Source organism: Diaphorina citri, unplaced genomic scaffold, assembly GCF_000475195.1.
Source record: "Diaphorina citri unplaced genomic scaffold, Diaci psyllid genome assembly version 1.1 scaffold808, whole genome shotgun sequence".
NCBI classification, from domain to species: Eukaryota; Metazoa; Arthropoda; class Insecta; order Hemiptera; family Psyllidae; genus Diaphorina; species Diaphorina citri.
Window position 1 is genome coordinate 50,353 of NW_007378240.1, and position 72,089 is coordinate 122,441.

The 72,089-nt window shown below is 37.6% G+C and overlaps 4 protein-coding genes across 4 annotated transcripts in view; 3 read left to right on the forward strand and 1 right to left on the reverse strand.

Annotated features, from left to right (window-relative positions):
* The window catches only part of LOC113468664, a 2,069-nt gene extending 2,032 nt beyond the window's left edge, over nucleotides 1-37 (reverse strand). Inside the window, exon 1 of the mRNA XM_026825748.1 lies at nucleotides 1-37. This exon is cut by the window's left edge and continues 225 nt beyond it. The gene's annotated coding sequence lies outside the window, so the exon portion shown is untranslated.
* Nucleotides 38-3,733: 3,696 nt separating this feature from the next.
* Nucleotides 3,734-4,616, forward strand: LOC103512198 (protein mab-21-like). The gene has a single exon (XM_026825746.1). The coding sequence runs from the start codon at nucleotides 3,795-3,797 to the stop codon at nucleotides 4,422-4,424; it is 630 nt and encodes a 209-aa protein (XP_026681547.1). The 5' UTR covers nucleotides 3,734-3,794; the 3' UTR covers nucleotides 4,425-4,616.
* A 5,245-nt stretch (nucleotides 4,617-9,861) lies between these two features.
* LOC103512199 (protein mab-21-like) lies at nucleotides 9,862-39,802 on the forward strand. Its single transcript, XM_008476954.3, has 2 exons — nucleotides 9,862-10,253; nucleotides 38,779-39,802. Exon 2 carries the CDS (start codon nucleotides 38,831-38,833, stop codon nucleotides 39,800-39,802), a length of 972 nt encoding a protein of 323 aa, XP_008475176.1. The 5' UTR covers nucleotides 9,862-10,253; nucleotides 38,779-38,830.
* LOC103512196 (protein mab-21-like) lies at nucleotides 10,253-11,595 on the forward strand. The gene is made up of 2 exons (XM_017445306.2): nucleotides 10,253-11,444; nucleotides 11,544-11,595. The coding sequence occupies exon 1, from the start codon at nucleotides 10,306-10,308 to the stop codon at nucleotides 11,401-11,403; it is 1,098 nt and encodes a 365-aa protein (XP_017300795.1). The 5' UTR covers nucleotides 10,253-10,305; the 3' UTR covers nucleotides 11,404-11,444; nucleotides 11,544-11,595.
* Nucleotides 39,803-72,089: the final 32,287 nt, after the last annotated feature.

A 72,089-nucleotide genomic window follows, 5' to 3' on the forward strand; every position in this document is an offset into this window, starting at 1 on the left:
CTTACTTAAAACATAAAAACAGTTTTATAGAAAACAAACACACAACACGAATCAACAGGTTTTTTCTTTTTGTTTTTAAAAGGAAAAATGTTTGTTTACAAAAAATACGCGCAGTTTTTCGATGCGCATGAAATTTAAAACTGATTCTGATTGGTTGATTCAATTCGAGATCCTTCTTTCCCTCTGCCAAGACTGGTCAAACCAGTCTTGGCAGAGGTCAAGCTTGAGATTCTTCTTAGAACTAGAAAGAACGTTTTTAGGTAGAAAAACCAGTTTATAAATACCGAATTAATTTATAATTGCTGAAAGGGGTTCATTTGAGAATGTGTTCAACAAATGAATAAGTTATAGATACTCGTATAGGTAGGTATATCTGTGTCCGAAATTCTTCAATTAACTCTTCGCGGGTAAAAATTACACATTTTTATGAAGGTGTGAATTTTATAATTGCTGAAAGGGGTTCATTTGAGAATGTGTTCAACAAATGAATAAGTTATAGATACTCGTATTGTATAGGTAGGTAGATATATATCTGTGTCCGAAATTCTTCAATTAACTCTTCGCGGGTAAAAATTACACATTTTTATGAAGGTGTGAATTTGTTACATACAGTTCAAGATGTTCAAATCAATTTTCCTAACATAACCATCTCATCTCAGACAGTGGAAGCTGTTGTGCATCACACAATCTCACGTGTACTTTTGTGTGAATCATGATGAATTATGTTGGGAATAAGTTCACCTGTGGTAATTTTCTTTTTACCTTTCGCTTTCTATTTTGAGTTATGAATCATGTCAGATATGAGGAGGTAATAACCGTTGCGAATTGGTCAAATGAGTTTTCGAAGTTTTCTTCCCTCATCATCAACTAGCGGAAGCTGTTGTGCATCACACAATCTCACGTGTACTTTTGTGTGAATCATGATGAAATATGTTGGGAATAAGTTCACCTGTGGTAATTTTCTTTTTACCTTTCGCTTTCTATTTTTAGTTATGAATCATGTCAGATATGAGGAGGTAATAACCGTTGCGAATTGGTCAAATGAGTTTTCGAAGTTTTCTTCCCTCATCATCAACCGGAAGCTGTTGTGCATCACACAATCTCACGTGTACTTTTGTGTGAATCATGATGAAATAAGATGGGAATAAGTTCACCTGTGGTAATTTTCTTTTTACCTTTCGCTTTCTATTTTGAGTTATGAATCATGTCAGATATGAGGAGGTAATAGATTTTTCAAATCAAATTGGTCCCAAAGGAGTGTGCCTGAAGGCATGTGATGTGTTCCAATCCACTCGACACCAATAACTAGTGAATTATTGCTACAGAATATACTTACATTACTCAGCGTAGTTGCCAATTACCCCTTATCGGACTTGTTTATAAATACCATTCTATTTTGAACGGGCTCAGAACGTGATCACCTCTGAGTACGTTTTTTCTCAAGTCCTATTATGAGAGTTTCCAAATTAAATGGAAAATTCTGATATCATCAGGAATCTATAAGAGTAAGTCTACTCATAAGGGTTAATAAAAACTGAAGAAAATTCGAACATGAAGGCTTGAAAGGACTCAAGGTACATCGGCTCAAAGATTCGTAGTCTGAGTTCACTCCCCATCTTTTCACACAAGAAAACTTTGTTAAACTTCAAACCGACCTAACATTCCTTCCTCATTAAAAAGAATAGAGGAAAAATGTCTACTAGAAACTATTAAGTACTTGAAAGTACTTAATCCAGAATATTGGAGTGGTATTGTTCCGAAAGAAAACACAGATATTCTCAATACACAATGTTAGGTAATGTTGTCGCCTAAGACTAAAAAGAATAGAGGAAAAATGTCTACAAGAAACTATTAAGTACTTGAAAGTACTTAATCCAGAATATTGGAGTGGTATTGTAAATCTCAAGACTTTATTGTAAACTCTTTTGTCAAGTATATTGCAATGCTTTAGACTTTACTCAAGCTATTGTCAAGTATTGTTATATTGAGAGCATTTGCTAAGACATGAGTGACATTTCAGCGTATATTGCAATGCTTTAGACTTTACTCAAGCTATTGTCAAGTATTGTTATATTGAGAGCATTTGCTAAGACATGAGTGACATTTCAGTTTGGGAACAATGCCTACAAAGGACACGAGAGTTTATCTTTTGCATCATTGACAACATTCGAGAGTAGATCTTTATAACATACGAGTGGAAATATTCGATTGGGATGCACAGGGTCGGGGTTTAAAGCTGAAATAGAAGAAGGCAGCAATATTGCAAGAAAAAAAAGAAAGAGAAAATATGTGGACAGTAAAAACGCACCTACTATAATTTATAAAAGAAGGGGTTTTCTACAAAATTGAATATAATAAAATCAATTTAATAGGATGCCAAAGGGAGTTGACTTTAAGTACATACGCACATTATATTGAAAACAGTCTTGCAACTTTCAAACATGTTCCCTAGTAGGGAATCCCTACCTTGCAGTGGTCCCAAGAAAACTTCAATTTCCAAGTACCTATTAGCTATTAGGTACCTGACTTTGAACGTCTATGAAATTATGAATACCTTTGAAAGTTGCAACAATGATAGCATGAGAGGAAAAACTCGTGACTGTATGCATCCCCAAGTTTCTATTATGAAAGCCTTCACAAAAGAAGAAATTGGAGTACATTAGAAGAACTGCGTTTTCATTTTAACTGAGAATTCAAAATCTTTAGATGTTAGGTAGATACCGAATGTATGTAACTATAACTATGTTATAACTATCAACAGATGGATTCATTTCTTCACACATACTGGGAATGTATGAAAGCCCGATCCTTATAAGAAGATGTAAGCTAACTTTAAGTCCATAAAAAAAAGAAGAAAAAAATCGAACAAAGTTCATTTCTTGGAAATCAAAGTTACAAGTGTTTGAAGTGATTTTAAAAATCATTACATGGATTTTTATGGGGATCGTAAAAATGAAGAATTGATGAAGTTTTTAGGTACTTGCCAGTTTTTATTGACTTTTTGATTTCTTAATCAGCCTCATTTCCACAATGAGGCATTGAAGACGAATTTGGGCATGCGGTCAGGTCGATGTAAAGGTGCTATTAACTGTTCTGGCATCAGCAGATCAAGGTTGGGTGTGAGCAAAATCGAAGAAACCGCTTGTTATGGAACCGTTTGTTTTCGCTATCGCTATGGATGATTGGTACGCTAATGTGGCCATCCTACCAATGATACAGGCCACAAAGGCGAGATAAACCCACGTTAAAGTCACATCAACAAACAATAAAGTAAAATAATAAACAAGATATGAATAGTAGATACAATTTCATCCCAGATTAAATGCGCTCGTAGCATTGTGTAGCAAAAACCTTTTAGGAAGAAAATGCAGGGATTGTACAACATAGTTTTGCAAAGCCCTGACAGAAAAGGTACTTTGAAATTGAGAACACGAAAATAACATTACAAATTACCTATGGATAATGGGTGCTTAGATGTTTCAAAGTGTTTTAGGATCACTCCCAAAAAACCTTTTATACTTAGGTGAGAGATTTGTTTTAAATGAAATAGGTTGCTTCAATCTTTGGGTGTTAATTTTTGGTACAGATTTTTTTTGAATTCAATGAGGAGACAATAAAAAAAAGTACATATACTAAAAAATAGCTAACAAAATATCATACTATGTAAACCTCATGCTAATTTAATTCGGATCCAGCAATTAATTTAAATAAATTATTCATGATGTAATCGCTCCAGATTCCAAACTTTAGTCGCTCAGGCCTGTGATAAATGTGACTATCGTGAGAGTGTTAAGATGATTGCTGATACCACTGAGGTGAAGCTGAGGATCCTAGGCAAGTACGTTGTACAGATAACACCAGCATTCAAGTGTGCGGGTGTGTGGCCTCGCTCGGCCTCTCAATGGCCTCAACCCGACATCGCATGGCCACACCCTAGCATCGTAGCCGAGATCAAAGCAGAAGGATTTGACCTTCTATCCAAAGAAACATTCAACATCACAGGGAAACAGTCAGCACTGGAGGGAGATGCTTGGGTGATGTCATTCTTGGAAGTAGAGAAACGTCTCCTGTTGGGAGGATGTCGACGGAAATGTCTAAGCGTTCTGAAAACGCTACGAAACCGACATTTAGATTTACCAGGCAACCCCATAACCAACTATTGTATGAAAAGTTTGTTACTCTATGAGTGTGAGAAACATCCCAGTGAGAATGATTGGGAAGATCATTGTGTAGGAGATAGAATCAATGGTATCTTTCTTCAACTGATATCTTGCTTGCAATGTAAGAGATGTCCGAACTATTTTGTACCACAGTTAGATTTATTCAAAGGCAAAACGCCAAGCTCTCTAGAAAATGCTGCCAAGCAAGTTTGGAGGTTAACTCGAGAGCTTTTGACAAATTCAAGCGCACTAGATAAACTATAGGTTTTTTACATTGAGGCATCTAATTCTGTATGACCAAAGGTTCATTGCAAAAGAATTTTCCTATTTGCTGATTGATAAAATATTGAAAATAATTAATGCTGTTAAAATATTTACGTCTTATTCACTTCATGTAACAGGAAATTCAAATTGATCTTTTCAGTTGCAGAGTTACGATTTTCATTACTTTTCCATATTTCCCCCAAGATCTCTCTATTTACTGGTATGTGTAAATTTTATTGTTTTTTTTTTTTTGCATTTTTATCCAATTTGTACATTTTTTGTTATTTATTTTCCAAGATTATTGTTTTAAATAAATACTTCTAGAAAAATCTTTGATATATAAAAAATATCCGAGTGTCGTCCTTGTTTGTATTCGATTAGTTTTACTCTCAAACAACAGGCGAAAATTTAGAGCTGAAAAGGATTTGAACTGAGAATTCAAAATCTTTAGAACTTAGGTAGATACCGAATGATATCAAAAGAACTGTGTATGTAACTATAACTATGTTATAGCTATCAACAGATGGATTCATTTCTTCACACATATACTGGGAATGTATGAAAGCCCGATCCTTATAAGAAGATGTAAGCTAACTTTAAGTCCATAAAAAAGAAGAAAAAAATCGAACAAAGTTCATTTCTTGGAAATTAATGTTACAAGTGTTCAAAGTGATTTTAAAAATCATTACATGGATTTTTATGGGGATCGTAAAAATGAAGAATTGATCAAGTTTTTAGGTACTTGCCAGTTTTTATTGACTTTTTGATTTCTTAATCAGCCTCATTTCCACAATGAGCCATTGAAAACAAATTTGGGCATGCGGTCAGGTCGATGTAAAGGTGCTATTAACTGTTCTGACATCAGCAGATCAAGGTTGGGTGTGAGCAAAATCGAAGAAACCGCTTCTTATGGAACCAATTGTTTTCGATATCGCTATGGATGATTGGTACGCTAATGTGGCCATCCTATACCAATGATACAGGCCACAAAGGCGAGATAAACCCACGTTAAAGTCACAACATAATTCCAAATCCAATGGAGTCGGGATTTAGCCATTGAAAGATGTACCACATCATAATCAAGAGTGTTACAATGGAACTATTTACGAGCTCTCATAAACAGACTGTCTTCAGTTCAGGCCATAACTTTCAGACATAGAGTTGCGAGTTCAGTGTTGTTAACACAAATGACAATAAATAATAACAAACACGTAAACTCATGGTAAACACATAAAATCTATGACAGAGATGTTCTTTTGACAATTTTTAAAGTCACTGATTGATTCACCAGGCGAATACGAATGTTTCAAGTATACCATGATAAGATTGTCATTTACGACATTGTTCCCTCAAACTTAAGGACGATTCCCGAGGGACAGAGTATTAGAGTATATCGGTTGTGAAATTTCAAAATCTCTATCCAGAGCTTTGAACTTTCATCACGAGATTTATGGCTCCAAGAACATGATGACAGACGAAGGCATGAATCATATTTCATAATTGTCGTTCCTAAGTTTGAGCAGCTTTGAAGAAACTTCAAACAAAAATAACAAAATCAAATTGCTGGACGAAGAATGCACTTGTGGAAATGGAATGAGGAGAACGTAGATTTGGTCGGGATTGGGAATGTCAGGATATGGGTATTTACGAGTAGAATAACCAAACATGTACTGGAGACTTCTGCAAAATAAGATAGGGGTTGGAATCGCCAATATGACAGCTCGGACATCAATGACATCATACGTACAAACATTTTTTTTCCCTCCGTCTTCTCCAAAAGAATGCAATAGTTGCACATTGTTTTTGCACTGGGTTTTGGACTTGTCAAACCAGTTCCCGAGAGTTTTTTTCCCCTCTGCCACAATCAATAAATGTGAAGAAGTTTACAGATTGACATCACCATTATATTTGATTCGGTCATCATTATTCGCGAGCGGAAAAAGTAAAGAAGAATAAATTGAATGGAGATTTATGGCACCAAGAGCATGATGACAGACGAAGGCATGAATCATATTTCATAATTGTCGTTCCTAAGTTTGAGCAGCTTTGAAGAAACTTCAAACAAAAATAACAAAATCAAATTGCTGGACGAAGAATGCACTTGTGGAAATGGAATGAGGAGAACGTAGATTTGGTCGGGATTGGGAATGTCAGGATATGGGTATTTACGAGTAGAATAACCAAACATGTACTGGAGACTTCTGCAAAATAAGATAGGGGTTGGAATCGCCAATATGACAGCTCGGACATCAATGACATCATACGTACAAACATGATCAGGATTCTCACAAATAATCAGGAGACAACATCACAGAAAAATACGTCGGAATCAATGATACCAGGAGGATTATGAACGTGAAAAGCTTTAATGAAAATACATTTCCAACAATAACTAAAAGTAGCACCATTCGATTCCGCGTGAAAAATTACATGGGATCATCTATTCACTTGCTTATTTTGTAACGGTTCACGAATAAAAGGGAAATTTGTTGACACAGGGAAGTATCGAACCCGCAACTTCTCAACCGCCCCTCTGCCACAATCAATAAATGTGAAGAAGTTTACAGATTGACATCACCATTATATTTGATTCGGTCATCATTATTCGCGAGCGGAAAAAGTAAAGAAGAATAAATTGAATGGAGATTTATGGCACCAAGAGCATGATGACAGACGAAGGCATGAATCATATTTCATAATTGTCGTTCCCAAGTTTGAGCTTAACTATATGAAGAAACTTCAAACAAAGAGAACAAAATCAAATTGCTGGACGAAGAATGCACTTGTGGAAATGGAATGAGGAGAACGTAGGTTTGGTCGGGATTGGGAATGTCAGGATATGGGTATTTACGAGTAGAATAACCAAGCATGTACTGGAGACTTCTGCAAAATAAGATAGGGGTTGGAATCGCCAATATGACAGCTCGGACATCAATGACATCATACGTACAAACAAGATCAGTATTTCTCACAAATAATCGGGAGCCAACATCACAGAAAAATACGTCGGAATCAATGATACCAGGAGGATTATGAACGTGAAAAGCTTTAATGAAAATACATTTCCAACAATAGAAGAAAAAAATCGAACAAAGTTCATTTCTTGGAAATCAAAGTTACAAGTGTTCAAAGTTATTTCAAAAATCATTACATGGATTTTTATGGGGATCGTAAAAATGAAGAATTGATCAAGTTTTTAGGTACTTGCCAGTTTTTATTGACTTTTTGATTTCTTAATCAGCCTCATTTCCACAATGAGCCATTGAAAACGAATTTGGGCATGCGGTCAGGTCGATGTAAAGGTGCTATTAACTGTTCTGGCATCAGCATATCAAGGTTGGGTGAGAGCAAAATCGAAGAAACCGCTTGTTATGGAACCGTTTGTTTTCGGTATCGCTATGGATGATTGGTACGCTAATGTGGCCATCCTATACCAATGATACAGGCCACAAAGGCGAGATAAACCCACGTTAAAAGTCACAACATAATTCAAACCCAATGGAGTCGGGATTTAGCCATTGAAAGATGTACACAACATCATAATCAAGAGTGTTACAATGGAACTATTTACGAGCTCTCATAAACAGACTGTCTTCAGTTCAGGCCATAACTTTCAGACATAGAGTTGCGAGTTCAGTGTTGTTACACAAATGACAATAAATAATAACAAACACGTAAGTACCTCATGGTAAACACATAAAATCTATGACAGAGATGTTCTTTTGACAATTTTTAAGTCACTGATTGATTCACAGCACAGGCGAATACGAATGTTTCAAGTATACCCATGATAAGATTGTCATTTACGACACTGTTCCCTCAAACTTAAGACGATTCCGAGGGACAGAGTATAGAGTATATCGGTTGTGAAATTTCAAAATCCTATCCAGAGCTTTGAACTTTCATCACCATATTGGTAAGTCTAAAATAAGAGGTCTGTAGCTCGAAGAATCTACTCCTAACTTCTTCTATTCATTTCGATGTCGGCATTGTTGGCTATTAGTACTCATAAAAACTGAAAGGAAAATCCCAGCTCGGATGTCACAAGCTTGAAACCAAACAGGACTAGAATCTCACAATAGAAATAATTAATAGGTGCTCATGGTCACATCTGTGGACGCAGAACATTCTACAAGATCTTCAGCATAATCATCTCAACATACCGGTCGCTATGCTTGGTAGATATTTTTGACGCTTCCAAAGCAGAACAATGCGCGAGCGTTAATAAAATTGTTGTCACTCCAGGTGAAACCAGTCGGGATTTTTTTTCCCTCCGTCTTCTCCAAAAGAATGCAATAGTTGCACATTGTTTTTGCACTGGGTTTTGGACTTGTCAAACCAGTTCCCGAGAGTTTTTTTCCCCTCTGCCACAATCAATAAATGTGAAGAAGTTTACAGATTGACATCACCATTATATTTGATTCGGTCATCATTATTCGCGAGCGGAAAAAGTAAAGAAGAATAAATTGAATCGAGATTTATGGCTCCAAGAACATGATGACAGACGAAGGCATGAATCATATTTCATAATTGTCGTTCCCAAGTTTGAGCTTAACTATATGAAGAAACTTCAAACAAAGAGAACAAAATCAAATTGCTGGACGAAGAATGCACTTGTGGAAATGGAATGAGGAGAACGTAGGTTTGGTCGGGATTGGGAATGTCAGGATATGGGTATTTACGAGTAGAATAACCAAGCATGTACTGGAGACTTCTGCAAAATAAGATAGGGGTTGGAATCGCCAATATGACAGCTCGGACATCAATGACATCATACGTACAAACAAGATCAGTATTTCTCACAAATAATCGGGAGCCAACATCACAGAAAAATACGTCGGAATCAATGATACCAGGAGGATTATGAACGTGAAAAGCTTTAATGAAAATACATTTCCAACAATACGAAATCACACAACCAAAAATTGCTGAAGCCATCCTAAACGAATACCCACACATGTACGCATGAGTGAAAATATGGATGTTTTCCAACTTTCAAACAAACCTTGCGGAACGGAACGATTTTGTGAGAGGAAAAAAATACACCAAAGTCCAAACAGATCTGAGAGAGTTTGTCACAAAATAAATTATTGTTCATTGCAAAAGGTTTTTTTTATGTTTAATGGGGAAATACCTACATAGATATAATGTTTGATGCAGAGAAAAAAATCTGGTGTGAACATCACACGACTTTCTATTACATTTGCGGAATACGTATTTGAAAAAAAAAAAAAAAAAGGTTTTTTTTATGTTTAATGGGGAAATACCTACATAGATATAATGTTTGATGCAGAGAAAAAAAGTAAAGAAACACATAGCCGCCAGAACATAAATAATGCAACGAGAGAGTGAGAGAAGTGAACAGAGAAACAGAGGAAGAAGTGAAACACATAGCCGCCAGAACATAAATAATGCAACGAGAGAGTGAGAGAAGTGAACAGAGAAACAGAGGAAGAAGTAAAAAATGGGCGTATAGCAAGAGTTGAACATAAAGTTGTACAAGGCGGAGTCTAACAATCAATGATAATCGCAAAAGGGGAATTGAAGCCACCGCAGAAAGAAGGATCTGTGAAGCCTGTGTCAGTGCTAGTAGTGAAGAAATGAAACTCGGTGTGTCGCGTGTTATCAAGCGGGCTGTCAATCAGGGAGGAAAATAACCGACCTGGCGAAGGGAACAATGTTTTCAAAGGAAGAAGTGAATATTTTTCTCAGAGAAAATAATAATATTAGATTATTTTCATTATAAACATTTCTTGCGTATTAGACTTGACGTGAAAAATAAAACCGTTGGATAATACTTTCTGAAACGTGCTCTATATTTTCCGTTACATAAAAGTTTACAAGGATTTCAGTGTGCTGTGTTTTTATAACCTCATTTAAAATGTTGGTGCCATCGGACATGATGGCTGCTCAGTCCAAGATTTTGTATCAACTCAACAAGTATTATGGAGAACGAGTACAAACAAGGAAAGCTAGTATTGCTAAGACAATCCGTGAAGTATGTAAAGTTGTGCAGGATGTGTTACGAGAAGTGGAGGTGCAGGAACCAAGGTTCATCTCTTCCCTTACAGAGTGTAACGGTAGATTTGAAGGATTGGATGTTATAACACCTACAGAGTTTGAAGTAGTGCTTTACCTCAATCAGATGGGAGAGTTGAACTTTGTGGATGATGGCTCACTGCCTGGATGTGCTGTTCTGAAGCTAAGTGATGGTAGGAAGAGGAGTATGTCCCTCTGGGTGGAGTTCATAACAGCTAGTGGCTATCTATCCGCCAGGAAGATTCGCTCCAGATTCCAAACTTTAGTCGCTCAGGCCTGTGATAAATGTGACTATCGTGAGAGTGTTAAGATGATTGCTGATACCACTGAGGTGAAGCTGAGGATCCTAGGCAAGTATGTTGTACAGATAACACCAGCATTCAAGTGTGCGGGTGTGTGGCCTCGCTCGGCCTCTCAATGGCCTCAACCCGACATCGCATGGCCACACCCTAGCATCGTAGCCGAGATCAAAGCAGAAGGATTTGACCTTCTATCCAAAGAAACATTCAACATCACAGGGAAACAGTCAGCACTGGAGGGAGATGCTTGGGTGATGTCATTCTTGGAAGTAGAGAAACGTCTCCTGTTGGGAGGATGTCGACGGAAATGTCTAAGCGTTCTGAAAACGCTACGAAACCGACATTTAGATTTACCAGGCAACCCCATAACCAACTATTGTATGAAAAGTTTGTTACTCTATGAGTGTGAGAAACATCCCAGTGAGAATGATTGGGAAGATCATTGTGTAGGAGATAGAATCAATGGTATCTTTCTTCAACTGATATCTTGCTTGCAATGTAAGAGATGTCCGAACTATTTTGTACCACAGTTAGATTTATTCAAAGGCAAAACGCCAAGCTCTCTAGAAAATGCTGCCAAGCAAGTTTGGAGGTTAACTCGAGAGCTTTTGACAAATTCAAACGCGCTAGATAAACTATAGGTTTTTTACATTGAGGCATCTAATTCTGTATGACCAAAAAGGTAGAGTTCATAACAGCTAGTGGCTATCTATCCGCCAGGAAGATGAGATCCAGATTCCAAACTCTAGTCGCTCAGGCCTGTGATAAATGTGCCAAAAAGGTTCATTGCAAAAGAATTTTCCTATTTGCTGATTGATAAAATATTGAAAATAATTAATGCTGTTATAATATTTACGTCTTATTCACTTCATGAAAAAGGAAATTCAAATTGATCTTTTCAGTTGCAGAGTTAGGATTTTCTTCACTTTTCCATATTTCCCCCGAAGATCTCTCTATTTACTGGTATTATTATTGTGTAAAATTTATTGTTTTTTGCATTTTTATCCAATTTGTACATTTTTGTTATTTTTTTCCCAAGATTATTGTTTTAAATAAATACTTCTAGAAAAATCTTTGATCTATAAAAAATATCCGAGTGTCCTTGTTGTGTATGACCAAAGGTTTGTTGCAAAAGAATTTTCCTATTTGCTGATTGATAAAATCTTGAAAATAAATTATGCTGTTATAATATTTACGTCTTATTCACTTCATGTAAAAGGAAATTCAAATTGATCTTTTCAGTTGCAGAGTTACGATTTTCTTCACTTTTCCATATTTCCCCCAAAGATCTCTCTATTTACTGGTATTATTAGTGTAAATTTTATTGTTTTTTGCAATTTTATTCAATTTGTACATTTTTTGTTATTTTTTTCCAAGATTATTGTTTTAAATAAATACTTCTAGAAAAATCTTTGATATATAAAAAATATCCGAGTGTCCTTGTTTGTATTCAATTAGTTTACTCTCAAACAGCAGGCGAAAATTTAGAGCTGAAAAGGATTTTAACTGAGAATTCAAAATCTTTAGAACTTAGGTAGATACCGAATGATATCAAAAGAACTGTGTATGTAACTATAACTATGTTATAGCTATCAACAGATGGATTCATTTCTTCACACATACTGGGAATGTATGAAAGCCCGATCCTTATAAGAAGATGTAAGCTAACTTTAAGTCCATAAAAAAGAAGAAAAAAATCGAACAAAGTTCATTTCTTGGAAATCAAAGTTACAAGTGTTCAAAGTTATTTCAAAAATCATTACATGGATTTTTATGGGGATCGTAAAAATGAAGAATTGATCAAGTTTTTAGGTACTTGCCAGTTTTTATTGACTTTTTGATTTCTTAATCAGCCTCATTTCCACAATGAGCCATTGAAAACAAATTTGGGCATGCGGTCAGGTCGATGTAAAGGTGCTATTAACTGTTCTGACATCAGCAGATCAAGGTTGGGTGTGAGCAAAATCGAAGAAACCGCTTCTTATGGAACCAATTGTTTTCGATATCGCTATGGATGATTGGTACGCTAATGTGGCCATCCTATACCAATGATACAGGCCACAAAGGCGAGATAAACCCACGTTAAACAGTAAGTGTTTTGGTCTTCATTCTATTATTTTCACTATTCAATGACACATTGTCCACGAAATTAACGGTGGACTTTAGGGAATCATCAAGAATTGAGAAAAAAATGGGTTCCTTGAAAAGGAGTTGAGTGGTCTCTAATTATTTATTTATTGAATGAAGGAATTAAGGAATAATGAAGTTTAACTGCTTCATCTGCTTGTGAATGTGGATGTCTAGATTAAGATAGAAACACTACAGCTCTTAAAAATACTGCCTTACAATATTATGGGCAAATATTGAAGTTTGTTTCTTTGTTTAATGCAATATTAGATATTAGAATTTTGTAAATAATTCATTCAGTTGACACGTTCGTTTAATTTTCACAAATGGCAAGTCTAAACTCTAAATCAAAAATTTCAAATTTCTCTCTCTAAATCAAAAGTTTTCAAGGTACCTAAATAAAATTGCTGAAATCAGTGTTCAGTGATGGTCTGATGGTCTTTTACCACAAAATCTCTCTACTCACATTTTTATTATCTTGTATATTTTGAAATATTTGGTTTTATCCCAACATACAATATTATGATTTCTTAAAATTCCTGTAAAATGATTAAAGATTACTTGCATCAATAAAAAACTCATGAAAATCAAATGAACAATGAAACTTATGTATTCTAATTTCCCATTTCGATAGCAAAATTTCATCAAAAAATTAATAAATAAAATGTGATAAATTGGTGAGCCACCTAGAAAATCATCGCTCCTTGGCGGTCAGTCCCAGTTTGAGGACCCCTGACCGAACGAGTACAGCACAAGATCTTCTTCGCGTTTATGATTCAAAGCGTGTAATTATGTTGGTTTAATCATAGTATTTAAACCTGGCTTGTTAACCAGTGCCCGGGGTTGGTCATTAACCTTGTCCGAGGAATCAGGAATGAATGGAGAGGATCTCGGACTGCTACGATATATCCGTGATGTGAACTATGCTGGTGAAATGTGGTGATTATACTATTTGAGTAATAGGAAGGACAATTTTTCACATGTTGATGAGTTACCGGCATCTAAAATGCTGAAAACTATGTATTCGATGTATGAAACTGTAAGAACGGGGGTCTCATTGTCCCGAAATCGAAGAGAGAATATTTGAGTAATAGGAAGGACAATTTTTCACATGTTGATAAGATACCGGCATCTAAAATGCTGAAAACTATGTATTCGATGTATGAAACTGTAAGAACGGGGGTCTCATTGTCCCGAAATCGAAGAGAGAATGAGGAAAAGGTTGGAGAAAGCAGCCCTTCCGAGAACAAACCTTATCTGTTTAGGAAAAAGCTCGCCCCGGACGAGAATCGAATCCACGACCTAGCGGTTTTAAAGGCAGGCGCGCTGTTATCTTCCATGCTAACTAGAAACTAGGCTAGCGCATTCAAATTTCTAACGGGACTTTTTCATGATTCTAAACAAATGCCCCCAGCTCCTTTTGATTCAAAAATTCCCTCCGGATTTGGCCGGAAGCAAATCTTTACGCCGGGAATAAACTGGTAAGGGACGGGAATAAATGGTCCCATACAATGAACTGAGATGTATGTCTCACCCTGTATTTTTACAAGATATTTATGATGTGTACATACGGCCTAGTTACTATGACGCGGCCATTGCTCTTAATCAAATTGATAAGGTGAGTGATGACACCCTTTTTTTCTTTGAGTTTTGATGTCTCTATTAGTGGCTGAAAGGAACTTTGCACACGATGCTCTGTGTTTAAATTACCTTAGGTTCTTTCCTAGAAGAGTCGGAACGGCTGGCTTTCTCCTATCCTGTCTTCCTTCTCTCTTCGATTTCGGGACGATAAGACCATAGCAGTTACAGTTCCCTCTGTCAAACCTCTTAAAAAAAAAAAAAAAGAAGAGTCTGGCTGGGTGACTCTAAACAGGGAGTAGACCAGCTTTTAGTCTGCTTGGGGAACTTTAGAGAGACCAGCTTAGTCCCTCCGTTCCTTCTGTCTGCCAAGCGTCTTGACAACTGTACCAGCGAGACAGGTTACAGATATTGTTTAGAGAGGAAGGCCTTGTCTAGTCTCTGAGGCGCGAGGTTTCAGCGTCATCAGCCGGTGTAGAAACTAGAACAATAGATAGAAGATATCTAGTATCTATCTATCTATCTACTTAATTCAAAGGATCTGATAAATAGGGTAAGTGTACCATTTATTCGCCCACCTAAAAAACGTACCCTTTATTGGCCCACCTGTACCATACGCGCATACGCCACATAAGTCTGAACTCGACGAACTTTTTCAAGATCTAATTTTATCAAAAGAAAGGGCTTAAAGACTGCTATCGAACCATTGCTATTCAAAAATTGTAGTCATAAAAACAAAAATTAGAAACAAATAAATGTGGGCAGGTAGGCCAATAAATGGTACGTTTTTTACTTTCCTTATCCTATAGGAAGGAAAGTAATGTAATCGGGTCAAATTTTCGATGGTCAGTTTTTAGTGTCAAAAACACGCGATGCTTGGGTGATGTCATTCACAGATGTCGAGAGTAAACTGCTGATTGGTGGTTGCAGGAAGAAGTGTCTCAGTATTCTAAAAACATTGCGGGATCGTCATCTAGAGCTACCAGGAAATCCTGTAACCAACTATCACATGAAAACACTTCTGCTTTATGAGTGTGAAAAACATCCCAATGAATTGGAATGGGATGAATCTTGCCTAGGAGATAGAATCAATGGCATTCTCTTACAACTCATATCTTGTCTTCAAAGAAGTGTCTCAGTATTCTGAAAACATTGCGGGATCGTCATCTAGAACTACCAGGAAATCCTGTGACCAACTATCACATGAAAACACTTCTGCTTTATGAGTGTGAAAAACATCCCAATGAATTGGAATGGGATGAGTCTTGCCTAGGAGATAGAATCAATGGCATTCTCTTACAACTCATATCTTGTCTTCAATGCAGGCGGTGTCCCCATTACTTCCTGCCTCATCTAGATCTATTCAAAGGAAAATCACCAAGTGCTTTAGAAAATGCTGCAAAGCAAGTGTGGCGATTAACCCGGGAATTGCTAACAAATTCAAGAGCTCTGGATAAGCTCTAGTTCCTATAAAGTTAACATTAATCTACCCATCAGTATACGTCTCTTGTCAAGTGACACCATGGTTGTGATATTTACATTAAGTTAATTATATTATTCATTTCAAGTCACACAATTTTGTTTAAATGTGCGTCAAAGTACTTCTTCATATTTATAATAATTATTTTTTTCCTATAAAGTTAACATTAATCTACCCATCAGTATACGTCTCTTGTCAAGTGACACCATGGTTGTGATATTTACATTAAGTTATTTATATTATTCATTTCAAGTCACACAATTTTGTTTAAATGTGCGTCAAAGTACTTCTTCATATTTATAATAATTATTTTTTATTTTTCTTTACTAACCGATTCAATCTTTGTATTATTGTTTTGCTATTAAAATTTTGTTGTTTCACTAATTTTTTGTTAATACCTACCAATTACATGAGAATCAAGAACATTCAAGGAATACTCATTTCATTATTAATTTTTTTGTTAATACCTAATTACATGAGAATCAAGAACATTCAAGGAATACTCATTTCATTATTAAATTGTTTCATTATTAATATTGTTCTTGGATTATTTCAATTAATTGCTTGCAATGCCTATGTAGATTTTAGACCGTTTTTCTTTCTTAATAAGTGGTCATAATAATTTGTTGAAATTAATCACCTATGGCTTTTGTATGTTTAAATTTATCATGTAAGGATACTTCAAATACATGAACCCTGATTGATCACAGTAAGTGTTTTGGTCTTCATTCTATTATTTTCACTATTCAATGGCACATTGTCCACGAAATTAACGGTGGACTTTAGGGAATCATCAAGAATTGAGAAAACAAGCTGGGTCCGTCCCTCCGGGAATTGTTTGGCCCGTAGTTTATTCGATCGTGGTTAAAGAATACCTATGTACCTACCTAACTAATTTGTTTAATATTCAGTTTATTATTATTCTTGATTTGATTTTTTAATTTTACTTTCATGTAATGATTTAAAATCAAGACTAGAGAAATTTGGGCATGCGGTCAGGTCGATGTAAAGGTGCTATTAACTGTTCTGACATCAGCAGATCAAGGTTGGGTGTGAGCAAAATCGAAGAAACCGCTTCTTATGGAACCAATTGTTTTCGATATCGCTATGGATGATTGGTACGCTAATGTGGCCATCCTACCAATGATACAGGCCACAAAGGCGAGATAAACCCACGTTAAAGTCACAACATAATTCATACCCAATGGAGTCGGGATTTAGCCATTGAAAGATGTACACAACATCATGATCAAGAGTGTTACAATGGAACTATTTACGAGCTCTCATAAACAGACTGTCTTCAGTTCAGGCCATAACTTTCAGACATAGAGTTGCAGATATAGTGTGCAAGTCACCCATCCATTTATTGGCCTTCCTCGGCGTAGCTTAACATAGGTAACGCTAGGTTCCTTGAAAAGGAGTTGAGTGGTCTCTAATATTATTTATTTATTGAATGAAGGAATTAAGGAATAATGAAGTTTAACTGCTTCAACTGCTTGTGAATGTGGATGTCTAGATTAAGATAGAAACACTACAGCTCTTAAAAATACTGCCTTACAATATTATGGGCAAATATTGAATATTGTGAGATTCTAGTCCTGTTTGGTTTCAAGCTTGTGACATCCGAGCTGGGATTTTCCTTTCAGTTTTTATGAGTACTAATAGCCAACAATGCCGACATCGAAATGAATAGAAGAAGTTAGGAGTAGATTCTTCGAGCTACAGACCTCTTATTTTAGACTTACCAATATGGTGATGAAAGTTCAAAGCTCTGGATAGGATTTTGAAATTTCACAACCGATATACTCTATAATACTCTGTCCCTCGGAATCGTCTTAAGTTTGAGGGAACAGTGAAACCGATATACTCTATTATACTCTGTCCCTCGGAATCGTCTTAAGTTTGAGGGAACAGTGTCGTAAATGACAATCTTATCATGGGTATACTTGAAACATTCGTATTCGCCTGTGCTGTGAATCAATCAGTGACTTAAAAATTGTCAAAAGAACATCTCTGTCATAGATTTTATGTGTTTACCATGAGGTACTTACGTGTTTGAATCAATCAGTGACTTAAAAAATGTCAAAAGAACATCTCTATCATAGATTTTATGTGTTTACCATGAGGTACTTACGTGTTTGTTATTATTTATTGTCATTTGTGTAACAACACTGAACTCGCAACTCTATTGGAACAATTTCAAGCAATGATCTGAATGTTTTGCAATGCTATATTCTTTATGTACATTTAGGAGTAGGTTCGTACGGTCGTTGTAAATTTCATGCTACATTCTCTTTACAGTCTTTATTGCTGAATATTGCTAGGATTTTTCATGCCGTGGACCCCTATGCTGTTCTGATTATAGGCATTGTCACGATCTTTTTCAAATGCCTTGGTAGCCAACTGTAATGTAACTGTTATTCTGACAGAACGTTGTGATTATTGGATAATTATGGATGATGATTTTTTGATGACAGATCGGGAATATCGGGATCGAAAGAAAATTCCACGTCTTGACTGGGATTTGAAACGCGTCCTTCCCTTCCGTTTACCAGGCGAGAGTCCTAACACATTAGATCCCAAGTAGTTCTCCTAATACCCTAAGGCCAGCCACACTATCAGGTAGACCTGACAAGTACACCTGATCAAGTCCGCCTGTCAGGTCTACCTGATAGTTTGTATGCTCATCTTAATGGCCTAATAGTCTTAATTTCAAACGTCACAACCGGAAAACTCTCTTTTCTTCCAATACATTCCAGAGCAAACAAACACCAAAGTTCCTGCACAAGCCACGAGAACACAAGGAGAGAGGAAGGATTTTAATTTCTACCTCTGCGCCAGGACGTTTTGAAACATGAGCAGCGTCCAACATAATAATGGTTAATAACAATCAATACGTTATTGGAACGAAATTTACGATGTTTGCTCAGCAATAACAATCATAATTCCCAACCATCTCGATAATCTACGGAGAGAGGAGGTGAAGGGATAAAATATTTAATTAAACAAGACAGTCTGATGATGGGATGTGCTATCCAGCAGCTGACAGCTTGGTGGGGGGTCAATGAGCCTCATCTCTCGAGGCAAAGTGTCAGCAGACCTATAATTTCCTGGACTCGTCAATAAAGTTATGGGCTAATGCCTAGGTATGCGATGAGTTATGGGCCGGGGTGCCACCTCCTTGTGCCATAGCCAATATTAGCATATTTCATGGGTTTATATCGAAGCTGTGCTGGTCATGTTTGTTTACTATAACCTGGTGGCTAGTGCCCATAACCATACTGTGGGTATCTTTCCCCCGAGAGTATGAAATATTCATAAAATCAATGATTTTTTAAAGGGATGGTCCACAGAACACCCTCGATTCGCCGATAAGCTACCCACCTCGGCGCATGGGTGTATGAAAAAAGTGTTTGGCCGTATTTGGTGAAGAGGAATTTGGTGGTACTTGGTCTTGGTTGTGTGGTCGGTTCTATAAATTTGTACTCAGACTGTCTAATACTTCATTGTCTTGTCTTGAGAAATGGGAGTTGCTGAGCAGGAGTATGAGTAGAAAATCCTTTCCAACACCAATATATGGAAAACAACCAGCGTGCAGTATTCAGCAGTCTGAAAGCTTGTAAGAGGTATTAAAAGTAAAAGGAGACTCAAAAAGTCTTCATGGAAGCATCTTTCCAGCAACAAAATACCACGGATCATAGGACACTGAACAAGAACAAACCCCTACATACCTACACGTACAGGAACACAGGAGTAATATGCTAGCACTTTACAAAATTGAATTCCTGAATGTTTCCCTCAGGAATTTCTTTCCTCTTTAGTATAGGTCTTGTCGTCCCGACGAAGAGAGAAGGAATATAGGATAGAAGAAAACCAGCCGTTCCGAGAACGAACATGACTATGCGATGTCGACAGTGTAAACGCAACGCTCCGCTGCTTCAAAAATACGTCTAACCAAAATATCCTTTAGGTCCAAAAAATCCTTTGACGAAATTATTAGCATTAAAAGATTAATAAGTAGCTAATATCAATATTCATGATCATTACTATAACCACAACAATCGGAGATACAAATCGGAGACCGGCATTTGAAAAAGAAAACCCATAATGAGCAAGAATAACAATACTCTGTTATCATTTGATCCACAATATATACATTTCACAAAGCACAAAGGCTATTTATCTTTTGTTATTTTGACCGGTCTCAAACTTTTAATTGTAACCAAAAACGCCTCCAAAGGGTTCAAAAACGCGTCGGCTACTGTTTTGGGTTTTGGTGTCCTAAGCAGGCGCCACAAGGGTCTCCCTTGTCAATCAGAAAACGAGGTTAGAATGTAAACACACGACCTTTATTCGAAACAGAACCTTTTCTTTGGACCTTTTTTTTAAAAAAAAAAATAATAAATAAATAATACATCAAATTTCTAGACCCCAAATCTGACATTTTATTTGAATTCCGTATAAATAATTTGCTCAATATTTTTTCATTTCTCTCAAGGCCCAGAATATACATAAGCAGAAGCATGTAGGTAACTAGTAGCTAGTAACCCACCTCTGTGGGCGAGTGGTAAAGAGCTCTGGTGCTGGGTTCGAAACCCACTGAGACGGAAATTTTCTGACCAAACTATTCCATTCCTGGACAAACATGGATGTAAAAGAAAGTGCAGAGCTACGGTTTTGATGTTTGTGCTCTGAGATAAAACAAAAGGAGTAGGTATGCCATATTAAAATGTTTTAACAATATCGAGAAAGGCAATCTTTTCTACAAAGAGATTTTTCAGTTAAAGGGACTTTTCAGTCTCATCCCACCAGTATCAATGAGGTTATATTCCACAATAACAGGTGGCGTATTCCAGAGATCTCTCCCTCGTAAAGTCGAAATCCATGCAAAGGGTCCAGGGGATTTCGACTTATTTTCCACATCGCCGGAGCGTATCTCTCCCATATCACAGAGCTGGAGATGTAATTATCAAAACTACTGGGGGGAGAAGCTGAGGAACGCGGGTTCGAATTATGTTCGGCAAATCAAAAGGCTTAGGTGTAGGGGCAAACAGCCCTAAAGGATGGGTTAAGCTTCTATGAATCTACGTTTTCTACGGATCTACCATCCCTATATAAGGGAAATTGCCTTATCAATGGTTCTTTTCTGGTTAATGCTGTCCAATTACTCACTCTGTTTGTTACACCACTCAAAGGGAATCCCGAGTCCCAAGGAGCCTACTTTGGTACCCGCTGTTCTCGAGTGCACTCAGAATAGACCAGTATGGCAAAATAGATCGACTGGGCTCTCGTATTTTACGACCTTGCTTGTACGACTATAAACCATCCACGTATAAAACATGCTGGAAGAAAATAAAAAACCAAAAGACACACATTCTTACGACACATTGCTACAACATATAAATTAAAAAGAAATAAACAGTGATCTTCGCTCTCGAAGGGTCCTCCTCCTCGAAACACTTAATGTTCACCCCAGCTGTTTTAGTCAACACCTTAACTGAGTCCTCAAACATCATAAAATTAGTGTCATTACACCAAGGGAACACAATTGGACAGCATGAAGCAGAAAAGAACCATCCATAAGGGCTTAACCCCATACACAAAAAAGCCAACTTCAAGGTTTACGGGGCAAACGGCCCTAAAAGATAGGTTAACTTCTACAAATCCACCATCCATAGAGGCAAATGCCTGATCGATTGTTCTTTTCTTCTTAATACTGTCCAATTATCACTCCAAACAAGGGGATCCTGAGTCCCGAAGAGCCTACTTTGGTACTCGCTGTTCTCGAGTGCACTCAGAATAGACCAGTATGGCAAAATAGATCGACTGGGCTCTCGTATTTTACGACCTTGCATGTACGACTATAAACCATCCACGTATAAAACATGCTGGAAGAAAATAAAAAAACCAAAAGACACACATTCTTACGACACATTGCTACAACATATAAATTAAAAAGAAATAAACAGTGATCTTCGCTCTCGAAGGGAGATAATTTCTCGAAGAATAAAAATAACAAGAAAAAAGAAAAAAAGAAAAGAAAAAGAACAAGAACAAGAAAGAAGTAGGTAGGAAGAAAACGCGTTCATAAAAATTAAACGAAAATTAAGACTCACATAATTTAGAAAATAATGGGACGATTAAAAAAACTCGCTATGGGACAGTATGACATTTACAAACCTCCATAGTCCCATAGAGTGCAGGATTTCAAATTGAAATTTGCTGATGTGCTATTTGAGTAATAGGAAGGACAAATTTTCACATGTTGATAAGATACCGGCATCTAAAATGCTGAAAACTATGTATTCGATGTGTGAAACTGTAAGAGCGGAGGTCTCATTGTCCCGAAATCGAAGAGAGAATGAGGAAAAGGTTGGAGAAAGCCAGCCCTTCCGAGAACAAACCGTATCTGTTTAGGAAAAAGCTCGCCCCGGACGAGAATCGAATCCGCGACTTAGCGGTTTTAAAGGCAGGCGCGCCGTTATCTTCCATGCTAACAAGAAACTAGGCTAGCGCATTCAAATTTCTAACGGGACTTTTTCATGATTCTAAACAAATTCCCCCAGCTCCCTTTGATTCAAAAATTCCCTCCGGATTTGGCCGGAAGCAAATCTTTACGCCGGGAATAAACTGGTAAGGGACGGGAATAAATGGTCCCAGGGAGACCTTATAGAATTTTGTTTTGACTGAAATGTCGGCAAGTTCATCACACGGGTAACACACAACAGTTTCTGACACATGGTCTTCTTTTGTTTCCCAAATAGTGAGTGACATATTATGCTGATATTGCTTCTGATTTGTTTTTATCACAACATACAACAGTTTCTGACACATGGTCTTCTTTTGTTTCCCAAATAGTGAGTGACATATTATGCTGATATTGCTTCTGATTTGTTTTTATCAAAAAACAAAATAGGGAGGAGGGAGGGATATAATTAGTGTATGCAACATGTTTGAAATAATTTTGTTTTTCTCATTCAAGAAATAAAAGAGTAATAATTAGGGCTCTTTTTAAGTTCCTTTTTTGTACTTCATTCTATGTTTGAAATAATTTTGTTTTTCTCATTCAAGAAATAAAACAGTAATAATTACCTAGGGCTCTTTTTAAGTTCCTTTTTTGTACTTCATTAATTCTTTGCTGATGAAGATGAATTTCATTTCCTCTGGAACCCGGTAATTGTATTTCTAAAACTTGTACTTGAATTTGATGAGAAATTTGGAAAATGTATTTCTAAAACTTGTTTGCAAGAAATTTGGTAAATGTTGTTTATGAGAAGTGTGGAAAATCTAGCTCGTACCTACTATCAATCATCAATGGTCCTTGGGTCAAAAGCGACCATGAAGCATTTTGAAAAACTCAAAATTCAATCGTTCAAATCATCATCACATAGAGGAAACACACTTGACTTCAAACAGAATCCTGATGGCAAAAACAAGACCTCACTGCAAACTCACACTTCCAAACCCTTCCTCCTCAAAACACTCAATGTTCACCCCAGCTGTTTTAGTCAACACCTTAACTGAGTCCTCAAACATCATAAAATTAGTGTCATTACACTGAGTGCTCTTGAAAGAAGAGGAAGAGGAAGAAGAAGAAGAAGAAGAAGAAAAGAAAAAAAGAAGTAGGTAAAAGAAAAAGCGACCATAAAATTAAACGAAAATTAAGACTCACATAATTTAGAAAATAATGGGACGATTAAAAAAACTCGCTATGGGACAGTATGACATTTACAAACCTCCATAGTCCCATAGAGTGCAGGATTTCAAATTGAAATTTGCTGTGCTATCACATATTCCATCTTAAATACTAAAGTGAGTCTGAGGGCAAAAAATCAAACTGTTTTTGATATACCTACCTTAAACGTGTGAACAAAATGGTCCCACAACAAAGTGCTTCGTTGAGAGGGCCCAAAACCGGGTACATAGTACATACTTAGTTTTTTAACCCATCTGGCAGAAAAGCTAATAGCAAACATTTAGGGGAAGGTAATAAAAATCAATCCGAACTTTCGGACACCGTCGGCTGACTGATTTCGGAAAGAGTATCCATCTGTTTTGAACCTATTAGTGAAAAACTTGAGGCCTGTACAGGTAAAAAGCTTAGAACCTTATCCACACATTCTTCTCCTTTGTTTCAATTCATATCTTGTACATCTTGCTTCTTTCATCTCCCTCCACCCCAGTTTAATCTCTAAACAGAAAAAAAACCATAAATCTCAAAAAAGTACGCATCCAATCCAACTTATTCTCTTCCCTCTTTTCCTTCTCATCCTCTCCCACCCCTCCTATCATCTTCCTCCCTTCTTCATCCTCTCCCCTCAGTCCCATATTTTTTCCTCTTAATGGTACCCATTGGGGACGTAATCAAATTTGTATTTAATCTGGAAGGCTCCTTTGTTTCAATCCATATCTTGAACATCTTGCTTCTTTCATCTCCCTCCACCCCAGTTTCATTTCTAAACAGAAAAAACCCCATAAATCTCGAAAAAAGTACGCATCCAATCCAACTTATTCTCTTCCCTCTTTTCCTTCTCATCCTCTCCCACCCCTCCTATTATCTTCCTCCCTTCCCCTCTCTTCTTCATCCTCTCCCCTCAGTCCCATATTTTTTCCTCTTAATGGTACCCATTGGGGACGTAATCAATTTTTTTTTCTTCCGTTAATTGCCTCACAAATTTGATAATTCCCTTGCTTTTCTTTTCTTCTAAAATTGTCTAAGAAGGCGCCTCTTATCTTATCTTTCATTCCTTGTTCTTTTAGAGATATCCTTTAGGATTTTTGTTACTTTCGATAGAAATTAAATTTAGTTAGTTAGGAAGGTAATTGGACTAATTAGGGCAACCTTCCATTTTCTATTTCCAAAAGATACCTACCTATTGGAAATTATTTAGCCATTAAAGTCGAGGCCAGAGATCTTGTGAACACTCCATCGAAGAAGAAATTAAAGGATTCGCAGAAAGGACACAACTTACCCCAGCAAAATGATATTTTTTAGTGAAACTTTCATGTGTGAATAAGAAAGAAGTAAGAGTTCAAGGAGCTAGCCTATTTAATTAGGGTAGCACGCCTGCCTAGTGCTAGGTCGGGGGTTCGATTCTAGGTCGGCGCGAAATTTATTCTAAACAGATAAGGCTTGTTCTAAGAACGGCCGGCTTTCTCCTATCAGTCCTATCCCATTCTCTTTCTCTCGATTTCTGGACTAAAGGACCTCCGTTGTGTTACATTTCCCCCTATCAAACTACATATGTATTAAAAAAAAAAAAAAAAAAAAAAAAAACCCCGGAAACCCCGGGGTTGTTTTTATCCTAGGGGATGGGGGTGGTGGAAAGGGAGGTGGCGAAGGAGGGGGAAGGGAGGGGGAGAGAGAATGGAGACGAGGGGGAGAGGGGATTGTGCGAAGTGTTATGTTACAGATTAACAAAAATGTGGAGTGGAAAGTGTTTTGTGTATATGTTTTTCCGAATGTTTTTGTGTTTTTCATTTATGATCTGTGTATTGATTGATGTTGCTCTCTGGAGAGGATGAGGAGAGAGAGAGAGAGAGGGAAGGGGAAGAAAAGGGTCAAACATGATTTATAATCCAAAGGGCTAAAATTGTAAAACAAGGGCCATAATAGTGTGAATGTTTTTGTGTGTTTTTCATTTATGATCTCTGTATTGATTGATGTTGCTCTCTGGAGAGGATGAGGAGAGAGAGAGAGGGAAGGGGAAGAAAAGGGTCAAACATGATTTATAATCCAAAGGGCTAAAATTGTAAAACAAGGGCCATATTAATAGTGGAAGTCCCACAACGATATCATGTTTTTTTTTCCTCCCAATTTTGGCCTTAGTAATTTGTTTCAAACCATATCTTTTCAATATTTACTAAGGAAATTTTAGTTGAGTATAATATTCTCATCTCTCACACATTGTTGTCCACAGGGAGAGGGAGTCTCATTACATTCATTAGTGAAGTTTAGTATTAGACGTATGTCAGGGATCAGGTTACTAATATGTTTGCTTCAAATTGCTCCTATAGCCTTTAGTATTTTGTACACAAAACTATAGCATAATAAAGTCCAAGCAAGTGATCTTGTCCGAAATCGAATTGAGCATATTGCAGTGTCTCTTATCAGAGACAATAATTGAGCATCATAATATGCTTAGGCCCAAAAAATTGACAGAAAAGAGCAAAATCTAAAATTTCTCTCACATCATTTTATGATTATCTCTTTTCTCTTTCTCACCTAATTGAACTGTGTGGCACAAACAAATCGAATTTCCATTTCCCTCTTGTTTCCAATCGAATAGTTTCAGCATCATGTGTATTCAACTTAATTATACGCGCATCAAAACTTTGATTCCAAATTTAAATGACCCGTATGCCGCTATGCCCCCTTCTTCCCCTAAAATATTTCTAATGTGTGTCAGCATTGAGAGAATTTCACAGCCATTTGACGGAAATGATTAGATTGAGATTTCTTTTCAATATTTACCAAGAAAATTTTAGTTGAAAATATTCTCATCTCTCACACATTGTTGTCCAGGGAGAGGGAGTCTCATTACATTCATTAGTGAAGTATTAGACGTTTGTCAGGGTCAGGGATCAGGTTACTAATATGTATGTTTGCTTCAAATTGCTCCAATAGGCTAGAACCTTGGGTATTTTGTACACAAAACTATGGCATAATAAGTTGATTAGGCCCAAATGATCTTGTCTCAAATCGAATGAAGCATATTGTGTCTCTTATCAGAGTTAATAAATGAGCATTATATGCTTACGTCCAAAAATTGATGAAAAGAGACAAAACGAGCAAAATTTGAAATTTCTCTCACATCATTTTATGATTATCTCTTTTCTCTTTCTCACCTAATTATTTCTCTCGTGTTCACCAGACGAGAAGAAGATGGTTTAATAAGGTCCAAGCAAGTGATCTTGTCCGAAATCGAATTAAGCATATTGCAGTGTCTCTTATCAGAGACAATAATTGAGCATCATAATATGCTCAGGCCCAAAAAATTGACAGAAAAGAGCAAAATCTAAAATTTCTCTCACATCATTTTATGATTATCTCTTTTCTCTTTCTCACCTAATTATTTCTCTCGTGTTCACCAGACGAGAAGAAGATGGAAGATATTACCTCAGTCGCCTCTTCAAATTAGCCACCTGATTGCACTTTAAATAAAACATCTCTGTCTCTCTCTCTCTCTCTGGCACTTGGAAATCTCAATTTCCATCTCTCTCACTCTCTTGAGTATCTCTCAAAATTTCCACCTTTATCTCAGGTGTCCGCTATCTCTATCACTCTCTTAAGAGATATTTGATCTTTCTCTTTTCTTTTTACTCTTTGGAAAATACCGCCTAGTAGACAGTCGACCAAAACTCTCTCACTATCTTTCTTATTCTCTCTCTTCTTCCTCTCAAAATTTCCATCTCTCTCACTCTCTTGAGTATCTCTCAAATTTTCCACCTTTATCTTAGGTATCCGCTATCTCTATCACTCTCTTAAGAGATATTTGATCTTTCTCTTTTATTTTTACTCTTTGGAAAATACCGCCTAGTAGACAGTCGACCAAAACTCTCTCACTATCTTTCTTATTCTCTCTCTTCTTCCTCTCAAATAAATACGTTAGAAAATGACGTAAAAACTGTGTTAAAAAATACCTAACATGAACAGAAAAGTGTTAAAAAAATGTCCATCAGAAAAAAGTGTACTTTTTTACTTGAAATTTGTGGTCATAATCATCAAAAACCCCTAATGAGGAAGCCCTCGATTCTTTTGGGACAAATGCTTTCTTGTTATGATGTTGTTTAATTTAAAATTTAAAAACAAGAATAATTAACATGATATTTGCAGGAAACAAAAGGTTTTAATTACCGGATTATTACAGGACGGGGGTGGAAGATGGGGTTGTTTATTGTTTAGGACCAAACAAAAACAAACAATGAGCATACAAAACCTCATCCAATTCATACAAATACAATAGTACTGTTGACGTACAAATAATACACATAATTATTACATACCGGGTGGTATTGGCGGATTTTACAAGATTGGTGCCCACAACATTTACCAAAAAAAAAAAAAAAAAAAAAAAAAAAAAAAAAAAAGGGGAAACAAAAAAAAACCCCCAAAGAAGACCAAAAAAAACCCCCCCCCTCAAAAATTCCCCCCTCCCCCTTGTGTCAGTCTCATGTCATCGTGTTGTCATTGTTTTGGGCTTTCAACAAACATCACGTGACCTTGGTTCGAGGAAAATTCGTGCAAAGTTGATAGAGGAAACTGATGCTAACAGCTAAGGTCTTGTCGTCCCGACGAAGAGAGAAGGAATATAGGATAGAAGAAAACCAGCCGTTCCGAGAACGAACATGACTATGCGATGTCGACAGTGTAAACGCAACGCTGCGCTGCTTCAAAAATACGTCTAACCAAAATATCCTTTAGGTCCAAAATATCCTTTGACGAAATTATTAGCATTAAAAGATTAATAAGTAGCTAATATCAACATTCAGGATCATTACTATAACCACAACAATCGGAGATACAAATCGGAGACCGGCATTTGAAAAAGAAAACCAATAATGAGCAAGAATAACAATACAAACAATACTCTGTTTTCATTTGATCCACAATATATACATTTCACAAAGCACAAAGGCTATTTATCTTTTGTTATTTTGACCGGTCTCAACCTCTCAATTGTAACCAAAAACGCCTCCAAAGGGTCCAAAAACGCGTCGGCTACTGTTTTGGGTTTTGGTGTCCTAAGCAGGCGCCACAAGGGTCTCCCTTGTCAATCAGAAAACGAGGTTAGAATGTAAACACACGACCTTTATTCGAAACAGAACCTTTTCTTTGGACCTTTTTTTTAAAAAAATAAATAAATAACACATCAAATTTCTAGACCCCAAATCTGACATTTTATTTGAATTCCGTATAAATAATTGACTCAATATTTTAATTTTTCCAGGGCCTAGAATATACATAAGCAGAAGCATGTAGGTAACTAGTAGCTAGTAACCCACCTCTGTGGGCGAGTGGTAAACAGCTCTGGTGCTGGGTTCGAAACCCGGCTGAGACGGAAATTTTCTGACCAAACTATTCCATTCCTGGACAATCATGGATGTAAAAGAAAGTGCAGAGCTACGGTTTTGATGTTTGTGCTCTGAGATAAAACAAAAGGGAAAGGAGTAGGTATGCCATATTAAAATGTTTTAAGAATATCGAGAAAGGCAATCTTTTCTACAAAGAGATTTTTCAGATAAAGGGACTTTTCAGTCCTTAGGTTAAAGGGACTTTTCAGTCTCATCCCACCAGTATCAATGAGGTTATATTCCACAATAACAGGTGGCGTATTCCAGAGATCTCTCCCTCGTAAAGTCGAAATCCATGCAAAGGGTCCAGGGGATTTCGACTTATTTTCCACATCGCCGGAGCGTATCTCTCCCATATCACAGAGCTGGAGATGTAATTATCAAAACTACTGGGGGGAGAAGCTGAGGAACGCGGGTTCGAATTATGTTCGGCAAAACATCTTTATTTTTATGTTTTGTGTGTCTCATTTTCTCTCCTCGCTCTGGATTTATTATACAGGGTTTGAAAGAAATCGAGGTTTTATTTAATTTATTAAAATCTTTTTTTTTTTTTACGTTTAATACTTTTGTGTTGACGCACTTAAATAAATTTAAATTAAAAAGAATTAAAATGCCAGCAGAGCATATAGATTGTTTGATAGGGGGTTCGACTCCTTGGCCAGCCTAAGTTAGATTGAAGGGTAGCACGCCTGCGTTTTAAGTGCTAGGTGGCGGGTTCAATTTTAGGTTGGGGCGAAATTTATTTAAAGGTTCGTTCCAAGAACCGCCGACTTTCTCCTGTCCTATCCTCTCTTCGATTTGTGGACTAAGAGACCTCCGTTTTTACAGTCCCCTGTATCAAACCTCTTGAAAAAATAATAATAATAAAAACACCCTGTATAAAATTCTCATCCATGAATCACATCACATTTTGAACTGTGTGGCACAAACAAATCGAATTTCCATTTCCCTCTTGTTTCCAATCGAACAGTTTCAGCATCGTGTGTATTCAACTTAATTATACGCGCATCAAAACTTTGATTCCAAATTTAAATGACCCGTATGCCCCTTCTTCCCCTAAAATATTTCTAATGTGTGTCAGCATTGAGAGAATTTCACAGCCATTTGACGGAAATGATTAGATTGAGATTTCAGGAGCTTTTTATTTCAGGAGATTGAGATTTCAGGAGATTTTTATTTCAGGAGATTGAGATTTCATCAGGAGTCTCAGGGATTCGTAGCGGCCTAACCCATCCTTAGGACTGTTTGCCCCCAACATCTAAGCTTCGGAGTGGGCTTCTTGGGTATTGTCTCAGGGAGGTACTTTTTATTCTTATCCTGGACTTTTTAACCTGAGGTGAAAATGAGATTCCAGATCTGTACCTATGTGAATAAGATATGGCTCACATATTGGATACTTGGATTCACTGTCGTTTATACAGCAACCAGATACTTAGGTATATCCAAAAAGTTCAAACGATATCAGTCCATAGGTACCTATAAAAATACGCGGATTAAAACAGTCCCCCATTCTTCACATAATCATCTAGACGATTGTAAAAGACGATATGATCTAATGTAAAAGTTGTTTCACTGCTACGAAATAAAAACGGCAGTGAAACACTCATCTTTTTTTCACAAAATTCATTCTGCTCAAATAATATACGGTTTCAATTAAAAACACATTCTGACTTCTGTCTTTCACAATTCCTCGCGTCTTCACTAAATTCTCAATTCTTTAATTTCAAACAAACACACAGAGGAAACATAATTTTAATTGGAGAAGGAGTGTTCCACGAGGGAAGTTGGACTTGATGGACAGGCTAGGAAATTCAATCCTACAGAACTTCTTAGCGAATCTCCGGTGCCCAAGGAAGAACTGATTAGAAATTTCAAAATTAATAACAAGGAAGCCCGAATGAAACTCATCACTCAAAACCCCTCGAGACCTATTAGATTACTAATTATATTATTTTGCTAGCATTGGTAGGTAGTTTTGTGTTCAGTTTCATTTCATCATAGACCGAAATTTTTTGCTTCTCCCATAAACCAACTGTTAAATGATCAACTTGTCTTGACTATAATAGAAAACAAGCATGTCAGAATAGAATTCTTGTTAGACCAATCTGAATGTAAATGAGAATTAGATGTTGATTTCTTCGAGATAAATCTTGACAGATCAGCCTGGTCTGGTAATTTTCTACTTCAGCAGCTTTAGCAGGGAGTATGTTATAGAGATACACTTGAAATTATAAATTCCTATGTAGGTTTAGGTAATTTTAGATGTGATGATAGTTTGGTATTTTAAGCCTCAAATCCTCAAAGTTGGTCAAAAAGATGAACTCAAAAGACAACAAACTGTGAATGCCAAAAGGAAGATAAAATATTAAGAAAAACAAGAACCCTGAATTCAACAGGAATTTTGATGTTTGAAAAAGAGTACTGGGAAGAAAAACCACTCAAAGACTGACACTATACAACTTGAGGCACAAAAAACTCAGCTAATCCACTCTCTAACAAGACACCAAGGGGGAAAAAATGACCATCAAAATTTTAAGGCGATTACATGACTTTCCTTCCATAAGGGCTGAGACGGAAATTTTCTGACCAAACTATTCCATTCCTGCACAAACATGGATGTAAAAGAAAGTGCAGAGCTACGGTTTTGATGTTTGTGCTCTGAGATAAAACAAAAGGAGTAGGTATGCCATATTAAAATGTTTTAACAATATCGAGAAAGGCAATCTTTTCTACAAAGAGATTTTTCAGTTAAAGGGACTTTTCAGTCTCATCCCACCAGTATCAATGAGGTTATATTCCACAATAACAGGTGGCGTATTCCAGAGATCTCTCCCTTGCCTCATACAGCACAATATCATGGACCAAGCAGCTATATTGAATTTCATCAGAGATAAAACAATACACACACATTACATTAAAGTACACATAAGATCTGACTGATAAGATGAGAGAGAGAGAGAGAGAGAGAGAGAGAGAGAGAGAGAGAGAGAGAGAGAGAGAGAGAGAGAGAGAGAGAGAGAAGACAAGGATAAAAGCAAAGATACAACATTTCTAAAGACAAGGAATACCCAAGTATCGAGCGGAGAAAACCTCGGGATAAGCAAGGGGGGTGATATTGTGCAAGCTCCTCCCATTAACCTCCCTCCTGGGTTAACGCAGCCGGGAAATTAACCCCTGGAACCCTGGGATATAGGGGAGAGAGGTGAATATGGAGCTATAAGTTACACGGAGGACAGAATGGTACTATCTTCTAGTGGTGTAGATGAAATAGTATTTGTAAACGGGTGAAACGGAAACAGACTAATATAAGAGTGCAAACAGACTAATAGTGACATCTCAAATATTTGTACATTGTCCAGTACAATAATTATGAGATTTTGGCATCTCCACTAATTTTTGGTAATTTTACTTGTACAGACGGCCAGCCTGTCAATCAGCCCTAACTAGGGTGATTGCTTTGGGCTGAGATTTGGTTTGGCTACAAATTTTACGAGTGGATGCCCTTCGCGCTCAACCTTTGCTATTTCTTTAGCAAGGGGAATTCAGGCAGGGAGTACCTGTTTAAAGTCCCCCAGCCAGACTCCAACCCTACTGTACCTACAGTACACAAAAAGCGCGACGCACCACTGCAATAGAAAACAGATAGTCATACAAAAACAATGTGTTACAACACGAACATCATACAATTGTTATAGAGGAAGATAAATAACGCTTATTGTACGGGGAGCAGGGGGACCTGTCATCAAGATGTTTGTATAATATGCTGGTAAGTATACTTGTAGATACGCCTACTTTGGCATGGTTTGTGATACCTCAGAAACTACTACGGGTATTAAATGGGTACCAAATGGCAGCCCAAAGCAATCACCCTAGCTATTAGGGCTGATAGAGAGGCTGAAGAAAAACGGCGACCCCGGGAAAATGCTGTGAAAGAGAAGAAAAAGATTAAATAATACCAAAAGGAATTTTAAAGTTCTGATGGACTCCAAGTCTCACCAAAGCGCCTTGGGTTCGAGCCCAGGACGGATTTTATACCAAAACAGATAATGTTCGTTCTCGGAACGGCTGGCTTTCTCCTAACCTGTGTTCCCCCTCTTCGCTTTCGGGAAGATAAGACCTTAGCAGTTACAGTTCCCTCTATCAAACCTATTGAAACACGGGAAAAGGCTGTGAAAGAGAAGAAAAAGATTAAATAATACCAAAAAGAATTTTAAAGCTCTGATGGACTCCAAGTCTCACCAAAGCGCCTTGGGTTCGAGCCCAGGACGGTTTTTATCCTAAACAGATAAGGTTCGTTCTCGGAACGGCTGGCTTTCTCCTAACCTGCGTTCCTTCCTTCTTCCCTTTCGGGAAGATAAGACCTTAGCAGTTGCAGTTCCCTCTATCCAACCTCTTGAAAAAAAAACTATTCTATTCATTTCCGTTCTGTACACTGCTGAAGGCTTCACGAATCGAGTGAGTTTTAACTCACTCGATTCGTGCTTTTAACTCACTCGATTCGTATCACAAGCATAAATCCTAATGTATGCCTCATACGGCACAATATCATGGACCAAGCAGCTATATTGAATTTCATCAGAGATAAAACAATACACACACATTACATTAAAGTACACAGTTAAGATCTGACTGATAAGATGAGAGAGAGAAGAGAGAGAGGAGAGAGAAAGAGAGAAGAGAAAGAGAGAAGAGAGAGAGAGAGAGAGAGAGAGAAGAGAGAGAGAGAGAAGGGCCGTACCTGTGGTAATATTTATTAGTGTTTTATTTGTTTTATATAGCGGAGGAAGTTATAATTTTTATATCATTAATAACTCATCTGCATATATTCCACCGTGAAGAGGTAGGACCTCCCACCTTGTACTAGAACTTTGCTTAAGATAATGGATGGGATCAAAACTTTGCTTAACCTAATGGATGGGATCAGAACTTTGCTTAACCTAATGGATGGGATCAGAACTTTGCTTAACCTAATGGATGGGATCAAAACTTTGCTTAACCTAAGCAAATACCATAACTCAAGCAGGGTTGAAAAAAAAGACCGGTAAATTCACAGGTTCATTTGGGGCTAGACATAAATTAATTTTAGACGTTAATTTTTTGAATTTTGGGCCAACACAAACTCACTAAAACCAATCGAAATTGCCAGGAAAATTATGAGTTAAAAGTTAAAATTAAAACACCAATAATTTCCTTTTTTTTTTGTTTTTGTTTTTTTTTTTTTTTTTTTTTTTTCAAGCAGGGTGAAAAAAAGACCAGTAAATTCACAGGTTCATTTGGGGCTAGGATAAATTTTTATATTTTCTTTTTTTTTTTTTTTTTTTTTTTTTTTTTTTTTTTTTTTTAGAGATAGAGAGAGACACTGAGGCCAATCTTTTAAAGACACTTAAGCCAACCATCCTCCACATGAGAAGACCAATAAAAAACTATCTCCCCTAGAATAAACCAACGCATTCGCGGAGCCTTCTAAAACAGAAAATAATGGTCAAAATTTGTCTGAATATTGACATATGAACAAAGAGTCAAGCTGAAAATTAATTTTCTCCCCAATCAGACTCATTAAGGCTCACGTGGGCTTGGTCGTTGATTTCCAAAGGGTACAGTGCCTGTATTGTACCGAGCTTTACTTTGGTATGATTGGTTTGATTGGTGAACTTCCCCGCAGGATATCACCACAAAGTTCTGTGGAGATTATTAACAATCAATTAGATTCTATATTGATTTGACCCATTCGTACCGCCTCGTCTGGTGCTTAGTTTGTGTCCACACATAGTCGACCTCGTCGATTGACGAGATGAATCTATGTAATGTTTTAGGCGACGCCAATCGACCATCGATCGACTATGTGTGGACACAGCTTTACTTTACTTTCTGTGATCGTGAGACAGGCAAATGGGCATGGCATCTTCCACCGTGAAGAGGTAGGACCTCCCACCTTGTACTAGAACTTTGCTTAAGATAATGGATGGGATCAGAACTTTGCTTAACCTAATAGATGGGATCAAAACTTTGCTTAACCTAATGGATGGGATCAGAACTTTGCTTAACCTAATGGATGGGATCAGAACTTTGCTTAACCTAAGCAAATACCCGTAATACACTAGTACACACAGGGATAGAACTTCAGAAAAAGACCAACAAATAAAGAAGATAAATAAATTTTAGTTTTTGAGCATTTGAATTTCGAGCTTACCCGAATTCACTAAAACCAACCAAACTGCTAGGATTTTTTTTTGCAGACACTTTTTTTTTGAGAGGCAGGAAAAAATCTTTTAAAGACACTCAGGCCAACCATCCTCCACCTGACAATAAAAACCTACCACCCCGAGAATAAACCAACACATTCGGAACCTTTTAAAACAGAAAATAATAGTAGAAATTTGTCTAAATATTGACATACGAGCGACGAGTCAAGTTGAAAATTAATTTTCTCCCCAATCAGACTCATTAAGGCTCACGTGGGCTTGGTCGTTGATTCCCAAAGGGTACAGTGCCTGTATTGTACCGAGCTTTACTTTGGTATGATTGGTTTGATTGGTGAACTTCCCCGCAGGATATCACCACAAAGTTCTGTGGAGATTATTAACAATCAATTAGATTCTATATTGATTTGACCCATTCGTACCGCCTCGTCTGGTGCTTACTTTGTGTCCACACATAGTCGACCTCGTCGATTGACGAGGTGAATCTATGTAATGTTTTAGTCGACGCCAATCGACCATCGATCGACTATGTGTGGACACAGCTTTACTTTACTTTCTGTGATCGTGAGACAGGCAAATGGGCATGGCATTTAACTCACGGTGTTGAAAGGATTGCGGGGTTTAAAACCACCTTGCACGCCCAGAAACTTTGTCTGGGCTCCTTCCATGTCCTTAATTTACGAATGTCAAGAATTACAGCCGACTGAAAACAGTCAGGACCAAATCATAAGGATTAATTTGTCAAATTTGTCCATCGTATTCTCGTCTCTAGTCTAGCTCCTAGGGTCTCACTGTTGAATGCTACAATATTGTCAACTGGAAATTATTCGTATAGGTCGAAAAAATTATGCGAAAGAGAAAATTTCGTGTTATCTTGTGTACAATATATCCGTGGACCCATACGGGTTAACACGTTGCGTGTTACATCGCCAGTTCCAAGTCCATGTTCTATCGTTTGTTTTGTGTGTTGCGGCTCGCTTGATCATTCCACCTTATTTATGACAGAATTCTTCTCATGAGAGCCTCTCTCCACACGTTTTGATATGTGACTTTGCGTTCTGCCAGGATATGAAATGATATGGAATATGGAATATGGAAGGTACATGGACTATACCTTATCCATTTGAATATGGCAGCAAGGAGTCATCGACCCAAAATGAAAGAACCAATCAGAATGCGAGAACTCCTTGCATTCCCATCTCCCCTAGAATAAACCAACGCATTCGCGGAGCCTTTTAAAACAGAAAATAATGGTCAAAATTTGTCTGAATATTGACATATGAACAAAGAGTCAAGCTGAAAATTAATTTTCTCCCCAATCAGACAGCCCTTCCGAGAACAAACCTTATCTGTTTAGGAAAAAGCTCGCCCCTGACGAGAATCGAATCCGCGACCTAGCGGTTTTAAAGGCAGGCGCGCCGTTATCTTCCATGCTAACTAGAAACTAGGCTAGCGCATTCAAATTTCTAACGGGACTTTTTCATGATTCTAAAAAAATTCCCCCAGCTCCCTTTGATTCAAAAATTCCCTCCGGATTTGGCCGGAAGCAAATCTTTACGCCGGGAATAAACTGGTAAGGGACGGGAATAAATGGTCCCAGTGAGACCTTATAGAATTTTGTTTTGACTGAAATGTCGGGTAACACACAACAGTTTCTGACACATGGTCTTCTTTTGTTTCCCAAATAGCGAGTGACATATTATGCTGACATTGCTTCTGATTTGTTTTTATCAAAAAAACAAAATAGGGAGGAGGGAGGGATATAATTAGTGTACCTATGCAATATGTTTGAAATAATTTTGTTTTTCTCATTCAAGAAATAAAAGAGTAATAATTAGGGCTCTTTTTAAGTTCCTTTTTTGTACTTCATTCATTGAATTCTTTGCTGATGAAGATGAATTTCATTTCCTCTGGAACCCGGTAATTTTATTTCTAAAACTTGTACCTACTTGAATTTGATAAGAAATTTGGAAAATGTATTTCTAAAACTTGTTTGCAAGAAATTTGGTAAATTAATGTTGTTTATGAGAAGTGTGGAAAATCTACCTCGTACTATCAATGGTCCTTGGGTCAAAAGCGACCATGAAGCATTTTGAAAAACTCAAAAATTCAATCGTTCAAATCATCATCAGCATCACACAGAGGAAACACACTTGACTTCAAACAGAATCCTGATGGCAAAAACAACACCTCACTCCAAACTCACACTTCCAAACCCCTTTGATGGAGATGAATTTCATTTCCTCTGATTGTACTTGAATTTGATAAGAAATTTGGTAAATGTATTTCTAAAACTTGTTTGCAAGAAATTTGGTAAATGTATTTCTAAAACTTGTTTGCAAGAAATTTGGTAAATGTTGTTTATGAGAAGTGTGGAAAATCTAGCTCGTACTATCAATGGTCCTTGGGTCAAAAGCGACCATGAAGCATTTTGAAAAACTCAAAATTCAATCGTTCAAATCATCATCACACAGAGGAAACACACTTGACTTCAAACAGAATCCTGATGGCAAAAACAACACCTCACTCCAAACTCACACTTCCAAACCCCCCTCCTCGAAACACTTAATGTTCACCCCAGCTGTTTTAGTCAACACCTTAACTGAGTCCTCAAACATCATAAAATTAGTGTCATTACACTGAGTGCTCTTGAAAGCATTTGAGCGCCATTAGTGTCAAATTAACCCAGTGATCTAGTGGGGACCTGGAGAAAGCGGTAAAAGTTGCTTTCGAAACACCTGAGTCCACTATCACTAAAAGCACAAATGCTGCCTTTTTTTCTTCCGTTAATTGCCTCACAAATTCGATAATCCCCTTACTTTTCTTTTAAAATTGTCTAGGAAGGCGCCCCTTAATCCTTATCTTATCTTTCATTCCTTGTTCTTTCAGAGATACCCTTTAGGATTTTTGTTTAGGTAATTGGACTAATTAGGGCAACCTTCATTTTTCTATTTCCAAAAGATACCTACCTATTGGAAATTATTTAGCCTTTAAAGTCGAGGCCAGAGATCTTGTGAACACTCCATCGAAGAAGATATTAAAGAATTCGCAGAAAGGACACAACTTACCCCAGCAAAATGATATTTTTTAGTGAAACTTTCATGTGTGAATAAGAAAGAAGTAACATACCTGGAACAGAAGAATGTGACATGAAATAGTGTTAGTTTAATTTGAAGAATGGAAGTACGGGACTACTTCTACTCGTATTAGATTCTTCTATCCCTACATTAACAGTTAAGGCTTGGTAGAATAAACAGGTAGCCCAAACGGGATAAAACATGGTGTTTTTGCACATCCACCAGTAAAATTATAAATGCAAGATGCCAGCCTAGTTAGCTTAGTTGGTAGTGCGTCTGCCTTGTAAGCGCTAGGCCGCGGGTTCGATTCCCGCCCGGGGCGGATTTTATCCTGATGGAATAATGTTCGTTCTCGGAACGGCTGGCTTTCTCCTATCCTGTCTTCCTTCTCTCTTCGATTTCGGGACGATAAGACCATAGCAGTTACAGTTCCCTCTGTCAAACCTCTTAAAAAAAAAAAAAAAATATATTTTCCGTTACATAAAAGTTTACAAGGATTTCAGTGTGCTGTGTTTTTATAACCTCATTTAAAATGTTGGTGCCATCGGACATGATGGCTGCTCAGTCCAAGATTTTGTATCAACTCAACAAGTATTATGGAGAACGAGTACAAACAAGGAAAGCTAGTATTGCTAAGACAATCCGTGAAGTATGTAAAGTTGTGCAGGATGTGTTACGAGAAGTGGAGGTGCAGGAACCAAGGTTCATCTCTTCCCTTACAGAGTGTAACGGTAGATTTGAAGGGTTGGATGTTATAACACCTACAGAGTTTGAAGTAGTGCTTTACCTCAATCAGATGGGAGAGTTGAACTTTGTGGATGATGGCTCACTGCCTGGATGTGCTGTTCTGAAACTAAGTGATGGTAGGAAGAGGAGTATGTCCCTCTGGGTGGAGTTCATAACAGCTAGTGGCTATCTATCCGCCAGGAAGATGAGATCCAGATTCCAAACTCTAGTCGCTCAGGCCTGTGATAAATGTGCTTACAGAGATAGCGTCAAGATGATTGCTGACACGACAGAGGTGAAGCTTAGGATAAGAGAACGATACATTGTACAGATAACACCATCATTCAAATGTGGTGGGATCTGGCCTCGGTCTGCAGGTCACTGGCCTCTTCCTCAAATCCCATGGCCTCATCCCAACCTGGTGGTAGAAACAAAGACTGAAGGGTGTGACCTATTGTCCAAGGAATGTGCTGCTATGCAAGGCAAACAGTCAGCCATGGAAGGAGATGCTTGGGTGATGTCATTCACAGATGTCGAGAGCAAACTGCTGATTGGTGGTTGCAGGAAGAAGTGTCTCAGTATTCTGAAAACATTGCGGGATCGTCATCTAGAACTACCAGGAAATCCTGTAACCAACTATCACATGAAAACACTTCTGCTTTATGAGTGCGAAAAACATCCCAATGAATTGGAATGGGATGAATCTTGCCTAGGAGATAGAATCAATGGCATTCTCTTACAACTCATATCTTGTCTTCGTATGCTGTTCTTGTTATAGGCATTGTCACGATCTGTTTCAAATGCCTTGGTAGCCAACTGTAATGCAATTATCATTCTGACAGAACGTTGTGATTGTTGGATAATTATGGATGATGATTTTTTCATGACAGATCGGGAATATCGGGATCGAAAGAAAATTCCACGTCTTGATTGGGATTTGAAACGCGTCCTTCCGTTTACCAGGCGAGAGTCCTAACACATTAGATCCCAAGTAGTTCTCTTAATACCCTAAGGCCAGCCACTATCAGGTAGACCTGACAAGTACACCTGATCAAGTCCGCCTGTCAGGTCTACCTGATGCTCATCTTAATGGCCTAATAGGCCTAATTTCAAACTTCACAACCGGAAAACTCTCTTTTTTTTCCAATACATTCCAGAGCAAACAAACACCAAAGTTCCTGCACAAGCCACGAGAACACAAGGAGAGAGGAAGGATTTTAACTTCTACCTCTGCGCCAAGACGTTTTTGAAACATGAGCAGCGTCCACCATAATAATGGTTAATAACAATCAATACGTTATTGGAACGAAATTTACGATGTTTGCTCAGCAATAACAATCATAATTCCCAACCATCAGACCAAACAAAAACAAACAATGAGCATACAAAACCTCATACAAATACAATAGTACTGTTGACGTACAAATAATACATCACATAATTATTACATACCGGGTGGTATTGGCGGATTTGACAAGATTGGTGCCCACAACATTTGCCAAAAGAAACAGGGGAAGACCGCAAGGGCTTCTCCACTAAAAAGTTCAAGGGGTTTTCCACAGTGTTTAAAATACAAAAGGACCATCTTATAAGCAGGTCCTTTACCTCGAAATATATTTGGGATTTCGACAAAATCCGACTTTTGTTTCCAGCGAAAACCTGACTATCCTAATATAGGACTCCCTTTTCATCCATTGTTTCTCTTCTGCAACTCTTCACTTTGCAGTTTTCATATTGAAACCCGTTGCAGAGGTATTTGTAGGTAGGATTATAGGGCCAACTTTGTAAATTGGAAATTGCAGAGTGCAGAGTAGGGCTCTGGCTTACACGAAGTTTACTGACATCTGACAACTCCTATGAATACAAAGCCTTTGTGATTTGTATTTGGTAATGCATGTTTTTCATAAAACTATACAAATGATGTAACACGATACCTTCTTTTGTTCAAAAAAGTAATCATCCCCCCCCACTCCCACCTCATCCCCTTCCCCCCTCCCCCTCGTGTCAGTCTCATGTCATCGTGTTGTCATTGTTTTGGGCTTTCAACAAACATCACGTGACCTTGGTTCGAGGAAAATTCGTGCATCTCTCTAACAAGACACCAAGGGGGAAAAAATGACCATCGAAATTTTAAGGCGATTACATGACTTTCCTTCCATAAGTACCTTTGCAAAGAAGGATAGCAGTAGAACGTTTCTAAAGCAAAGACAAGACACCAAGAAAATCAAGAAAGAAGGAAAGTAAAAATAAGTGTGTTTCCAAAAGACACGTTTCTAAAGACAAGGATAAAAGCAAAGATACAACATTTCTAAAGACAAGGAATACCCAAGTATCGAGCGGAGAAGAGCTCAGGATAAGCAAGGGGGGTAATATTGTGCAAGCTCCTCCCATTAACCTCCCTCCTGGGTTAACGCAGCCGGGAAATTAACCCCTGGGATATAGGGGAGAGAGGTGAATATGGAGCTATATGTTACACGGAGGACAGAGTGGTACTTCTAGTGCTGTAGATGAAATAGTGATTGTAAACGGTGAAACAGGCTAATACTTATAAGAGTGGAAAGAAACTATAGTCAAGGGAGAAAAGATTACATTCGCATGAAGAAGACCTTACTATAAAGGAGTGACAGTGACATCTCCACCATTTGTCCAGTTCAATAATCATGAGATTTTGGCATCTCCACTATTTTTTGGTAATTTTACTTGTACAGACGGGGTCGGCGTTTTTCGTCAGCCTTTTTATCAGAACTAACTAGGGTGATTGCTTTGGGCTGACATTTGGTTTTGGCTTGAAATTTTACGAGTGGATGCCCTTCGCACTCAACCTTTGATATTTCTTTAGCAAGGGAAATTCAGGCAGGTATACTAACTGTTTAAAGTTCCCCAGCCAGACTCCAACCCTACTGTACAGTACACAAAAAGCGCGACGCACCACTGCAATACAAAACAGATAGTCATACAAAAACAATGTGTTACAACACGAACATCATACAATTGTTATAGAGGAAGATAAATAACGCTTATTGTACGGCGTCCTCTTCTCAATCTGATAAACCGGTTTGGTACATTTAAAACAAACAGAAATGTCAAGCTTCATTATTTATGAGAAAAATAATGTGTAGAATGTGTGTATATTTAAATGTGAAAGAAGAAAAAAGTTTTAAATATCATTAGAAGACGTTTTTTTCTCCTCTTTTATCTAAATTTGAATTATTCTCGTCTGTGTTTTTCTGGATTCTGATGTTTCTGATTAAATATTGAGAGTTCTGAGACGAAAAAGTTTTAAATATCACTAGAAGACGTTTTTTTCTTCTCTTTTATCTAAATTTGAATTATTCTCGTCTGTGTTTTTCTGGATTCTGATGTTTCTGATTAAATATTGAGAGTTCTGAGACGAAAACGAAAGATAATTGAAATTGCACGTTAAATAAATAAGTATACTGGGTTATTCCTTTGTAAATGTACGCGGTTCTGTTCAAAATGTCAATCATTATTCATTAACTTACCACGACTCACAACTTGGCCTCGATAGTAGATAATAGTATCATCACTTACCTAAAACAAACAAGCAAAATAAACAGCAGGTTAGAAAACTTGAGTATCTAACATTAGAATTCTTCTTTTATACAGATGACCCGTTCACCAAACTTCATATTATTAGTGGAGATGTCACCAGCACCAACCTATAGAAATTATCAATAGTGGAGATATCACATTCATCTAACTCTAAAATATCATTAGTGGAGATGTCACATTCACTAAACTCTACCTTATTAGTGGAGATGTCACCAGCACCTAATTTTAGTTTTATTAGTGGATGTGTTAAGTGCACCATATCCCCAATATGTAAGTTTACTAAAAATATGATGGATCTCAAACTTCACTCAGTTGAACGAACAAACAACGATAAATGATAATACCTAGAATTAAAAGAAATAGTCAATAAAGATCTACACACCCTAACAACACCAAAACAAACGTGGAAGTAACCACATAAAAAAGAAAGAAAAATACAAATATCATTTTTATAAAAGATATAAAAATGTTAATAAATAATACAAACAATTCATTAATAACAGGAAATAAATAATCATAATAAGGCCTCAGCAACACTGGTTTTTTAGCCAAATAACAATCTCACAAAAACAAAGAGAGCCAAATGATTTGGCGCCAGATGCTAGGGGGGTCCCGGGACCCCATGGGGTCACCTGACTAGCAACTGTCATCTGAACAGAAAGGATTCTGGGGACCCCGGGGCCGAGAAGTAGACAACAGATTTCATGGAATGGTTTAAAATTATGACCAAAAATATGATGGATTTCAATCTTCACTCAGTTGAACGAACAAACAACGATAAATGATAATACCTAGAATTAAAAGAAAAATAGTCAATAAAGATCTACACACCCTAACAACACCAAAACAAACGTGGAAGTAACCAGATAAAAAAAAAAATACAAATATCATTTTTATAAAAGATATAAAAATGTTAATAAATAATACAAACAATTCATTAATAACAGGAAATAAATAATCATAATAAGGCCTCAGCAACACTGGTTTGGTTTGGTTTAGCCAAATAACAATCTCACAAAAACAAAGAGAGCCAAATGATTTGGCGCCAGATGCTAGGGGGGTCCCGGGACCCCATGGGGTCACCTGACTAGCAACTGTCATCTGAACAGAAAGGATTCTGGGGACCCCGGGGCCGAGAAGTAGATCTTTATTTCTAATAGCCAGTCGGAGATGCGGTCAGATATATTGAGGAAACCGTGAGAACTTTGGTGGAGACATTGGTTTGCTCATCCGTGAACGATTGGTGTTCAGTGACACACTTTCATATGTGGCCCCACATGAATATTTAGTATTATTTATTCTAGGCACCTACTTATGTAGAATAGGTACTTGATCATTACTGGACTATTTGGGTCCGAGACCACAATTTTGGAGTTAGTCGACTGGTCGGGGTGAACTGTTATGAACTTTGTTCGAATGTATATGCTGACTCATTGATTGTCCTGGAGTGTGGTCCCGGGACGTGAGAGAATATGTACTTTTATTTTATTTCTATTTTCCACTTGAGTCAGATATATTGAGGAACCCGTGAGAACTTTGGTGGAGACATTGGTTCGCTCATCCGTGAACGATTGGTGTTCAGTGACACACTTTCATATGTGGCCCCACATGAAGAAAACTAAAAGAAAAGTTCAAGTATGATATGTCCCCTCACTAAAAACGAACTTTAAATAAACTAACTTGTGTTGAAGATGAAAATCAAATTAATAGCAAGTTAAACGCCAAAAATGAGTTCATTTACTACAAAAAATCCAAATGAATTGAACCCAACCTTATATACCTACTGATTTGGACTACCACATATTGCTGGATGGAGCATTGGAGCACCAATTGGCTGATGCCACTAGCTCCTCTCACCTATAAGTAAGAAACTAAGTAAGTAAGTATCTCTTTGGCAAAGGATCACCTGAAACTCTGAAACAACTTACTGTACCGATTACCCATCTAAAACATCCAAATTTTTTTTTATTTTTTTTTTTAGTTTTAAAGATGAATGTTTCACCGCCGTTTTTATTTCGTAGCGATGAAACAACTGCTACATTGGACGCTTGTGGTCTGTGTCGTAGCATGCCCATCGAAACTATAATTTCTTCATGCTTTTTAATTTCAGATGTTATAGGTTTTATTCTTCATTTTTACAAACAATAGTTTAGCCTATTACTATCATATTGGCCCATTACTTATTTTCATCTACATTTCATTCTCACTGTCCAAGGGACCACAATTGGACAGCATGAAGCAGAAAAGAACCATCCGTAAGGGCTTAACCCCATACACAAAAAAGCCAACTTCAAGGTTTACGGGGCAAACGGCCCTAAAAGATGGGTTAACTTCTACAAATCCACCATCCATAAGGGCAAATGCCTGATCGATTGTTTTCTTCTTAATACTGTCCAATTATCACTTCAAACAAGGGGATCCTGAGTCCCGAGGAGCCTACTTTGGTACTCGCTGTTCTCGAGTGCACTCAGAATAGACCAGTATGGCAAAATAGATCGACTGGGCTCTCGTATTTTACGATAACATACCTGGAACAGAATAATAACATGAAATAGAGTTAGTTTAATTTGAAGAATTGAAGTACGGGACTACTTCTACTCGTATTAGATTCTTCTATCCCTACATTAACAGTTAAGGCTTGGTAGAATAAACAGGTAGGCCAAACGAGATAAAACATGGTGTTTTTGCACATCCACCAGTAAAATTATAAACGCAAGGTTTTTTTTCGAATAGAAAGTTTTAGTCAACAAGAAACAGACATAGATTTTCTCACAAACACCAGACATCGATTTCCTCACTTCCTTTACATGTGATCCATTTGGAAGATTAAAAACTATGAAGGCATCAAAAGTTTGCTCCATTTTCTTACGAAAACCATATTTCTTAATAAAAATAATATTTTTTTTTATGGACAATTTTTCAAAATGTAAAAAAAAGGCGGAGGAGGATTTTTTTTTTTCTTTCGAAGTTATCCTGGTAGGAGGAAGGAGGGGGAGGAGGGGGTAAATTTGCGGGTGAGTTGGGGAGGAGGAGGGGTAAATTTGCGGGTAGGTTGAGGATAAGCACGTGGCCCTAATGAATACTAACGACTTTCGGCCGCGACAAGTGCACAGAAAATTGCATCCTACCTACATGGGATCCTAAATAAGTTATCCTGGTAGGAGGAAGGAGGGGGAGGAGGAAGTAAATTTGCGGGTGAGTTGAGGAGGAGGAGGGGGTAAATTTGCGGGTAGGTTGAGGATAAGCACGTGGCCCTAATGAATACTAACGACTTTCGGCCGCGACAAGTGCACAGAAAATTGCTATTTGCTTCGTCTTGGAACAATTTCAAGCAATGATCTGAATGTTTTGCAATGCTACATATATTCTTTATGTACATTTAGGAGTAGGTTCATACGGTCGTTGTAAATTTCATGCTACATTCTCTTTACAGTCTGTTCTTGTTATAGGCATTGTCACGATCTTTTTCAAATGCCTTGGTAGCCAACTGTAATGTAATTATCACTCTGACAGCACGTTGTGATTTTTGTATAATTATGGATGATGATTTGATGAAAGATCGGGACCGAGAGAAACTTCCAAATCTTGATTGGGATTTGAAACGTGTCCTCCCGTTTATCAGGCGAACGGTACTAACACATTACATCCGAATCCCAAGCAGTTCTTCTAATACCCTAAAGCCAGCCACTCACTATCAGGTAGACTTGACAAGTACACCTGATCAGGTCCGCCTGTCAGGTCTACCTGATAGTGTGTGTGCTCATGGCCTAATAGTCATAATATCAAACATCACAACCGGAAAACTCCTGTTTTTCCCAATACATTGCAGACCATACAAACACCGAAGTTCCTGCACAAGCCACGAGAACACAAGGAGAGAGGAAGGATTTTAATTTCTACCTCTGCGCCAAGACGTTTTTGAAACATGAGCAGCGTCCAACATAATAATGGTTAATAACAATCAATACGTTATTGGAACGAAATTTACGATGTTTGCTCAGCAATTCATACAAATACAATAGTACTGTTGACGTACAAATAATACACATAATTATTACATACCGGGTGGTATTGGCAAATTTTACAAGATTGGTGCCCACAACATTTGCCAAAAGAAACAGGGGAAGACCGCCAGGGCTTGTCCACTAAAAAGTTCAATCCACAGTGTTTAAAATACAAGAGGACCATCTTATAAGAAGGCCCTTTACCCGAAGTATATTTGGGATTTCGACAAAAATCCGACTTTTGACGTTTCCAGCGAAAACCTGACTATCCTAATATAGGATTCCCTTTTCATCCATTGTTTCTCTTCTGCAACTCTTCACTTTGCAGTTTTCATATTAAAACCCGTTGCAGAGGTATTTGTACCTCTGCAACGGGTTTTAATATGAAAATTGGAAATTGCAGAGTGCAGAGTAGGGCTCTGGCTTACACGAAGTTTACTGACATCTGACAACTCCTATGAATACAAAGCCTTTGGGTAGGATTATGGGGCCAACTTTGTAAATTGGAAATTGCAGAGTGCAGAGTAGGGCTCTGGCTTACACGAAGTTTACTGACATCTGACAACTACTATGAATACAAAGCCTTTGCGATTTGTATTTTGTAATGCATGTTTTTCACAAAACTATACAAATGATGTAACACGATACCTTCTTTTGTTCAAAAAAGTAATCATCCCCCACTCCCACCTCATTCCCTTCCCCCCTCCCCCTTGTGTCAGTCTCATGTCATCGTGTTGTCATTGTTTTGGGCTTTCAACAAACATCACGTGACCTTGGTTCGAGGAAAATTCGTGCAAAGTCACTCCCACCTCATCCCCTTCCCCCCTCCTCCTCGTGTCAGTCTCATGTCATCGTGTTGTCATTGTTTTGGGCTTTCAACAAACATCACGTGACCTTGGTTCGAGGAAAATTCGTGCAAAGTTGATAGAGGAAACTGATGCTAACAGCTAAGGTCTTGTCGTCCCGACGAAGAGAGAAGGAATATAGGATAGAAGAAAACCAGCCGTTCCGAGAACGAACATGACTATGCGATGTCGAAATTCAACAGGAATTTTGATGTTTGAAAAAGAGTACTGGGAAGAAAAACCACTCAAAGACTGACACTATACAACTTGAGGTACAAAAAACTCAGCTAATCCTCTCTCTAACAAGACACCAAAAGGGAAAAAATGACCATCAAAATTTCAAGGCGATTACATGACTTTCCTTCCATACCTTTGCAAAGAAAGGATAGCAGTAGAACGTTTCTAAAGCAAAGACAAGACACCAAGAAAATCAAGAAAGAAGGAAAGTAAAAATAAGTGTGTTTACTCTCTAACAAGACACCAAGGGGGAAAAAATGACCATCAAAATTTTAAGGCGATTACATGACTTTCCTTCCATAAGTACCTTTGTAAAGAAAGGATAGCAGTAGAACGTTTCTAAAGCAAAGACAAGACACCAAGAAAATCAAGAAAGAAGGAAAGTAAAAATAAGTGTGTTTGATAAATACATACATTAGAAAATGACGTAAAAACCGTGTTAAAAAATACCTAACATGAACAAAAAAGTGTTAAAAAAAGTGTCAATCAGAAAAAAGTGTACTTTTTTTACTTGAAATTTGTGGTCGTACTACCAGGATCATCAAAAACCCCTAAATGGGGAAGCCCTCGATTCTTTTGGGACAAATGCTTTCTTGTTATGATGTTGTTTAATTTAAAATTAATAATAATTAACATGATATTTGCAGGAAACAAAAGGTTTTAATTACCGGATTATTACAGGACGGGGGTGGAAGATGGGGTTGTTTATTGTATACCCGAGTATCGAGCGGAGAAAACCTCGGGATAAGCAAGGGGGGTGATATTGTGCAAGCTCCTCCCATTAACCTCCCTCCTGGGTTAACGCAGCCGGGAAATTAACCCCTGGAACCCTGGGATATAGGGGAAAGAGGTGAATATGGAGCTATAAGTTATACGGAGGACAGAATGGTACTATCTTCTAGTGGTGTAGATGAAATAGTATTTGTAAACGGGTGAAACGGAAACAGACTAATATAAGAGTGCAAACAGACTGATATAAGAGTGCAAACAGACTGATATAAGAGTGCAAAGAAACTAGTTAAGAGAGAAAAGATCACATTCGCATGAAGAAGATATAAAAAAGTGACAGTAACATCTCCAATATTTGTACATTGTCCAGTACAATAATTATGAGATTTTGTATGTTAACCTGTAGCAGATTTAGTGAGCAATAATCCCTCAGTGCATTAATTTTTTTCTGTAGATCGATTTTACTGGATCCTAGGATTACAAGATCATCCGCGCCTTAAATAATACCAAAAAGAATTCTAAAGATCTGATGGACTCCAAGTCTCACCAAAGCGCCTTGGGTTCGAGCCCAGGACGGATTTTATCCTAAACAAGGTTCGTTCTCGGAACGGCTGGCTTTCTCCTAACCTGTGTTCCTTTCCCTCTTCGCTTTCGGGAAGATAAGACCTTAGCAGTTACAGTTCCCTCTATCCAACCTATTGAAAAAAACTATTCTATTCATTTCCGTTCTGTACACTGCTGAAGGCTTCACGAATCAAGTGAGTTAAAGTTATCACTCGCATAAATCCTAATGTATGCCTCATACAGCACAATATCATGGACCAAGCAGCTATATTGAATTTCATCAGAGATAAAACAATACACACACATTACATTAAAGTACACATAAGATCTGACTGATAAGATGAGAGAGAGAGAGAGAGAGAGAGAGAGAGAGAGAACGGGAGATAATTTCTCGAAGAAAAAAAAAAACAAAAAAAAAAAAAAAAAAAGAAAAAAAGAAGAAGAACAAGAACAAGAAAGAAGTAGGTAGGAAGAAAACGCGTTCATAAAAATTAAACGAAAATTAAGACTCACATAATTTAGAAAATAATGGGACGATTAAAAAAAACTCGCTATGGGACAGTATGACATTTACAAACCTCCATAGTCCCATAGAGTGCAGGATTTCAAATTGAAATTTGCTGATGTGCTATCATATTCCATCTTAAATACTAAAGTGAGTCTGTGGGCAAAAAATCAAACTGTTTTTGATATACCTACCTTAAACGTGTGAACAAAATGGTCCCACAAGAAAGTGCTTCGTTGAGAGGGCCCAAAACCGAGTACATACTTAGTTTTTTCCCATCTGGCAGAAAAGCTAATAGCAAACATTTAGGGGAAGGTAATAAAAATCAATCCGAACTTTCGGACACCGTCGGCTGACTGATTTCGGAAAGAGTATCCATCTGTTTTGAACCTATTAGTGAAAAACTTGAGGCCTGTACAGGTAAAAAGCTTAGAACCTTATCCACACATTCTGCTCCTTTGTTTCAATCCATATCTTGAACATCTTGCTTCTTTCATCTCCCTCCACCCCAGTTTAATCTCTAAACAGAAAAAAAACCATAAATCTCAAAAAAGTACGCATCCAATCCAACTTATTCTCTTCCCTCTTTTCCTTCTCATCCTCTCCCACCCCTCCTATTATCTTCCTCCCTTCCCCTCTCTTCTTCATCCTCTCCCCTCAGTCCCATATTTTTTCCTCTTAATGGTACCCATTGGGGACGTAATCAAATTTGTATTTAATCTGGAAGCAGCTCGGAAACCCCGGGGTTGTTTTTATTCTAGGGGATGGGGGTGGTGGGAAGGGAGGTGGCGAAGGAGGGGGAGAGATAATGGAGAGGAGGGGGAGAGGGGGTTGTGCGAAGTGTTATGTTACAGATTAACAAAAATGTGGAGTGGAAAGTGTTTTGTGTATATGTTTTTCCGAATGTTTTTGTGTTTTTCATTTATGATCTGTGTATTGATTGATGTTGCTCTCTGGAGAGGATGAGGAGAGAGAGAGAGGGAAGGGGAAGAAAAGGGTCAAACATGATTTATAATCCAAAGGGCTAAAATTGTAAAACAAGGGCCATATTAATAGTGGAAGTCCCACAACGATATCATGTTTTTTTTTCCTCCCAATTTTGGCCTTAGTAATTTGTTTCAAACCATATCTTTTCAATATTTACTAAGGAAATTTTAGTTGAGTATAATATTCTCATCTCTCACACATTGTTGTCCACAGGGAGAGGGAGTCTCATTACATTCATTAGTGAAGTTTAGTATTAGACGTATGTCAGGGATCAGGTTACTAATATGTTTGCTTCAAATTGCTCCTATAGCCTTTAGTATTTTGTACACAAAACTATAGTTTAATAAGGTCCAAGCAAGTGATCTTGTCCGAAATCGAATTAAGCATATTGCAGTGTCTCTTATCAGAGACAATAATTGAGCATCATAATATGCTCAGGCCCAAAAAATTGACAGAAAAGAGCAAAATCTAAAATTTCTCTCACATCATTTTATGATTATCTCTTTTCTCTTTCTCACCTAATTATTTCTCTCGTGTTCACCAGACGAGAAGAAGATGGAAGATATTACCTCAGTCGCCTCTTCAAATTAGCCACCTGATTGCACTTCAAGTAAAATCTAAAATCATGCATGTCTTGGCCAGTATAAACATCAGGATTTATGAAAGCGATGACCGCAATAAACAAGAGATGTCCTTTTCGTTTGAACAGATTGATAGAATCAAACTAGGCAGGCCTCAAATAAAAGTACAACATTCGATATGACTTTTTGCTGTAAGTTCTATAACATTTGTAGTAACAACTACTATTAGGCACTCAGCATGATGAACAGTTTGAAACTATAATTGCCTGCGTTAGTGTCACAAATTGATCTACAGTCCATCCCGTCCGTTAAAGACACAAAATCAAAGAAAGACAAACAAATTTGAAGCTTTGTAAAGCTAAACCACAAGAGCAGGTCGATTCTAGAAAGATTGAAAACTTCAGATCTGGTGAGTCAAAAAATACCATGAGAGAAAATGAGAAATATTCAAATTATTTAAAACAAGTGATGATCCCCAGGAATTTCTCAATTTAATGACATTCTAAAATATACTTACCACGACTCACAACTTTGCCTCGATAGTAGATAATAGTATGATCACTTACCTAAAACAAAAAAGCAAAATAAACAGCAGGTTAGAAAACTTGAGTATCTAACATTAGAATTCTTGTTTTATACAGATGACCCGTTCACCAAAGTTCATATTATTAGTGGAGATGTCACAGGCACCAACCTATAGAAATCATCAATAGTGGAGATATCACATTCATCTAACTCTAAAATATCATTAGTGGAGATGTCACATTCACTAAACTCTACCTTATTAGTGGAGATGTCGCCAGCACCTAATTTTAGTTTTATTAGTGGATGTGTTAAGTGCACCATATCCCCAATATGTAAGTTTACTATTGGATTGATACATCTCCCTTGTCTTCTGAAATCTATTTACTTAATAAAGTCAATATGAAGTTACTAACTTTCAATCCATTTTTACTTTTTCTTCCATATCCCCCATAAACTGACGAGCCATGTTTTGAATGAAAACAATGAAGGAATAAATTACATTGTTTTAGACATTCATACAGTCATGGTACTTTTATCTGACATTCATACGATCATGGTACTTTTGTTTCAGACATTCATACTAAAATCATCTCATCTGTATGCAGACGGCAGAATCGTACATATTTTATTCAAAATAGACATGAAAATAATGAAACAATGAGGTTCAACATTTTGACAGCTCATCTGAGAGATTTAAGGAAAATGCCCAATGGTGAATGATTATCGGGTTGGAAATTGCAACTTGCAATCAAGGGGGGAGGACTTTATGAAATGTGAATATGCATTATTACTCGAATATTTGTGTTATTTGACTTTTATTTTGATTCAGTATTCACAATATTAACTTTTAAAGAAATTTGTCCCTATTTGTAGATTGTAGAAGACTCGTTACACCCAAATTGGGCGGGGGCTCATCTGTGATGATTTCTTGTATTTTTCCAGGTTTTTCGTCACAAATGCATAATCCAGCAATACAAATCCACGCTATTTCCTTGATCATGTTAATTTAGTACAAGTTCTTCATGGTAATTCCATAGAATGGCGCAAAATGATCGTCATGATGGAGAGTTGGCGATTGGATTTCATTGAATAAAGAAGAAAATTGTACAGATTCATAGGTTAAAACCTCCCACTCCATGATATGAAGGACAATATGAACATAGAACGGGTATTGCTGGATGTCGCTTTACCGCCGTTGAATTTCACAATTTTGAAAAAGTCACTAGAAAAAGTGACAAAAACAAGACATTATTTGATAATAACGACAATATCTGTGGTAATAAAGGAACATTAATGTCACAGCTATGTACCTATACAGATACACTCGTATGGTAAATAGCAAAATAAAACCAATAAAAAATCATCCTTTTCCTTAACGGGTATTGCCGGATGTCGCTTTACCGCCGTTGAATTTCAAAATTTTGAAAAAGTCACTAGAGAAAGTGACAACTCAAAAGGAATGATAACAATTTAGACTAGTCCCCAGAAATTGAGGACATTAAAGTCACTAGAAATGAAGACAACAAGGGAAACAGCATTTCAGAATAAAATTAGAAAATAATACAATTTAGGCTAGTCCCCAAAAATTGAGGACTCTTACAGAAATGGAGACAACAAGAGAAAGACTGGAAAGTGCATGGTAGAATTAAAAGTGACAACTCATGAGGAATGGTAACAATTTAAACTAGTCCCCAGAAATTGAGGACATTAAAGTCACTAGAAATGAAGACAACAAGGGAAAGAGCATTTCAGAATAAAATTAGAAAACAATACAATTTAGGCTAGTCCCCAAAAATTGAGGACTCTTACAGAAATGGAGACAACAAGAGAAAGACTGGAAAGTGCATGGTAGAATTAGGAATGAATATAATTTGGACTAGTCTCTAGAAATGACATGGACACGAGTTCTAGAGACTCAATTTTCTCAAATGTGTCCCCATATTGAGAACATGGTCTGAAAACATCAGTAATTTTTTTTTTTTCGTCCTCTTCTCAATCTAATAAACCGGTTTTGTACATTTAAAACAAACAGAAATGTCAAGCTTCATTATTTATAAGAAAAATAATGTGTAGAATGTGTGTATATTTAAATGTGAAAGAAGAGAGACTCACTTTTCTCAAATGTGTCCCCCCATATTGAGAACATGGTCTGAAAACATCAGTAATTTTTTTCGTCCTCTTCTCAATCTAATAAACCGGTTTGGTACATTTAAAACAAACAGAAATGTCAAGCTTCATTATTTATAAGAAAAATAATGTGTAGAATGTGTGTATATTTAAATGTGAAAGAAAAAAACAGTCAGGACCAAATCATAAGGATTAATTTGTCAAATTTGTCCATCGTATTCTCATCTCTGGTCTAGCTCCTAGGGTCTCACTGTTGAATTCTACAATATTGTCAACTGGAAAATATTCGTATAGGTCGAAAAAATCATGCGAAAGAGAAAATTTCGTGTTATCTTCTGTACAGTATATCCGTGGACCCATACGGGTTAACACGTTGCGTGTTACATCGCCAGTTCCAAGTCCATGTTCTATCGTTTGTTTTGTGTGTTGCGGCTTGCTTGATCATTCCACCTTTATTTATGACAGTATTCTTCTCATGAGAGCCTCTCTCTACACGTTTTGATATGTGACTTTGCGTTCTGAATACATGGAGGATATGAAAGATACTGGCTAGGTAAAACCATGCATGTCTTGGCCAGTATAAACATCAGGATTTATGAAAGCGATGACCGCAATAGACAAGAGATGTCCTTTTCGTTTGAACAGATTGATAGAATCAAACTAGGCAGGCCTCAAATAAAAGTACAACATTCGATATGACTTTTTGCTGTAAGTTCTATAACATTTGTAGTAACAACTACTATTAGGCACTCAGCATGATGAACGGTTTGAAACTATAATTGTCTGCGTTAGTGTCACAAATTGATCTACCGTCCATCCCGTCCGTTAAAGACACAAAATCAAAGAAAGACAAACAAAATTGAAGCTTTGTCAGATTGATAGAATCAATCTAGGCAGGCCTCAAATAAAAGTACAACATTCGATATGACTTTTTGCTGTAAGTTCTATAACATTTGCAGTAACTACTATTAGGCACTCAACATGATGAACAGTTTGAAACTATAATTGCCTGCGTTAGTGTCACAAATTGATCTACCGTCCATCCCGTCCGTTAAAGACACAAAATCAAAGAAAGACAAACAAAATTGAAGCTTTGTGAATTGATCTACCGTCCATCCCGTCCGTTAAAGACACAAAATCAAAGAAAGACAAACAAAATTGAAGCTTTGTAAAGCTAAACCACAAGAGCAGGCCGATTCTAGAAAGATTGAAAACTTCAGATCTGGTGAGTCAAAAAACACCATGAGAGAAAATGAGAAATATTCAAATTATTTAAAACAAGTGATGATCCCCAGGAATTTCTCAATTTAATGACATTCTAAAATATCAAAACCTCTAAAACCCAACCAAGTGTTATTAAATCAGAATCAACGAGCTTTAAACGCAACTGTAATAATTCTTGTCTACCACTTAAAACTATCTGGAAAACAACATCTAAAACTACCAAAAACATCTTAACAGCAAGAACGAGAACAACATTAACGACTATTTGATTGAGATGAAACCATAAAACACCATTCAAGAAACAATATCTAGCTCAGAAAAATTGCTATTAGAAATACAACTCTTAACTTTCAAACAAATTTTTATGACTCTTTAAAAAATATGAATCAGTAATAGAAAAATCATAAAACACCATTCAAGAAACAGTATCTAGGTCAGAAAAATTGCTATTAGAAATACAACTCTTAACTTTCAAACAAATTTTTATGACTCTTTAAAAAATATGAATCAGTAATAGAAAAAACAAACAATCCAAGAACAAGATTTGTAAACGCACCTTCAGAAGTCTTTCCTTTTAAGTTGATCTATTTTGAAAAAGTAGTGTTTTTTTTTGTAATTGGTATAATTTCTTATATTGTCAACAATGACAATAGATTTGATGGAATGGTTTAAAATTATGACCAAAAATATGATGTAATTGGTATAATTTCTTATATTGTCAACAATGACAATAGATTTGATGGAATGGTTTAAAATTATGACCAAAAATATGATATTGTTTAACCTAATGGATGGGATCAAATCTTTGCTTAACCTAATGGATGGGATCAGAACTTTGCTTAACCTAATGGATGGGATCAAAACTTTGCTTAACCTAATGGATGGGATCAGAACTTTGCTTAACCTAATGGAGGGGATCAAAACTTTGTTTAACCTAAGCAAATACCATAACTCAAGCAGGGTTGAAAAAAAGACCAGTAAATTCACAGGTTCATTTGGGGCTAGAGATAAATTAATTTTAGACGTTAATTTTTTGAGCTTTTGAATTTTGGGCCAACACAAACTCACTAAAACCAATCCAAATTGCCAGGAAAATTATGAGTTAAAAGTTAAAATTAAAACACCAATAATTTCTTTTTTTTTAGGTTTTTTTAGAGATAGAGAGAGACACTGAGGCCAATCTTTTAAAGACACTTAAGCCAACCATCCTCCACATGAGAAGACCAATAAAAAACTATCTCCCTACCACCCCGAGAATAAACCAACACATTCGGAACCTTTTAAAACAGAAAATAATAGTAGAAATTTGTCTAAATATTGACATACGAGCGACGAGTCAAGTTGAAAATTAATTTTCTCCCCAATCAGACTCATTAAGGCTCACGTGGGCTTGGTCGTTGATTCCCAAAGGGTACAGTGCCTGTATTGTACCGAGCTTTACTTTGGTATGATTGGTTTGATTGGTGAACTTCCCCGCAGGATATCACCACAAAGTTCTGTGGAGATTATTAACAATCAATTAGATTCTATATTGATTTGACCCATTCGTACCGCCTCGTCTGGTGCTTAGTTTGTGTCCACACATAGTCGACCTCGTCGATTGACGAGGTGAATCTATGTAATGTTTTAGTCGACGCCAATCGACCATCGATCGACTATGTGTGGACACAGCTTTACTTTACTTTCTGTGATCGTGAGACAGGCAAATGGGCATGGCATTTAACTCACGGTGTTGAAAGGATTGCGGGGTTTAAAACCACCTTGCACGCCCAGAAACTTTGTCTGGGCTCCTTCCATGTCCTTAATTTACGAATGTCAAGAATTACAGCCGACTAAAAACAGTCTTTCTAGCTAGTCGTAGGTGTTCTGTAAATTTCAGAGACATAGCAAATCTCTTATGGAAATAAATGGGATCTATATCATACCTACTGAGGGATTCTCTAAGTTGTCGAACTGGAAGTAAATTGTACCTACTGTTAAAAATATGAATAAATAAAGCACTATTAATACTAAAAAAAAATATACATTAAAATTTCAAGTTGCAGCAGAAAACCTTCCACGACTGAAGACAAAGCCATCACTGGTCGGGCCATTGGCCGACGCGGATTTTAACTTGACAGATTTTTCATTTCTATAATTGATTGAGGAACAGAATTCAATTGGCAATACATAAGTGACCTAAAAATTTAGCAGATAACCAGAATTTCGCGGCGGTATCGGTACCTAGCAGCGGTTTCACACAACTTCCTACCCGGGGCAAATTTTATCCTAAAGAGATAAGGTTCGTTCCCGGAACGGCTGGCTTTCGGAACGCCTGACTCGGTAGGATGCTAAGACTTCCGTTCTTACAGTTCCCTCTACCAAACCTCTTCTATCCTCCAAGGACGGTTTGGTTTAGCCAAATAACAATCTCACAAAAACAAAGAGAGCCAAATGATTTGGCGCCAGATGCTAGGGGGTCCCGGGACCCCATGGGGTCACCTGACTAGCAACTGTCATCTGAACAGAAAGGATTCTGGGGACCCCGGGGCCGAGAAGTAGATCTTTATTTCTAATAGCCAGTCTGAGATGCGGTCAGATATATTGAGGAACCCGTGAGAACTTTGGTGGAGACATTGGTTTGCTCATCCGTGAACGATTGGTGTTCAGTGACACACTTTCATATGTGGCCCCACATGAAGAAAACTAAAAATTTTGGACCGATTGCAATACTTTCATTACTAGTATAGCTCGCTATACTGTAGTAATGGAAAGTAAAAAAAAAAAGTTCAAGTATGATATGTCCCCTCACTAAAAACGAACTTTAAATAAACTAACTTGTGTTGAAGATGAAAACCAAATTAATAGCAAGTTAAACGCCAAAAAAAAAATGAGTTCACTTACTATAAAAATCCAAATGTATTGAACCCGACTTTATACTGATTTGGACTACCACACATTGCTGGATGGAGCATTGGAGCACCAACTGGCTGATGCCACTAGCTCCTCTCACCTATAAGTAAGTAAGTAAGTAAGTAAGTAAGTAAGTAAGTAAGTAAGTAAGGTAAGTATCTCTTTGGCAAAGGATCACCTGAAACTCTGAGACAACGTACTGTACCGATTACCCATCAAAAACGTATATCAATGAGGTAAACATCCAAATAGGGGAGATCATAAAAAAAAAGAAGAAAACCAGCAGAAAAAAAAGTGGATAAAAAACTCGACGCATCATTTACAGACATGTTGACACTTGCCCGATAAAACAAATGACCATTACAACTTAAGTTATGTGTATGAGAGAGAAAGAGAGAGAAAAAGAAAGAGAGAGAGAGGGAGAGAGAGAGAAAGAGAGAGAGAGAGAGAGAGAGAGAGAAAGGAGAGCGTGGTTGCCACTAGCAACAGTATACATCGAGACACCATTAAAACGTTGGAAAGGTAGTTAAACAAATAACACGACCAGTCCCATTGGATACTAATATTGTTACCTCTATGAATTCAATGAAAATATGCCTCTGAGGGGTTTCGAACCGAGGTATGGACATCTCAAGCTATTACGAACCCACTCACTTTGCGTGGATAGTTCGGTAGCGGCTCATTTTTCATAGGGTTGATCATGCGACCGAAATGTAACCCTGGAAGAGTTGATTGAAGGAATGGAAAAGTTAGGAATTGAAAAATTGGGACACAAACTCGTTCAGCCATTGTCAGGCCTTCCCCCTTCAAATCAGTCCAAAATTGGTCTTGGAGTTTTGGGCTTTTACATGCGACCGAAATGTAACCCTGGAAGAGTTGATTGAAGGAATGGAAAAGTTTGGAATGGAAAAATTGGGACACAAACTCGTTCAGCCATTGTCAGGCCTTCCCCCTTCAAATCAGTCCAAAATTGGTCTTGGAGTTTTGGGCTTTTGAGGAAAAAAATTCAAGTTACTTCCAGAGATTGAAGGCCGGATGGGACACATTCCTTTGCTTTCTAATTTTTACCTTCTTGATGTTACGACTAACGTCTTCAACAATTCAAGGGACTTTCAGGTCTTGTCTCGAGCTGGCAGTCTAAATAAAGCTCTACTTCTACTCTTACAACAGCTTTTCTTAAGGTGTGTCCACACATAGTCGACCGGCCGTCGATCGATGTCGACCGAACCGTCCACACAGCCTCGATAATACAGTTTCACCTTGTCGATCGACGGCCGGTCGACTATGTTTGGACGCACCTTTATACAACACAATAACTCGTACTTGTACGGCGTAAACGACCTGGTATTCCAGAGGGCCTCAAAGGAAAGGCTGAAGAGAGCCTCAAAGGAAAAAAAAGCGTACTTGTACAACTGAATATAGCGCACCTTATCCCCAACACACACGGGCCGGTAGAGTGGTATATTCCAAGCCCGGAGTATTCAAGTCACCTCCAGAGATTGAAGGCCGGATGGGACACATTCCTTTGCTTTCTAATTTTTACCTTTTTGATGTTACGACTAACGTCTTCAACAATTCAAGGGACTTTCAGGTCTTGTCTTGAGCTGGCAGTCTAACTAAAGCTCTACTTCTACTCTTACAACAGCTTATCTAAGGTGTGTCCACACATAGCCGACCGGCCGTCCATCAATGACGACTGAACCGTCCACACTGCCTCGATAATACAGTTTCACCTTGTCGATCGACGGCCGGTCGGCTATGTTTGGACGCACCACTATACAACACAATAACTCGTACTTGTACGGCGTAAACGACCTGGTATTCCAGAGGGCCTCAAAGGAAAGGCCGAAGAGAGCCTCAAAGGAAAAAAAGTGTACTTGTACAACTGAATATAGCGCACCTTATCCCCAACACACACGGGCCGGTAGAGTGGTATATTCCAAGCCCGGAGTAATATTATTATTATGAACAATCCGGGGCTCGAATCTCGAACCATATAGTCGGAACTACGAGCAGCAGGTTCATTAGGGCGAAATGGAATAATTGTTTACCTTTCCCCACGATTTGATTTAAACGTTTTGTAATGAATGGGCTTAGCCCGGTACAGTGCCTGGCCAGACTTGGATTTTCTAGCTTTCTAGCTAGTCGTAGTCGTAGGTGTTCTGTAAATTTCAGAGACATAGCAAATCTCTTATGAAAATAAATGGGATCTATATCATACCTACTGAGGGATTCTCTCAGTTGTCGAACTGGAAGTAAATACATTAAAATTTCAAGTTGCAGCAGAAAACCTTACACGACTGAAGATAAAGCTATCACTGGTCGGGCCATTGGCCGCGTCTAACTTGACAGACTTTTCATTTCTATAATTGATTGAGGAACAGAATTCAATTGGCAATCCATAAGTGACCTAAAAATTTAGCAGATAACCAGAATTTCGCGGCGGTATCGGTACCTAGCAGCAGTTTCACACAACTTCCTACCCGGGGCAAACTTTATCCTAAACAGATAAGGTTCGTTCCCGGAACGACTGGCTTTCGGAACGCCTGACTCGGTAGGATGCTAAGACTTCCGTTCTTACAGTTCCCTCTACCAAACCTCTTCTATCCTCCAAGGACCTGATGGGTTAACCGTTAAGGGCTGTGGCTCTAACAGTTAATTGCTTCAAAAATCAAAACAATACTTCCCTTCCAGTCTCATTCATTTTAATTGGGACCAATAATACCTGATGATAGCTATACGATACGGGATGCGGTGATAACTGATAAACAAATGACTCTCCTAAAGCTGTTGCGGTAAACCTAAGGCCAGCCACTCACTACCAGGTAGATCTGACAGATACACCTGCTCAGGTCCGCCTGTCATATCTATATCTGATAGTGTGTGTGCTCATCAGGTAGACCTGACAGGTGGACCTTTTCAGGCGTACCCGTCAGGTCTACTTGATAGTGTGTTTGCTCATCAGGTATCAGGTAGACCTGACAGGCGGACCAGAACAGGTGTACCTGATAGGGTGTGTCCGGCCTAAGGACATGGATTCGGGGACGGAGCGAGGGCTGTTGCCACTTTTCAAGTTTTCTCATCAATCCTGAACAGTAGATAACGGATACTTCGTAAGTTTTGGCAACATTGTATTCTTTGGTTTTCCTTCCCGGCTATTATTTACGTTGTATTTCCGTCGTGGGTCTCAGATATGTAGATGTAAGGTGATAACCAAATGACACGGCCCGTCCATCACACATTAACATCAGGTTACCAGAAATATTTCTAATCTTGATCAGAGAGGTTTCGTTTTCCTTTCTTTCGTACAGGGTGGACGAGCCCTCATACATCTTCTCTGGGGACTGACACAAAAAAGGTGAAATTGTTCCTCTGATGATAGGGTCACACTGTAGATTATCTTGGATCTTGGGTAAAGACATGTCCCATCTTATGCACTCATCATCAGGGAAGATCATAAATAGGGAAGATCATAAAAAAAGAAGAAAACCAACAGAAAAAAAGTGGATAAAAAACTCGACGCATCATTTACAGACATGTTGACACTTGCCCGATAAAACAAATGACCATTACAACTTAAGTTAATTTAAACCCAGGATCAAGGATCCAAACCATTCTACGCGTACAATCAGAACAGTTGTAAGAATTCCAAGTTCATTCAACAAAACCTCTCTGAACTTATGAATGAAAAAGCAAGAGGGGCGTAGTCCAAGGTGTCAATTTTAATAACAGGTTCAACGTTTAGGTTGCTTTTAACAAGTAGTTGCTTCGATGTATTGGAACTTGTGAGATCTTTGCTCTTGTGGGATAAGTTTGGTCGTATAGGATATGTTGAAAGTTGTGAGATATGACCTTTATATTAGATTTGGTGAGTATTATAGGATGTGTCAAAAGTTAAACAACCTTAGTGGTGCAGTTATTAACGCGTAGGACTTTGGATGCGGAGGTCAGTGGTTCGAGTCCATATCAAGTCATAAAATTTATTGGGGAACGGCATTCGTGATACATCGCCCACGTCTTCTGAAATCTATTTACTTAATAAAGTCAATATGAAGTTACTAACTTTCAATCCATTTTTACTTTTTCTTCCATATCCCCCATAAACTGACGAGCCATGTTTTGAATGAAAACAATGAAGGAATAAATATTAGCTTGTAAATCGCTGGTTCGATTAAAGAACATGTACATAGTCACATTGTTTTAGACATTCATACAGTCATGGTACTTTTATTTGACATTCATACGATCATGGTACTTTTGTTTCAGACATTCATACTAAAATCATCTCATCTGTATGCAGACGGCAGAATCGTACATATTATATTCAAAATAGACATGAAAATAATGAAACAATGAGGTTCAACATTTTGACAGCTCATCAGAGCTTGATTTGAGAAGGAGATTTAAGGAAAATCCCCAATAGTGAATGATTATGGGGTTGCAAATTGCAACTTGCAATCAAGGGGGGAGGACTTTTATGAAATGTGAATATGCATTACTACCCGAATATTTGTGTTATTTGACTTTTATTTTGATTCAGTATTCACAAAATTAACTTTTAAAGAAATTTGTCCCTATTTGTAGATTGTAGAGGACTCGTTACACCCAAATTGGGCGGGGGCTCATCTGTGATGATTTCTTGTATTTTTCCAGGTTTTTCATCACTAATGCATAATCCAGCAATACAAATCCACGCTATTTCCTTGATCATGTTAATTTAGTACAAGTTCTTCATGGTAATTCCGTAGAATTCTCCATTTTGATTTTCAGATTGCACGGAGAAGAAAAAGATTTTTATTCACTCGATAAAAATTAACAATGATTCTGATCGCAGTGAACACAAACAAAACTCTTGGCATACATAAACATGGAAACAAGACATTATTTGATAATAACGACAATATCTGTGGTAATAAACGAACATTAATGTCACAGCTATGTACCTATACAGATACACTCGTATGGTAAATAGCAAAATAAAACCAATAAAAAATCATCCTTTTCCTATAGCAGAGACTGTAACTCAGCGCTTCCTAAAACATTGAGGCCAAACTTGAATGGGTTAGAGAACGTCCTCGTCTGCAATGAAAAAGAGATGTTGATTTGCTTGTCCTGTGTTTTTGAGAAACTAGAGCTTTTCAAGGAACAAGGGACTTCAAGACCAAAAGAAATTGGCCTTGGCCATTGTTTATAATGCTGGGTCAGACAGATATGTCATTTTCTCTCAAATGAAAGGATCATTTTCTCTCAAATTTACCTCTAAAAAATAAGGTTAAAGAAGGAATATTAGGAACTGCTGTGCCCGAAAAGGGACCGATCCCAGAACATTTCGGTCCGGTCCAATTAAACAAATCCCCGGAGTGATACGAGATACATATAAGAGATACACAATAGGTGACCCGAATCCTCCGATTATGGGTACTTAAATTGTTTAATAGATTTCGAGTTTAGAGATCTCTGAGTTTAGAGGTCTCTACGGGCCTCCCGATGTCCCATGAATGAAAGGATCATTTTCTCTCAAATTTACCTCTAAAAAACAAGGTTAAAAAAGGAATATTAGGAACTGCTGTGCCCGAAAAGGGACCGATCCCAGAACATTTCGGTCCGGTCCAATTAAACAAATCCCCGGAGTGATACGAGATACATATAAGAGATACACAATAGGTGACCCAAAGGTAAATGTATCCTCCGATTATGGGTACTTAAATTGTTTAATAGATTTCGAGTTTAGAGATCTCTGAGTTTAGAGATCTGAGTTTAGAGGTCTCTACGGGCCTCCCGATGTCCCATGATAAGGGTCCTCGAGATTTATGTGGGACAGAACTGTTTCCTTGTTAAATTAGAGAACGTCCTCGTCTGCAATGAAAAAGAGATGTTGATTTGCTTGTCCTGTGTTTTTGAGAAACTAGAGCTTTTCAAGGAACAAGGGACTTCAAGACCAAAAGAAATTGGCCTTGGCCATTGTTTATGATGCTGGGTCAGACAGATATGTCATTTTCTCTCACATGAAAGGATCATTTTCTCTCAAATTTACCTCTAAAAAATAAGGTTAAAAAAGGAATATTAGGAACTGCTGTGCCCGAAAAGGGACCGATCCCAGAACATTTCGGTCCGGTCCAATTAAACAAATCCCCGGAGTGATACGAGATACATATAAGAGATACACAATAGGTGACCCAAAGGTAAATGTATCCTTCGATTATGGGTACTTAAATTGTTTAATAGATTTCGAGTTTAGAGATCTCTGAGTTTAGAGGTCTCTACGGGCCTCCCGATGTCCCATGATAAGGGTCCTCGAGATTTATGTGGGACAGAACTGTTTCCTTGTTAAGTACCATTGAGCCCATTATTGGTGAGAGGAGAATGTGGTAAGATTTTATTGCTGGTACATAAACATTAAACACAACAGCCTATACTGATAGGGATCTGAAGAAACCTTTAGTTTTTATGGAAACTGCAGAATTGTGTAAATGAGTTTGTGAAATAGAAAGAAAGGGTAAAGACCAGAAGAGTGCATGAAAATCTTAAGGAGAGGGGGAGGGGGAGAGAGAGAGAGAGAGAGAGAGAGAGAGAGAGAGAGAGAGAGAGAGAGAGAGAGAGAGAGCAGAACTGTTTCCTTGTTAAGTACCATTGAGCCCATTATTGGTGAGAGGAGAATGTGGTAAGATTTTATTGCTGGTACATAAACATTAAATACAACAGCCTATGTATGTTTAAACACAACAGCCTAGACTGATAGGGATCTGAAGAAACCTTTAGTTTTTATTGAAACTGCAGAATTGTGTAAATGAGTTTGTGAAATAGAAAGAAAGGGTAAAGGTATGTTTAAACACAACAGCCTATACTGATAGGGATCTGAAGAAACCTTTAGTTTTTATTGAAACTGCAGAATTGTGTAAATGAGTTTGTGAAATAGAAAGAAAGGGTAAAGCACCTACTACACCATGTGACGCAGACCCTTCCCTCTATCATCTACGCCACTGGTCTTGTTAAACTCTGGACAGCGTTGTACTTTTCCATCTGACACGTCAGACTTTATAAACACCTACTACACCATGTGACGTAGACCCTTCCCTCTATCATCTACGCCACTGGTCTTGTTAAACTCTGGACAGCGTTGTACTTTTCCATCTGACACGTCAGACTTTATAAAGAGAGGGGGGGAGAGAGAGAGAGATAGTGAGAGAGAGAGAGAGAGAGAGAGAGAGAGAGAGAGAGAGAGAGAGAGAGAGAGAGAGAGAGAGAGAGAGAGAGAACCAGAAGATTGCATGAGAATCTTAAGGAGAGGGGGGGGGGAGAGGGAGAGAGAGAGAGATGAGACATTATGTAGATTCTCTAAATGCAGGCAACCAAGAGTATTTCATAAGTCAAAACCTCACTGGGCATCCTTCACACCAAAATCAATAATCGCCTCCTTATGGATTTCAACCCAGGACCACTAACAATTTAAACCCAGGATCAAGGATCCAAACCATTTTACGCGTACAATCAGAACGGTTGTAAGAATTCCAAGTTCATTGAACAAAACCTCTCTGAACTTATGAATGAAAAAGTAAGGGGGGCGTAGTCCAAGGTGTCAATTTTAATAACAGGTTCAACGTTTAGGTTGCTTTTAACAAGTAGTTGCCTCGATGTATTGGAAGCTCCTTAAGGATTTAAACCCAGGATCAAGGATCCAAACCATTTTACGCGTACAATCAGAACGGTTGTAAGAATTCCAAGTTCATTCAACAAAACCTCTCTGAACTTATGAATGAAAAAGCAAGGGGGGCGTAGTCCAAGGTGTCAATTTTAATAACAGGTTCAACGTTTAGGTTGCTTTTAACAAGTAGTTGCCTCGATGTATTGGAACTTGTGAGATCTTTGCTCTTGTGGGATAAGTTTGGTCGTATAGGATATGTTGAAAGTTGTGAGATATGACCTTCATATTAGAATTAGCTGGGTATTATAGGACGTGTCAAAAGTTAGCCACCTTTAGTGTTGCAGTTATTAACGCGTAGGACTTTGGATGCGGAGGTTGGTGGTTCGAGTCCATATCAAGTCATAAAATTTATTGGGGAACGGCATTTATGTATGCTTAACACGGTTAAAATTCCTTTTTTAAGGTGTCGAAAGTTCCGAGTTCCATGTTGTTAGTATGCTGTATGGAGAGTCGTTTGCTACAAAAGGATGTGTCTAAGGACTCTAAAGTTGTAAGTTGAGTCTTTATACACCATGTATGCTTAACACGGTTAAAATTCCTTTTTTAAGGTGTCGAAAGTTCCGAGTTTCATGTTGTTAGTATGCTGTATGGAGAGTCGTTTGCTACAAAAGGATGTGTCTAAGGACTCTAAAGTTGTAAGTTGAGTCTTTATACACGCATCACGATATCTACCGTTATAGGTACTACTTGATAGAAACATTCCCACCGCTCTAAGATATTTCTATTTACATTTCTCCTTTATTGAATGAAAATTTCCAACTCGGAACACGTTTCAAACAAATGGCTCTTCTAACCTTTGTCCTAATGCAATCTATTTACATTTCTCCTTTATTGAATGAAAATTTCCAACTCGGAACACGTTTCAAACAAATGGCTCTTCTAACCTTTGTCCTAATGCCAGTTCCCAACCAGACTTCTAATGATTCGTTGAAATGACATTTATGTTGATAGTTATACGATGATAGCTATATGATACGGGATACGGTGATAACTGATAAACAAATGACTCTCCTAAAGCTGTCGTATAGGGCGGTAAACCTATCTATTTACATTTCTCCTTTATTGAATGAAAATTTCCAACTCGGAACACGTTTCAAACAAATGGTTCTTCTAACCTTTGTCCTAATGCCAGTTCCCAACCAGACTTCTAATGATTCGTTGAAATGACATTTATGTTGATAGTTACTTATACGATGATAGCTATATGATACGGGATACGGTGATAACTGATAAACAAATGACTCTCCTAAAGCTGTCGTATAGGGCGGTAAACCTAAGGCCAGCCACTCACTACCAGGTAGATCTGACAGATACACCTGACACCTTATCAGGTCCGCCTGTCATATCTATGTGATAGTGTGTTTGCTCATCAGGTATCAGGTAGACCTGACAGGCGGACCAGAACAGGTGTACCTGATAGTGTGTGTCCGGCCTAAGGACATGGATTCGGGGACGGAGCGAGGGCTGTTGCCACTTTTCAAGTTTTCTCATCAATACTGAACAGTAGATAATGGATACTTCGTAAGTTTTGGCAACATTGTATCCTTTGGTTTTCCTTCCCGGCTATTATTTACGTTGTATTTCCGTCGTGGGTCTCAGATATGTAGATGTAAGGTGATAACCAAATGACACGGCCCGTCCATCACACATTAACATCAGGTTACCAGAAATATTTCTAATCTTGATCAGAGAGGTTTCGTTTTCCTTTCTTTCGTACAGGGTGGACGAGCCCTCATACATCTTCTCTGGGGACTGACACAAAAAAGGTGAAATTGTTCCTCTGATGATAGGGTCACACTGTAGATTATCTTGGATCTTGGGTAAAGACATGTCCCATCTTATGCACTCATCATCTTGTCCCAGATCCCAGAATGAGAACCATCTTCGTTTTGAATCGTTTTTTCTGGTCTTTGGTACTCAGTCACAAAGAAGTGGCGTCAGGAGCTTTCTTCGTTTTTTTTGAGGAAATTCTGTGAAAATATTAGAGAGGAATAGGAATGGGATCCTGTGAAAATATTCTTTGAGATTATCCTTAGATATGGCCTCCTTTCCTAATTAATTCCTTTGGCACCTACTTCATTCTTCCCTCCTAGGAATCAAATGTGCCTCCTGGGATTTACACCATTGTTTCCTTGGCTACCCATCCAATGTACCTTGCTGGTTAACTATACAAACTGAGATTTCCGGAGTGGTTTAGTGCGATTATTACAGGAAGTAAAAGCAATAAATAATTAATATTATTATTGATAGAATATCTTATGAACCCATGAATTATCCAAAATCCTGAACCAAGTTGAAAAAGGTATTAGTATGGAATAAATGATAGAGATGAAAGGATTTGGAGATTATACAAACACTCGTTCTTATAATATAAGATACACGAATGAAACTATTTGTAAGAATATGATAGTAGATACTTCATTCAGGATTAATCAATAATAATAGACCGTTTGGTAATCCCATGGAGGAAATTACCCCTTCAGTAAAAAAAAAAAAAAAAAAAAATTTTGAAAAAACCTATAGAAATGATCAATAGTGGAGATATCACATTCATCTAACTCTAAAATATCATTAGTGGAGATGTCACATTCACTAAACTCTACTTTATTAGTGGAGATGTCACCAGCACCTAATTTTAGTTTTATTAGTGGATGTGTTAAGTGCACCATATCCCCAATATGTAAGTTTACTATTGGATTGATACATCGCCCATGTCTTCTGAAATCTTCTTATATTATAAGAACGTTTACTAATAAAGTCAATATGAAGTTACTAACTTTCAATCCATTTTTACTTTTTCTTCCACATCCTCCATAAACTGACGAGCCATGTTTTGAATGAAAACAATGAAGGAATAAATATTAGCTTGTAAATCGCTGGTCCGAATAAAGAACATGTACATACTTACATTGTTTTTGTTTTAGACATTCATACAGTCATGGTAATTTTATTTGACATTCATACGATCATAGTACTTTTGTTTCAGACATTCATACTAAAATCATCTCATCTGTATGCAGACGGCAGAATAGTACATATTGTATTCAAAATAGACATGAAAATAATGAAACAATGAGGTTCAACATTTTGACAGCTCATCAGAGCTTGATTTGAGAAGGAGATTTAAGGAAAATCCCCAATGGTGAATGATTATCGGGTTGGAAATTGCAACTTGCAATCAAGGGGGGAGGACTTTTATTAAATGTGAATATGCATTATTACCCGAATATTTGTTTTATTTGACTTTTATTTTGATTCAGTATTCACAAAATTAACTTTTAAGGAAATTTGTCCCTATTTGTAGATTGTAGAAGACTCGTTGCACCCAAATTGGGCGGGGGCTCATCTGTGATGATTTCTTGTATTTTTCCAGATTTTTCATCACAAATGCATAATCCAGCAATACAAATCCACGCTATTTCCTTGATCATGTTAATTTAGTACAAGTTCTTCATGGTAATTCCATAGAAAGTAAATAAATTAAAAACAAAGAATGATATATTGGAGTTGTAAACAATAATTATAACTCTCGACCTCTCTCTGGGTTTTCTGGGTTTTAAAACAAATTGAACTTTCAGTGGCAGTGGTAGGAATCGAACCAAGTGACGTAGTTGAATTGATCCAAGCTTAGTCTGAGACTTACCAATCTTACCATGCTAGAGGAAACCCAATAACTTGTGAGCTAATAAGAAAGAGGCTGATTCTCGTCTAAAAGTACTGATTGAAAAGACTTTGTTTGTTAAGTCTTTTCTTTACCTTAGCAGTAAACTACTACGTCAGAATAGCTATCATTCTATGGTGGTCAAATTTACAAATGTTTGAAGGTAAACTTCCACACCTTCCCTGGGATTTGTACCCGCGACGTTCTGATTAGTAGACAAACGTTTGGCAACTGAGCATTCCATAGAATTCTCCATTTTGATTTTCAGATTGCACGGAGAAGATAAAGATTTTTATTCACTCGATAAAAATTAACAATGATTCTGATCGCAGTGAACACAAACAAAACTCTTTGCATACATAAACATGGAAACAAGACATTATTTGATAATAACGACAATATCTGTGGTAATAAACGAACATTAATGTCACAGCTATGTACATCTCGAGCTCACTGCCTTTTGGTACTCGAGACACTAATGAAATTTTTTGTCATTTCAAAAACAGCCTGCACCACTCTGATTGTATGGTTGATGGACCTTTAAGCCAACACCAATGCCTTAAAAAAATAAAATAATAATAACAATAAATAGCTTGACACTCTACACAAGTAGATCTGGCCAGAAGAGCCCGGACCAGGTTAATTAGCATAAGGAACTCTATGGGCACTTCAGGTATGTAAATATGTGCACCAAATGGACATAATTAGAGGTACCTGGATTAAAAGTACTTAACTGCCCTGGCTGGAGAATGTTTAACATGCGGATATGGTTTTATCATCCTATACGGGCTAGTACAGGGGCGATGTTAAGACAGGCCGAGGGGACAAATACAACATTTTTCGCCTATATGTCACCGTAAGAGACTGGCGAGGTTAAACCGTATTTGCAGGTTCAGTTTGAAAATCCCGATATTCACCGGCAAACCAATTTTAGGGTTCACCACTGTTGAGTTTTTGGGGTCCGCTGTTTTTACTGGTCTGTTGCGACGGACGATGTTAAGATAGGCCGAGGGGACAAATACAACATTCTTCGCCTATATGTCACTGGCGAGGTGAAACCTAGGATTTTGCGGTGAACTTTGGGATTTGCAGGTTCAGTTTGAAAATCACCGGCAAACCAATTTTAGGGTTCACCACTGTTGAGTTTTTGGGGTCCGCTGTTTTTACTGGTCTGTTGCGACGGAAAATCTACTTTATGGAAGAGGGAAGTAAAGATTCCCCAGAGTTGAAAAAATTCTACCTACTTCCTTATAAAATAATACGAAGAATTTGAATGTACATAACCATATAATATTCGACTTTCCAATTAAGAAATTTCAATTCAGTGAATTGAGGACACGGTAATTCGTACACATTTCAACACAATTCAATTAGCCACAGGCTTTCCTCGACCCTCTCTCACTCCCAACTGAATTCGCCCCGGGTTTGATACTCTAGTTGGGCATGATTTATATTCCACTTCTCATAAAGCGCACAGAGAGCTTTCAACTACTTCCTTATAAAATAATACGAAGAATTTGAATGTACATAACTATATAATATTCGACTTTCCAATTTAGAAATTTCAATTCAGTGAATTGAGGACACGGTAATTCGTACAAATTTCAACACAATTCAATTAGACACAGGCTTTCCTCGACCCTCTCTGACTCCCAACTGAATTCGCCCCGGGTTTGATACTCTAGTTGGGCATGATTTATATTCCACTTCTCATAAAGCGCACAGAGAGCTTTCAATGTTGTGTGTGTGTGTGTGTGTGTGTTTAGAATCGTGGTTTTTATTTACATACACACACAAGTTTAACTCCTGGGGCATTTAGAGGCGCCATTGAACCAAGAGAATTTGGTTTTTAATATCTTAGAACCGTGGTTTTTATTTACATACACACACAAGTTTAACTCCTGGGGCATTTAGAGGCGCCATTGAACCAAGAGAATTTGGTTTTTAATATCAACCAAGAAGAAGAAGACGAAGAGGAGGAAGAAGAAGAAAAAGAAGAGAAAGAAGGAGAGGAAGAAGAAAAGGAGGAAGAAGTAGTGGGGTTATTAGAATCAGAATATTGGAACACAGAGGTAAGTGAAAAACACACTCAGCTTCGAAGAAGAAGAAGAAAAAGAAGAGAAAGAAGAAGAAAAAGAAGAGGAAGAAGAAAAGGAGGAAGAAGTAGTGGGGTTATTAGAATCAGAATATTGGAACACAGAGGTAAGTGAAAAACACACTCAGCTTAAAGAAGAGGACGAAGAAGAAAAAGAAGAGGAAGAAGAGGAAGAAAAAGGAGAGGATGATGATGATGAAGAAGAGGAAGAAGAAGAAGAAGAAGAAGAAGAAGAAGAAGAAGAAGAAGAAGAAGAAGAAGAAGAAGAAGAAGAAGAAGTAGGGGGGTTATTAGAATCAGAATATTGGAACACAGAGGTAAGTGAAAAACACACTCAGCTTGTTTGTGTGAGTGGATGCAATGGTATTTTATTAATGAAATATTTAAATTAACCGTCATGTTATCCATGTCCCAGGAGTTAGAATGTAGATGTATGTTGGATAGATGGTTTGAGCAGTGAAGGAGGACGTATATAGGGAATGAGGTGTGTCGACAGGATTTTGTAATGCCAACATTGGCAACCAATAGTTTTCTGTTTAACTTTAAATAATGAGCCAAGTTCTGTTTAGAAATTTTATTTCGGGCAAACTTTCTTGACTTAGCGGGCTGGAGTGCTACCGAGCTCCTTAATTTCGTTGAATAAACGATGTGAGTTCTCAGTTTTAATGTTTGTTTTACCATAATTCCCTAATGGATAGTTCCCGATTTTGATTAAATTTAGTGGAGATGTTGAACGCACGGGGGAAATTTGATCATTAAATTGTGATCAGGTGAATTTACTGCCAAGGTTTTTCTACAGAAAACATTCGATCCC

Coding starts and splice junctions, on each gene's coding strand:
- LOC103512199 (XM_008476954.3), top strand. CDS start 38,831: ATGTTGGTGCCATCGGACATGATGGCTGCTCAGTCCAAGATTTTGTAT.
- LOC103512196 (XM_017445306.2), top strand. CDS start 10,306: ATGTTGGTGCCATCGGACATGATGGCTGCTCAGTCCAAGATTTTGTAT.
- LOC103512198 (XM_026825746.1), top strand. CDS start 3,795: ATGATTGCTGATACCACTGAGGTGAAGCTGAGGATCCTAGGCAAGTAC.